The sequence below is a fragment of the Oncorhynchus kisutch genome, linkage group LG7, assembly GCF_002021735.2.
Source record: "Oncorhynchus kisutch isolate 150728-3 linkage group LG7, Okis_V2, whole genome shotgun sequence".
Classification (NCBI taxonomy): Eukaryota; Metazoa; Chordata; class Actinopteri; order Salmoniformes; family Salmonidae; genus Oncorhynchus; species Oncorhynchus kisutch.
This window is the reverse complement of record NC_034180.2, coordinates 42806047-42864134: the sequence shown is the minus strand read 5'-3', so window position 1 is coordinate 42864134 and position 58088 is coordinate 42806047. Positions and strand designations below refer to the sequence as shown.

The window sequence follows — 58088 nt, the reverse complement described above, 5'->3', positions numbered from 1 at the left end:
TGTATTAGCGAGCTATGTTTGCTCTGACTCAGTACTGGTATCAGTCTGTATTAGCTAGCTATGTTTCCTCTGACTCAGTACTGGTATCAGGCTGTATTAGCTAGCTACGTTTGCTCTGACTCAGTACTGGTATCAGGCTTGTATTAGCGAGCTATGTTTGCTCTGACTCAGTACTGGTATCAGGCTGTATTAGCTAGCTAAGTTTGCTCTGACTCAGTACTGGTATCAGGCTGTATTAGCTAGCTACGTTTGCTCTGACTCAGTACTGGTATCAGGCTGTATTAGCTAGCTACGTTTGCTCTGACTCAGTACTGGTATCAGGCTGTATTAGCGAGCTACGTTTGCTTTGACTCAGTACTGGTATCAGGCTGTATTAACTAGCTACGTTTGCTCTGACTCAGTACTGGTATCAGGCTGTATTAACTAGCTACGTTTGCTCTGACTCAGTACTGGTATCAGGCTGCGAGCTACGTTTGCTCTGACTCAGTACTGGTATCAGGCTGCGAGCTACATTTGCTCTGACTCAGTACTGGTATCAGGCTGCGAGCTACGTTTGCTCTGACTCAGTACTGGTATCAGGCTGTATTAGCGAGCTACGTTTGCTCTGACTCAGTACTGGTATCAGGCTATATTAGCGAGCTACGTTTGCTCTGACTCAGTACTTTTAATAGCTAGTTAGCAAGCCAGTTTACTATTGATTAGCATTAGTGGCTAACATGATTTAGCTCAACTTGCTAAGAAAATACAAACTAGCTGTTTGCAGATGTAAGAAACACAAACTAATATTGTAATTATAGAACGCTTGTGGATTTATATTAAGATCAAAGTGGAAACAACATCGTTGTCATCAACATTGTTGCATGTGCTGCATTGACCATGCAGACTGAATGAAAGTGTCTCGTGGGCAAGCAACAACATGCGCTCCTTGAGTGACGGGGTGGGACTAGGTCTGTGTGGAAAGCGGCATGGAGAGAGCAGAGAGGGAAGACTCAAGTAGCAGAGTAAACTATCACATTTAACAAACCAAACATTCAAATACCGTTATAGAAGGTAAAGTAAAAACCCCAACTGGTCCGTGCATCAAAACAGGTATATAGTAAAATACGGTATACCGCCCATCCCTAATATCCCATTTGTGTTCCAACCCAGCACTAACACACCTGATAAAACAAATCGTCATCTAGATTGACGACTGCCCTGAGTCGATTGTTTGAAGGAACGAGGTGTCTTGGCGATGTGCTGAAATGAAAAGCTCACATTGTCGCAAAGTGATGATGCAGCACAGAATGAATGGTGTTGGTTGTCTTGTAGGTGGTTGGGAGGTTACACGTGGAGGTGGTGAGAGTGGCGGGGGGGTTTGAGGACAGCATGGCTGGCGGAGAGGACAATGAGACCAGCCCTGACGGAGAGGTGCAGGAGAGGAAACTGGTCTGCATGGTGAGTCTGTTTTGAACACTCATAGAATACACACATACACAGGAAAGTAATTTGTTTTGTATAGTTATTCTGGAATGCCAAGCAATATAGTTTGCTTGTTCTCTGTCAAATCATATTTAATCATATCCTCTCTCTCCTTCCCTATCTTCCTCTCTCTCCTCCTCCCTCTCTCTCTCTCTATCTCTCTGTCTCTCCAGATCAAGATTCTTCAGGCAACAGGTCTCCCCCAGTACCTTTCCAACTTTGTCTTCTGCCAATACTCGTTCTGGGACCAGGCGGAGCCCGTAATCGTGGCCCCAGAGGTGGACCCCTCTGCCTCGTCCCCAAGCAGCAAGGACCCTCACTGCATGGTGGTCTTTGACAGCTGCAAGGTCAGACATCCAATGAAATTTTAAATGCATTACTTGCATGGTAAAGGTACTTGTATTGTAAAAGCAACAATGTAAAAAAATCCAGCAGGATATAAAATAAATGCACATCTCAGTCATGTTGCAGCTCTAATAGCCCAGGATGAATCAGGTAGCCTGGTTTAACCAGTGGTGAGCACAGCGTTCAGTCTAGTTTAACTGTGTTTATGCTCTGTTTTCTGCTAATTCACATCTTTTGGTTTTCTATGCTATTCTTTCTGCCCTTTCTAATTCTGTTTCTCTCTCCGTCTCTCCCCCTGTAGGAGATGGGTGTGTCAGTAACAGAGGAGTTTATAGAGTATCTGACAGAGGGGGCAGTGGCCATGGAGGTGTATGGACACAGACAGGCCGCTGCCGGACAGGCTGACTCTGGCAGGAACCCTGCCTTCTGGGACCTCAGCATTATACAAGCCAAGACACGCACACTACGGGACAGGTAAACACACTACGGGACAGGTACACGCACTACAGGACAGGTACACGCACTACAGGACAGGTACACACGCACTACAGGACAGGTACACACGCACTACGGGACAGGTACACACGCACTACGGGACAGGTAAACGCGTACTACGGGACAGGTAAACGTACTACGGGACAGGTAAACGCACTACGGGACAGGTAAACGCACTACGGGACAGGTAAACGCACTACGGGACAGGTAAACGCACTACGGGACAGGTACACGCACTACGGGACAGGTACGCGCACTACGGGACAGGTACACACGCACTACGGGACAGGTACACGCGTACTACGGGACAGGTACACGCGTACTACGGGACAGGTACACGCGTACTACGGGACAGGTACACGCACTACGGGACAGGTAAACGCACTACGGGACAGGTACACGCACTACGGGACAGGTACACGCACTACGGGACAGGTTTACGCGCACTACGGGACAGGTTTACGCGCACTACGGGACAGGTTTACGCGCACTACGGGACAGGTGGGCGCGTACTACGGGACAGGTGAGCGTGCACTACGGGACAGGTGCACGCGCGCTACGGGACAGGTGCACGCGCACTACGGGACAGGTGAGCGCACACTACGGGACAGGTTCACTACGGGACAGGTACACGCACACTACGGAACAGGTTCACTTTGGGACAGGTACACGCACACTACGGGACAGGTACACGCACACTACGGGACAGGCTCAATACGGGACAGGCGCACTACGGGACAGGTAAACGCGCACTACGGGACAGGTTCGCACGCACACACAGTCACACAGCACAAGTTGACACTGACACATGCCAAAGGTTCCAGTTCCACATGAAAGCAACCTTCTAAATTCCATATTGGTGTTCTGTCTGTCTCCTCCTACAGGTGGAGTGAGGTAACACGTCGTCTGGAGATGTGGATCCAGGTGTTGGAGATCAACGAGAACGGAGACTTCATGCCTGTGGAGGTCATACCTGCCAAAGACGTACGCACAGGAGGTATATTCCAACTGCGACAGGTAGGTGTTGTGTGTGCGTGTGTGTATGGCTATCCCCAAATGTTTTTTTTCTGTTTTAGTCAGGAATTCCAAATTGTCCTTTACCTCAGAATGAAAAAGACAATCCAATACATATTTACATCAGTAACACAACAATACACACATTAGAATCAATGAGAAGAAAGACCGTCAATTCAACCAACTGAATTGTTGATTGAATCAGTAAGAGGAAGGCCCAGCTGTTTCCACCACTACTGTTCTATGTTGTGTTGATTACATGTGTCCCTCAGGGCCCGTCCTCAGGGCCAGTCCCAAAGACATGTCTAATCTGTTGTTCCCTCCCCCTCAGGGCCAGTCCCAAAGACATGTCTAATCTGTTGTTCCCTCCCCCTCAGGGCCAGTCCCAAAGACATGTCTAATCTGTTGTTCCCTCCCCCTCAGGGCCAGTCCCAAAGACATGTCTAATCTGTTGTTCCCTCCCCCTCAGGGCCAGTCCCAAAGGCATGTCTAATCTGTTGTTCCCTCTCCCTCCCCCTCAGGGCCCGTCCTCAGGGCCAGTCCCAAAGACATGTCTGATCTGTTGTTCCCTCCCCCTCAGGGCCAGTCCCAAAGACATGTCTGATCTGTTGTTCCCTCCCCCCCAGGGCCAGTCCCAAAGACATGTCTAATCTGTTGTTCCCTCTCCCTCCCCCTCAGGGCCCGTCCTCAGGGCCAGTCCCAAAGACATGTCTAATCTGTTGTTCCCTCCCCCTTCAGGGCCAGTCCCAAAGACATGTCTAATCTGTTGTTCCCTCCCCCTCAGGGCCAGTCCCAAAGGCATGTCTAATCTGTTGTTCCCTCCCCCTCAGGGCCAGTCCCAAAGACATGTCTAATCTGTTGTTCCCTCCCCCTCAGGGCCAGTCCCAAAGACATGTCTAATCTGTTGTTCCCTCCCCCTCAGGGCCAGTCCCAAAGGCATGTCTAATCTGTTGTTCCCTCTCCCTCCCCCTCAGGGCCCGTCCTCAGGGCCAGTCCCAAAGACATGTCTGATCTGTTGTTCCCTCCCCCTCAGGGCCAGTCCCAAAGACATGTCTGATCTGTTGTTCCCTCCCCCTCAGGGCCAGTCCCAAAGACATGTCTAATCTGTTGTTCCCTCTCCCTCCCCCTCAGGGCCCGTCCTCAGGGCCAGTCCCAAAGACATGTCTAATCTGTTGTTCCCTCCCCCTTCAGGGCCAGTCCCAAAGACATGTCTGATCTGTTTTTCCCTCTCCTTCTCCCCTTCAGGGCCAGTCCCAAAGACATGTCTGATCTGTTGTTCCCTCCCCCTCAGGGCCAGTCCCAAAGACATGTCTAATCTGTTGTTCCCTCTCCTTCTCCCCTTCAGGGCCAGTCCCAAAGACATGTCTAATCTGTTGTTCCCTCCCCCTCAGGGCCAGTCCCAAAGACATGTCTAATCTGTTGTTCCCTCCCCCTCAGGGCCAGTCCCAAAGACATGTCTAATCTGTTGTTCCCTCCCCCTCAGGGCCAGTCCCAAAGGCATGTCTAATCTGTTGTTCCCTCTCCCTCCCCCTCAGGGCCCGTCCTCAGGGCCAGTCCCAAAGACATGTCTGATCTGTTGTTCCCTCCCCCTCAGGGCCAGTCCCAAAGACATGTCTGATCTGTTGTTCCCTCCCCCTCAGGGCCAGTCCCAAAGACATGTCTAATCTGTTGTTCCCTCTCCCTCCCCCTCAGGGCCCGTCCTCAGGGCCAGTCCCAAAGACATGTCTAATCTGTTGTTCCCTCCCCCTTCAGGGCCAGTCCCAAAGACATGTCTGATCTGTTTTTCCCTCTCCTTCTCCCCTTCAGGGCCAGTCCCAAAGACATGTCTGATCTGTTGTTCCCTCCCCCTCAGGGCCAGTCCCAAAGACATGTCTAATCTGTTGTTCCCTCTCCTTCTCCCCTTCAGGGCCAGTCCCAAAGACATGTCTGATCTGTTGTTCCCTCCCCCTCAGGGCCAGTCCCAAAGACATGTCTAATCTGTTGTTCTCTCTCCCTCCCCCCTCAGGGCCAGTCCAGACGTCTGCAGGTGGAGGTGAAGTCTGTGCAGGACAGTGGGACGATGCCGCTGATAGCGGAGGTGCTGCTGGCCGTGTCTGTGGGCTGTGTGGAGATCAGACAGACACAGCAGGCTAAGGCCAACAACGAACCCGTACAGGTAACACACACAGAAACATACCTATGCAGATACAGTGCATTCAGAAAGTATTCAGACCCCTGGACCTTTTCCACATTTTGTTACGTTACAGCCTTATTCTAAAATGGATGAAGGGAAAAAAACAATTTAACCAATCTACACACAATACTCCATAATGACAACACAAAAGTAGGTTTTTATTTTAACAAATGTTTTAAAAATGAAATATCACATTTACTTAAGAATTCAGACCCTTTCCTCAGTACTTTGTTGAAGCACCGTTGGCAGCGAGTCTTCTTGGATATGACACAACAAGCTTGGCACACCTGTATTTGGGGAGTTTCTCCCATTCTTCTCTGCAGATCCTCTCAAGCTCTGTCAGGTTGTAGATTGATGAGGAAAAATGTAATGAAGGGGTCTGAATACTTCCCGAATGCTCTGTGCATTACTGTGCATTACTGTGCATTACTATGCATTACTGTGCATTACTATGCAGGAAGATGGCAATGGCTGTGAATGCCATTTACGATATGTCTGTTCTGGACTAATACAATTGTGTATTTTGTTTGTCTCACAGATGGAGGGGGATGAGATGGACAGCTATCAGGTAAACACTTTTCACTGTCTTGTCTCGACTGAAATATCTCTTTCATATATCCCCACTGTATCTGATCAAATCAGACGACTCCACTGAAGAGGATGCTACAGTGCATGTGCCTGTTTCTGTGGATCTGTGATGGATTGGTCATGTCTGTCTTGTTTTTTTGTGTGATTGTTTTGACCGGTTTCCCTCCTGCACTCGCTCCGGTTGATTGATCCTGTTGTTCTCGCTCTGATTGGTCATTGGTGTGTGCGTTCTGTCCAATAGGAGCGTGATCTGGAGCGTCTGCGTCGTCAGTGGCTGACAGCTCTCACCAAGAGACAGGAGTACCTGGACCAACACCTTCAGACCCTGGTCAGCAAGCCAGGTAACTAACACACACACAGTGCAGTCAGTGTATAGTGGAGGAACGAGGAAGTATAACTACCTTTACTGGAGTAGCATTTGGGCGGCAGCTCAAAGGGCACAGCAAATGAGGGAGAGGAAGTGGTGGCAGGAAACAGATTCCTCTGGTCAGGGAAGGTAGTCATGTTCTGACTGCCTACACAGCTGTGTGAACATCTGGGTGGAATTGAGGGAGATAGACTTTGAAATTGTTGTGCTCCCTCTACAGAGAAGACAGAGGATGACGTGGAGAGGGAGGCCCAGCTGTTGGAATGGCGCCTGACACTGACCGAGGAGAGGAACGCTGTCATGGTGCCTTCAGCTGGGAGCGGCATCCCTGGAGCTCCTGCAGAGTGGTGAGAGAGTTGGGTCTAAACTTAAATGTATAATGAGCATTTTTTTTAATCATAAATGTTAATATTGTTCAGGAAGTGAATCTGACAATTGTGTACATTTTTTGTGTCTTTAGGGTCCCCCTACCTGGAATGGAGGCCCATACCCCTGTTCTTTTCCTGGACCTCAGTGGTAAGTTCTCCTTCTTCAGTGTTATAGTATCTCTGACTGGTTTAGTGACAAGTCAATTATTCAAATCCTCACTTTCACGCTTAACTCATGTTTTTCTCTTACTTCTCTCTCACCCCCCCTCATCTCTCTCTCCTCTCCAGCGGATGACTTCAGTTCCCAGGATGCTTTGGAGGTCCCGGAGGCTGGGGGTTGGGATGCCACTCTGAGCGGAGAGGACGAGGAAGAATTCTTCGACCTGCAGATCGTCAAACATTATGATGAAGAGGTGAGCTCCAGGGGTCCTTTTCATCAGGTCACGGCCTAGCAAAACACTTTGCAGTAGAAAACCAAAACCAGTGTTTCTAATTGGGCAAATCCACCTAATCTCCCCCCTTATTTCACCATATGGTCCCTAATAGGGTTGCAAAATTCCGGTAACTTTCCCAATATTTCCAGATTTTCCAGAAATTGGAACATTACTGGAATCAGCAATGTAATCGGAAATCCATTAACTAGGATTTCTGGAAAACTTGGGAATATTTGGGAAAGTTACTGGAATTTTGTGTCCTTAAAGAACACGACCATGTATCCCCACCCCTTCCACTAGGTAAAAGCTGAGGCATCATGGGACTCCACAGTGCACCAGTGTCCCCAGCTGAGCCGCGGTGGAGCATGCCCGGAGCAGAGGGTTTATCTGACGGTGCGCTGCGTGGTGCAGCTCAGCCATCCGGCAGACATGCAGCTGGTGCTGAGGAAACGGATCTGTGTCAACCTGAACCCCGGCAGACAGGGCTTCGCTCAGAACCTCTTCAAGAGGATGTCCACGCGCTCCACCATCCCCGGCTGTGGGGTCACCTTCGAGGTGGTCTCCAACATCCCCGGGGTGAGGGTGTGACAGGAGGGAAATTACTTCATTTATCATCAATTACTTTGCTTCTTTTTGGTAGTGATTTACTACAACGTCTGCAGCTATCGACTGTCTGTCTGTCTGTCCTCTCCTCATGTCCTCTCCTTCGTTGCACTGATATGAGGAAGGTGAAATGCCAACCTAATGACACCCTTGGCACCACCATATTGTTTTCATCTATCGAGTAGTGTTTTCCAACCAGTGCATATGAAGGGGAAGATATTTTTTATCATTTGAGATCGAGTCTGTCTTTTTGTCAGCTCTACTACCTCTCTCTCTCTCAGGATGCCCAGGGTTCAGAGGACAGGGAGATGTTGGCTCGTCTAGCCGCCAGCACTGAGAACCCCAAGTCGGCCGACAACGAGGCGGCCATAGAGAAATACCTCCGCAGTGTCCTGGCTGTGGAGAACATCCTCACTCTGGACCGACTACGACAGGTCACTACACACCCTCACACTAGGACAGCTATCTATAGCTATCTACAGCTGTGTTTCCCAAGGTGTGCGCATTTAGTTTTTTTGTCCCAAGACTACACAGCTGATTAAACTAATCACAGGCTGATGATGAGTTGGTTATTGGAAAAAGCTGTGTAATACTAGGGCAACAAACAAAACGTGACCCCTTTTGGGTCACCAGGAAACGCTGTTCACATGCTTAGCACACATTGTTATTAATGGTACTGTTGCTTATTTCGTGTGTGTGTGCGCAGGAAGTGGCGGTGAAGGAGCACCTGGCAGGCAAAGGGAAGGGTAACAGACGCAGTCTCAGCTCCCCCAGTGTCCACAGGGTAAATGGCACATCTTCTGTTGGGGGTATTACTGGGTGCTATTGATTTATTGAATAGTTTTAAGCTACTGAGGTCATGACATTAGTCTTTTTCCTCCCTCTCTCTTTCTCTCTCCTTTTCGTCTTCAGCTCTCTGGCAGCAGACAGGACCTGTCCTCTGACTGCAATCTGGACGACAACAAGGTGTGTACAACCCTGTTGAAGCTGTGCCACTGTTAATACTCAAACTGAAACTGAACAACCCCACGTGCCAAAGTACACAGATCAATCCTCACATCTTTAACCCCCCTCTGCTGTTCTGTCTTCTCTGCTCCAGACTCGCTGGGAGAGCCAGCAGGACATCTTCATGACCTCGCCCCAGCCTCGCCCCTCCTCCTCTCCCCCTACTACTCCCCCACAGAACCAGAGCCAGGACCCAGAGCAAGGTAAGAGCCTGACTCCCCATCTCCTCTCCCCTCCCTCTGCCCCATTGTCCTCTCTACCTTTCTCCCCCTGAGACTGCTCTACTAACCTGGCCTTGCTGACTGGCTGACTCTACCTCAGTCTCCTCTCTCTCCTCCTGTCATCTATTTTTTCTGTGCAGTAGACCTTTGGTGTGGTTCTGTCTGTCCTGTCTACTAGTGTTGTCTCGTGTTTTAAGTGTGTTACATACAGTAGTCATATTGTCTGTTTTTTCTTTCTCAGTAATGATGTCATTGTAATGAATGTGTGACCAATGACAGTTAATCATTCAGATTAATTGGCAGTCTTTTATGATTATAATCCAGAGATTATAATATGTTATCACATGCTAAAATCATCTTTATTTGATTATTTTCAGTTATTTTAATCAATTCTTTGTCTTGTCTCGCTGACCTGGTCCAGCCATTTTCTTCATTGTGTGTCTTTTTTCAATGTCATTTCCTGGGCTTGCTTTTCAACTTCCTGTCTTAATCTCTCACACTTCCCCTACCTTCCAATCCTCCTCACCATCCTCTTTTCCTCCTCTCCATCTTTTATTCCCGCTGCTCCTCATCTTTTCTTCCTCCTCCCGTTCCTCCTCCTCTCTCACCGGTTCTCCCCTCAGGTCGTTCAGGGCTTGCTGCCTCTTATCTTTCAGTCAAAGCCCTGGTGCCGCAGATGCCCAAGCTGCTCAAGTCCCTGTTTCCTGCCCGCGAGGACAAGAAGGAGCCCCTACGCCCCTCACCCCACTCTCTACAGGTAGGATGCACATACCCCAGTGACCTTTTGACCTTGGTTGAAATAAGCCCTTCCCTTTTTTTATCTTGTAACCCCATTGAATCCTTTCCCAATTTCTTGTGATACACCAAATAAACCAAACCCTGTTTCTAGCCACAACACCAGTCAGTAACTGGGAGCCCAGAGAAACTGGATGGTCGATGTGAGTTTATAATCCACTATAGTTCACTGTCTCCCCATCCTCTGCCTCAAACCATTGCTGTAATCCATGCCTTTTTTCAGTGTAGCCTGTATTTCCATTTTTATTTTGTCTATCAGGCCTTTTACCAAGTGCTGCTATCACAATGAGACCCATCATCATCTGCATTTAAGCAGAGGAAAGTGGAGATGGTATTTAGGGCATTCAGAGGAAGTCCCATCTAGACCAGTGACTGTTACTCAGCTGCCAGATGAAACACACTTGTATAACAGGCTTTTAGACAAGCCTCTCTCAGAAGACAGACTGGGGATAGAGCGGTCTAGGGCGGGTTAGTGCTATTATTAAGCAATAAGGCCCGAGGGGGTGAGGTACAGTGCCTTTCGGAACGTATTCAGACCCTTTGACTTTCTTTCTTTTCCCTCATCAATCTACACAAAATACCCCGTAATGACAAAGCAAAACAGGTTTTAAGACATTTTTGCAAATTTCTTAACAAGAAAAAACGTATCACATTTACTTAAGTATTCAAACCCTTTACTCAGTACTTTGTTGATAACCATTGGCAGCGATTACAGCCTCTAGCCTTGGGTATGACGCTACAAGCTTGGCACACCATTCGTCTCTCCAGATCCTCTCAAGTTCTCTCAGGTTGGATTGGGAGTGTTGCTGTACAGCTATTTTCAGGTCTCTCCAGAGATGTTTGATCAAGTTCAAGTCCGGGCTCTGGCTGGGCCACTCAAGGACATTCAGAGATATGTCCTGAAGCCAGTCCTGTGTTGTCTTGGCGGTGTGCTTAGGGTCCTGTTGGAAGGTGAACCTTGATCCCAGTCTGAAGTCCTGAGCGCTCTGGAGCACGTTTTCATCAAGGATCTCTCTGTACTTTGCTCTGTTTATGTTTGCCTCGACCCTAACTACTCTCCCAGTCCATGCCGCTGAAAAACATCCCCACAGCATGATGCTGCCACCACCATTCTTCACCGTAGGGATGGTGCCAGGTTTCCTCCAGACGTGACACTTGGCATTTAGGCCAAAAAGTTCAATCTTGGTTTCATCAGACCAGAGAATCTTGTTTCTCGTGGTCTGAGCGTCTTTAGGTGCCTTTTGTCAAACTCAAAGCGGGTTGTCATGCCTTTTATTGAGGAGTGGCTTCAGTCTCGCCACTCTACCATAAATGCCTGATTGGTGGAGTGCTGCAGAGATGGTTGTCCTTCTGGAAGGTTCTCCCATCTCCACAGAGGAACTGTAGAGCTCTGTCAGAGTGACCATCGGGTTCTTGGTCCCCTCCCTGACCAAGGCCTTTCTTCCTGATTGCTCAGTTTGGCCGGCAGCCAGCTCAAGAAAAAGTATTGGTGGATCCTAACTTCTTCCATTTAAGAATGATGGAGGCTACTGTTCATGGGGACCTTCAATGCTGCAGAAATGTTTTGGTACCCTTCCCTAGATCTGTGCCTCGACATAATCCTGTCTCAGAGCTCTATGGACAATTCCTTTGGCCTCATGACTTGGTTTTTGCTCTGACATGCACTGTCAACTATGGGACCTTATATAGACAGGTGTGTGCCGTGAATTTACCACAGGTGGACTTAATCAAGTTGCAGAAACATCTCAAGGATAATCCATGGAAATAGGATGCACCTGAGCTCAATTTCTAGTCTCATAGCAAAGGGTCTGAATACATATGTAAATAAGGTATTTCTGTTTGTTTATATACATTAACAAACATTTCTGAACTGTTTTCACTTTGTCATTATGGGGTAGTGTGTGTAGATTGATCAGGGGGGGGAAACTATTTAATACATTTTAGAAGAAGGCTGTAAGGTATTCTTAAACAAGGTCACTCAAAGTTGATCTTAAATGAATCATTGTTTGTCAGCGTGCTGGAGAGCTTCCGACCACAACAATGCACCATAGTACACATCAATCAGGAGCTCTGCCTGCGTAGTCCCAGCAGCTGTTATGTATGGCTATACACAGACAAGTTATATTTGCATGATTTAGCATAATTCATTCATCATTACCGTTTTGTTTCATTAATGTGACCGACCAATACTGGTTCATAACATGTGACAGACCAATACTGGTTCATAACATGTGACAGACCAGTACCTCACGAGGCTTCTTCTCTCTAAGCTGAGACCTTGAAACTGAGATATCTGTAGTTCGTTCTCAAAACAAGGTCTGGGCGTACTGTCAAATTGCAGCTACTGTTAGTGAGGAGGAGCAGAAAACAACATGAGGCGCAGATCGCCTTACAGCATGTTAATAACATTTCACAGGGAGGAGAAAGAGAACACGTTATAACAGTCCTACCAAACTTGCTAAGAATGAGATTGAGGCAGGGTTAGCCCAAGCTACAGTCTAGTAGCGGTCCTCACATATTTAGGGCACAGTTCTGTCTCTAGAAGCCCTGCCTTTCCAAATCATAATTGTAACTATTGATAAAGTATCTAAATCAAATTTAGAATGACAGTCCATAGTGCTTCATGTTGGTGCTATCACTTTAATTTAAGACCCTAACTTTTCTCCTTACTTGTGGTAATGACATATTTGGTATTTCAGTGCATTCTTCGTCTAAAATACTATACATTTTGCAGTGTGCAGACCTCCACAATCAATCTGATGCCCCAAATAAACAATATTGGATAAGCCTAAATAAATTACGGGCAGAGTTGACCACACCCCTCTGTCCCCAGCACTCATCCTTCCTTTGCTGGTGTTTCTTCGTGTTCTTCTTCAGATAGTGTTTCCGTTCTTCCTTTTAATGGCACATGTTCAAAGTGGATGGTCCTTGATAATGTCTCTCACGCTGTCCTTTACAGTCCATCATGTCTGGTCCATTTTCCTACCAGTACACCAGCAGCATGAGAGAGGTTTGGACTGGGTCTCTCCATGCTCCCTCCACATGGACCCATGTCACACTCCTGAGAGAAAAAGCAGTTGATAGCTTCGACTGGATGCTGTGTACAGTTTGCTGGCTCGGACTCTGGTCTCACGGTAGAAGTGGTGAAGGACCATACTGAATGCCATTTTCGCCGTTATTTCAGCCGGTTAGAAGGGGTGTTGAGGTTCACACTGTTTTTTGACCAATACCTCACCAGGCTTCTTCTCTCTAAGCTGAGAACTTGAAACTGAGACATCCTTCGTTTGTTCTCAAAACAAGGTCTGGGCATACTGCCAAATTGTAGCTACTGATAGTGAGGATTTGATCAGTCAGCCACTTACATGAACACAGAAATTGGTTATAAGAAAAGCACAAACATTAACATTCCCATTACAGTAACAAAATGTGGAAAAGGGGAAGGGGTCTGAATACTTTAGGCCATATCACCCAGCCAAACCAGCCGGTGGACATTTTTGTGTGTTTCTACATGTAGAATCGATTAGCACACATATTTTCAAATTAAGGGCCGGCACTCTTTTCAGAGGTGCTGAGTGCTCTCGGCCGGCAAACGCTAAACCGATGTGGCCAAGCCATAAGGTAAAGGAAGAACACAAAACTGCCAGGCCTTTCCCCCAATCTATCTCATTAATGCTGTGTGCCAGTGTTTGGTTTGACTCGGCCGGGGATTGAGCTCCCAACCTTCCAATCTCAGGGCAGACACTCAAACCACATGCCACTGAGTTGGTTATGTCCATATATAATGAAGTCAAAAGTCGCTGAACACTGGATGTAGGATATACCAAGCTTGCTATTTAATTTCCATAAAGACAATATATCTTTAGTAATACCACCATCTGTTCGTCATTCTTTCAAAGATAATTCCACTGGATTTAGCCATTATTTTTAGGGATTAAAACCATTTTCTGTCAAGAGCTGAATATAATCAACTGAGCTTTTGAATTTTTACATTAACTCGTAAAATTATAGATGTGAGACAATACTGATGTATTTCAATGAATAATTGAACCTTCAATCATTTGAACAATAATTGTGATTCTCTCTCTTCCTGGCAGCACATGCCTCGTATCATCATGCAGACGACGGGGCCTGAAGACAGCAGGATCCGGATAGAATCGGTAAGAACCATCTGTCAGTCTGTCATCTCTTTTCAACTCTCCTCCTGCCTGCTCTCCCTTGTTCAACCAACATTCCCTATGAGCACAAGATGTTAAAAATATGTTTAAAAGGACGTCTTTTCAACTTCTTGTGGTCACTGGGAGTTGTAGTTTGTTAGAGATCAGTCTAGTTGTAGTTGATTAGTTGAAATCAGTTAGTTTTCAACAACTCTCCAGGCTGAGACAGTGTATTGACTGTAATATTAAGCTATGGTTGGTAGTAAGCTAGGGGATCAGAGGATCTCATGATGATAATGATGAAGATGGTGATGATCATTATGATATTGATAATTGTGTTGGCATCATGATGTCTTGGTATGCTCCAGTCAGTCTTAAGTTTGTTGGGGTTCTTAAATTCCTGTTGTGGTGTGATTGCCATTGCCGTGATTCCTCCCCGTAGGTTGCTAAGGTAGGGAGGACCGCCTTTATCCCGGCCTTGACCAATGACAGGTGGTCAGAGTCCACCGAAGCCCCTCTTCCTGTTCCGTCCTCCCAGCATGACTATCCCCTCAGCCCCATCAGCGAGGCCTCCAGCGGCTACTTCTCCACTAGTGTTTCCACGGCAACCCTGACCGAGGCTTTAGCCAGCGCCGCTGGTGACCACCCTGCCACCCCCCTCCGCCCCTCCTCCTCCCTCACCCTCCTAGATGCAGGGGTGGGACTAAAGGGAATTGATGCTCCTGAAACTACGTTACCCAGAACCCAGCAGCAGCAGCGAGCTGAACGGAACGGTGTTACTGCTGCCTCTCCTCAGTACGACAACAAAATGGCCACCACAGGTCCCGGCTACAGCGTCACCACAGGCAACAAGCCCTTCTCCGTACAGAGGGTGTCGACGTCGGACCTGAAGTCGTTCCAGCAGCGCATCCTGGGGGAGGAAGTGGAGGCAAGAGGAGGAGGAAGACAAGGGAGTCTAGAGAGACTGGAAATCGTCCTGGACGACGAGGATGGCGGATGTGACTACGTGCTACCTGATTGGCTGAGAGAGGGGGTGTGCGTGACGGTGGGAGCCAATAAGGACGGGACAGTGCGCTACGTGGGCAACACTGAGTTCGCCGAGGGCGTGTGGGTCGGGGTGGAGCTTGACTCGCCCTCAGGTGTGTTTGTGTGTTTACTGTTCACACAGAATCGCATGACTCAACATAATGACACTAGAAGAAATGTAACTCTAAGCAAATAGCCTGAAAATAACAAATCTAGAGGGCCTTGTCCACATGTACATGAGAATCATCAGAGCAGGCAATGCTTAGTTTAGGAATTTCAAAGTACTAAACCAACTCTCTTCCTCACCCATTTCTCTTATTCTCTCTCTCTGTACAGGTAAGAACGACGGTTCCGTAGGCGGGCGCCACTACTTCCGCTGTAACCCTGGTTACGGTGTCCTGGTGCGTCCCGACCGGGTTCTCCAACGGGAGCATTCCACCAAACGGAACCCGGAGAACCGGCGCAGCGGCGAGTTCTACCAGCCCGTTCTGCGGGGAGAGTCCACTATCAGGAGAGGGGAGAACCGCAAGTCCTGGAGCAGCTGAACTGGAGAGAAACAGGCTTGGCTGGGAGAGACCATTATTCTACACATCCTAGAAAACTAGAAAACCCACACATCCTGTTTCTAAGCCTCCGTCTCGCTTAGCACCCTCTCTCTCAATCTCCCCCTAACTATGCAATACAACTGCATCTAATGGAAAACGGTCCCTGTCCTATGCCCACCCATAGCTATGGAGCAGTACCTTAGTGCTCTGTGTTAGATCTGTCTGGGTTCATTTCAATAGGGAAGACCTTTACCCAACAGGCCCCTGCTGTCTCCCCATCTGGACACAGCACTGGTGGCATGGATTGGGCACAGGCCCTGAGTGGTTCCACAGCACCTGAAGTAGTCTACAGAGTGTTGCTGTCTGTATGAAGTGGCCCACAGGAACTGTTTCTCCTCGGGCCAAGGTTCAGGTTCTGAAGTAATGACATCACGCTCTCTGATGTCATCAAACTCTGGTCACACTTGGAGAATCCTTCTGAAAGAATGAGACTACTATTCCACCGGACCCTGACCTGCAACGCCCCTCTTTTTTCAATGGAACTGTCCATTTATCCCCCCCCCCCCCCTCTTTTTTCAATGGAACTGTCCATTTATCCCCCCCCTATTTTTGAATGGAACTGTCCCTTTTAATTAAATGATATTATCAGTCCTTTTTGTGGACTGACATTTTAACAGTTACTGTATCTATCCCCTGTGTAAAGTCATTCATCTGAAATGATCGATTCTTCCAGAATGTGCCTTCATGGGTTTATTTTTCTTTGTTATATTTCTTAGTGGTTTTATTCAATACACATTTCTCCCTCTGTTGAGCTTTGACGAGAATGCCTTGTGTAAGTGTGAGGTGATCTCAGGGACTGCAGAGTGGACATGGATGTACCTGTGAGAAGATTTGTGTGTGTGTGTGTGTGTGTGCCTGTGTGCCTGTGTTTTGGCCCTTGAAGCTGAATTTAACCATGGCAATTTACAGTATAGGCTGGGAGAACAATTATCCCTGTGCGTGTGTGTATATGCACATCTGTGTGTGTGCATGTTTCCGGCTGATCTGAAAGATGAAGCACCGTCGTTATGACGACGTGGTTTGTGCGAAAGTAATAGCCGTTGGTTTTAAATTGTAAGTTGAAGGATGGTTCCACTATGAGAAGCCCAGGGAGCAAAATTGGTTGAAATTGCTTTTCTCAATGTCTTTTTAACATCAAGTGCTCACTGGGAGATTTTGCACGTTGGAGGTTAGTTTGGTGACTGACTGTGGTGATGTGTGTTAGCAGAATGGTTGTCTTTGGTTCTAGAACTGTTTGAGGAAGTAGCAGTGTGATGTATGGTGTATGGTCTGCATGCAACTTTGTGTTAACATTGTGGAGCTTTATGTAACGTGTGGATGTTGGATGGAAGGTAGGATCTGGTATGTTTTATGCTGGTCATTGATTTGTGTTTGGGGGATAAAGATCTCTATGCATACATTCACCATTTGTGTGAAGATACAGATCTGTAATGGGGTCTATCATTTACATACTGAGTCAATGACTTTGGGAGATGAAAGCAGGTTGTGGGAGCAGTGTTTTACAAGGTATTTCCTTTGAAACTATGGAATATTATTTCAAATGTTAATGGATCCCTGAAGTTCTTACAAAATGTAGTGAATCTCATTTTTATTAGACATTTGAAGTTAATACTTAAAGGGGCAATCTGCAGTTCAAACAACAACAAAGTGGTGTCCCCGCCACAGTTTTGGTAAATAGGAATGGGACTGGAGAAATGTAACCAGCTCTCAAATTAATCAGTGGGTGTATATCATTCATTTAAACATCCAAAAATAGATGTAACAACTGCAGATTACCTCTTTTTGAAATTCCATTGAATAGAAATGTAAACGGTGTATTCTCACCTCGTGAGCGGAGGTACAAACTGTAACGAGATGCAGAGTGGGTTTTAACATTAGTCCATCCAGCAGTCACATGAAGGAGCTGAAAGCTAAACCCCTTCACCCCAACGCTATGACATTTCTTTTGACTCTTTATCCTCTGATTTAAGAGAAGCTTAAATTTGCAATGTTATATATACAGTATATCACAAGTGAGTACACCCCTCAAATTTTTTGCAAATATTTGAGTATATCTTTTCATGTGACAACACTGACGAAATGACACTTTGCTACAATGTAAAGTAGTGAGTGTACAGCTTGTATAACAGTGTAAATTTGCTGTCCCCGCAAAATAACTCAACACACAGCCATTAATGTCTAAACCACTGGCAACAAAAGTGAGTACACCCCTAAGTGAAAATGTCCAAATTGGGCCCAAGTATATCATTTTGTGATATACTGTATATAAATGATTGTACATATGCCTTTATTGTGTGAAATAGTTAAAGCCTTCTAAATTGTACTGAAAAAAATTGTTGCTTGCACAAGTGATTTTATGAGAAATGGTGCTGCTATAGCCACTGTTATATAACTGTAAATGGATTCGATCATTGACATTCTAGTCTTGCTTTTTAGCCTTCTATACACCACTTGAGATGGGAGAAAGTAAGGAGTTGTCTATGGGCTGATGACTGGCCAATTGATAGAGAAATGGAACGTAGCAAGTGCTTATTTATTGTCATGTACTGTCCCCAAGTTGGTCAGACACTTTACATTGCTCTTTCTATAGCTATTGCTAGCGTTTTTTAAGTTTGTCGTCGTGTTTATCGAGTGATCATACTTGTGGTAATAGGAGGGGAACTGAGTATGTGTGTGAATGCGCAGTGTTGTAATGAAGAGAGAGCAGGTGGTGTATCGGATGGATTTGGCCTTCGTCTTCTCACCTCTCTGCACAGAGAAGAGTGTTTTGAGATCACTTCAGGCTTATCTATTTATTTCCGTGCCTCACTCTGTTTCTGTCTCTCACATCAGGAAGTAGCTCTGATTCAAACACTTTTCATTATGAAGTCACTTTTCTGGGTTATTTCACATTGCCGATGGAGTCTTCGCTTCTGACTCAAAATAGGTGCAGTGAGGCTGGGATTCAATCTGTTCACACTGTCGGCTATGCACCTTTTAAAGGCAATGTTTCCTCATTTCTGTAAATATTATTTTGTAATTTAGCAGACATTCTTATCCAGTGCGACTTACAGTAGTGCATACATTTTTGTACTGAAAAGCAGGTACACATGTACCTGAATGCTGTGTAACGGGAGGAAGTAATTTGTCATACATGCATCCTCTGGCTTTCATTTCAATAGGCGTCATCATGGACTTTATATTTGACCATATATGGTTGTGACTGTTTGCGCTCCGAACCACATCAGGGGTGTATTCGCTAGGAACCAGAAGCAAACGAAACGGGACCTACCTGAATTGGTCCAATAAACTCTTGTGTGGAGTAAATGGAAAACCACTTTTGCTACGGTCTTCAACTAATGAATACACCCCTGACCCTTAGACTGTCTATACCTGATTAAGGATCCGTCTATACAGTTACCCTTTCATCATTCCACAGAAGGCATGTTTTTTAAAATATTTTTGTTGTCAAGTGCTACTATGAGCATATATTTTTAAAGGCCCAAGGACACAGATGCAACAAACTGTTATGGGGGAAATAATATTTCAAGAGTATACATTTGTTTACATGCATTTCCTGTATATCTTTGGCAACCCTGGTCCAGAGCTCAGAGCAATATGACACCTGCCTTTATGTGGCCTTCAGTCTACCAGTCTGTCCCCCTCAGAGGCTTTTAGTTATTAAACCCAGTCTGGCAATGCGAGACTCAATAACTGCAAGCCCTTAAACTCCCTCCATAGAGAGACCTGTATATTATAAGACTTTCTTCACACTACATCAGACCCACTGCCACATGGGACCATGGGAGTTCACGTTAGTAGAGGAAACTAACACAGATATCAACTAGAGCAGAGAATCTTTATCCCCAACACAGACGTCAACTAGAGCAGAGAATCTTTACGCCCAACTCAGGAGCCACGTTCCATTTCTGTTCAATACTAAAGGGGTTTGAGCTGGAGGAAGGGATAGAAATGGAATTGGGCCTGATCTTCAGACCATTTGTACACCGGTTTTTGTCATTAAATGGCACCCTACTCCCCATATAGTGCACAGAGAATAGGGTTCCAATTTGGACACAATGACTCACTTGAGACCAACTCTGGTTTGTGCCTCGTCCTGGAGTCTTGAGTTATTATTATAATCAATCATTTGTCTGATTGTGTTGTCATGAAGTGTATTTGAGTATTTGCGAATGCGTGTATGCTTGATTATGTATATATTTGCATATTAAGACTTAACAATCTGAGTGCAAGTTTGGGTTTTGATTTAATTTAATTGTTCTGTGTAATTCTATGCTGAAATCCAAAGAATAATCATGTATTTTTTATCGCCTGGACAATAATCTCCCTGTAAAGGAAAGAATAAAAAAATGAATTGATTTAATTTCTATCGTCTGCAGTTATTTTATGGAGAACGCTGCGTAATCTTCCGGAAGCCATGCATCGATTGCAATTCGAGTTAAATGTGCAGTTCAAGATTTGAACCAGTTGATACACATTTTGTGAAATCATGCAGTTAGATTTCAGTTGCTCAACAAAACCACACATTCTTTATTCTCTAGTAGGTACAGTAAACAAATGAGAAAATGTAACAAAGGCATAGTTTTCTACATATTCATTACAGAACAGTCTACTGTCCAAAAAAGGCACTAAATTCTGAAGTAGCAGAACAGGACTCATTTAACACTCATACATAATGTGAATACAAGGACTGGCGATATCCGTTCCTTCGGACCGCCAAAGGCAAAGCACCTCCCACACAGGTTAAAGTTCATTAAGTAGCAAATGCAACCTGGTTTAATATGCAGAGATTTGACTGATGTCAAAGACGCAAAACCAAAGTGTATGCTACTTAATATGCATTACGTCTCAGGTTAACGGTCTTGAGAGACGAGTAAAGACCTCAGAAACCTGAAGGAAGAAGCTTTGCCTTTGAGTAATGCAACACAAAACACACACGGCAGATTGTGCACATATCAAATGGAAAACACAAAACATGATATAAAAAATAAAAAGCATTTCATGAATCTAATATACATTCCTGTTTGGCAGAACTTTACACATGGAAGTAAAACTGAAAACAAAATATGAAATCTCTTATCTTGTAAGATACATATTTGATTAGAACAAAGCACTAGGTTAATGGCTAGCAGAAACCGTCCTCGGGTCAGCTTGGCTGTCATTCAAGACATACTGGACGACTTAAAGGGACAGTTCACCCCAAACAATGTTAGTCTCATCTCTACACCTTGAATCTTGCATGTGCGCTGGTCAGCCAACACTCCAATCGTTGTGTACATCTGTCAATGAGAAAGTTTCCAAATCGTTTGGGGTTGAGGTCTACAGATTTATTCATAATAGGACCTACACCAGTCAACTTGAATTTCAAGGTGAACTACCCCTGTAAAGGGGGGGGGGGGGGTTAAAACACCAAATTACCCCTAACCCTTGAACATGTGTCAGCCAGAAGATCAGTCTTCCTTCCTCCTATTGCCTGCCTGGTCTGTCAATCACTCAGGATGACCAATAAGCTACGAGGCGAGGAAACTGAAGCGCCATGGTAGTTTCTCCCATAAAGTGTCTTTTTAAAATACAATCTAAAAGTAGGTATCTTAGATAACAGCTTGTGTGTAGAACACGTCATGGCATATAAAGCTGATAGAAAAATAAGTGTTTGCATTACTCCCAGTACCAATAATAGAGACATTTATAATGCTCCCTTGATTGGCAATCTTTTAAAAGCGTAAATCATTTCCTTTCAACTGGGGAACGTGATTATAACATCAGTCGGTTGCCTTAAATAAAGGTTAAAAGCTAAAAACAAATGCTTTGGGTACAGCTACAATATGCTTATAGTTACCCCCATAACAAGCACATACACAAGGCCCCTCTCACTAGCTAGCATGATTCTATCTATTCCCTTCATCATTAAGAATTTAGGGGCAGTTTTTATTGCATCATTCGTAAGCAATAATATAATTAATGTCTGATCTCACTAGCTTTAAACCTAACCAGTTTAGGTAGTGCTACAACAAGGGAATATATAGGCTTCTCCAGGGGCCTGTTAAACCCTCACCACTTCCTGTCTCCAGAGGCCTGTTAAACCCTCACCACTTCCCGTCTCCCTTATACTGCGAAGTTGGAGGTGGGAGACAAAAACAGAGGGATAGAATGATGACGGGCATAGGGAGTGAGAGGGATGACAGGCATAGGGAGTGAGAGGGATGACGGGCATAGGGAGTGAGAGGGATGTCGGGCATAGGGAGTGAGAGGGATGACGGGCATAGGGAGTGAGAGGGATAGAGGGATGACGGGCATAGGGAGTGAGAGGGATGACGGGCATAGGGAGTGAGAGGGATAGAGGGATGACGGGCATAGGGAGTGAGAGGGATAGAGGGATGACGGGCATAGGGAGTGAGAGGGATAGAGGGATGACGGGCATAGGGAGTGAGAGGGATGACGGGCATAGGGAGTGAGAGGGATGACGGGCATAGGGAGTGAGAGGGATAGAGGGATGACGGGCATAGGGAGTGAGAGGGATAGAGGGATGACGGGCATAGGGAGTGAGAAGGATAGAGGGATGACGGGCATAGGGAGTGAGAAGGATAGAGGGATGACGGGCATAGGGAGTGAGAGGGATGACGGGCATAGGGAGTGAGAGGGATAGAGGGATGACGGGCATAGGGAGTGAGAGGGATGACGGGCATAGGGAGTGAGAGGGATAGAGGGATGACGGGCATAGGGAGTGAGAGGGATGACGGGCATAGGGAGTGAGAGGGATAGAGGGATGACGGGCATAGGGAGTGAGAGGGATGACGGGCATAGGGAGTGAGAGGGATAGAGGGATGACAGGCATAGGGAGTGAGAGGGATAGAGGGATGACGGGCATAGGGAGTGAGGGATAGAGTGATGACGGGCATAGGGGGTGAGGGATAGAGGGATGACAGGCATAGGGAGTGAGGGATGACGGGCATAGGGGGTGAGGGATAGAGGGATGACGGGCATAGGGGGTGATGAGAGAGCAAGAGAATTAAAGTGTGCAGAGCACCTTGGGGAGAAGGTGCCAAGGCAGGGGTCCTCCATGCTTAGAGGGAGGTTTGCAGGGTTCTATAATAAACTATTCTGAATCTTTAGACCCACACAGACAAGAGCATATACCATACATACACCCACACCTTCAGGACCAGACTTGCCAACGCAATGCCTCCAGAACAGTCTAAAGGGGGTACTAGGGGGTAACGAGGTATAGCTATTAGGGGATAGGGGTGGAGGTAGAACCAGGCCTCCCAACACCTCTAGAACAGTCTAAAAGGGTTTACTAGGGTGGTAGAGGTATTAGGGAGGGGATAGGGGTGGAGGTAGGACCCATAGGGCAAAATGAGTTTGACACTCCTGATTTACAGTATAACATTCCAATATGCTCTACCTGCACCATGACATACAATGTTTTCATACTCTATAACCTCATCCCCATGTACTCTAACAGTCACGTACCGTACATATACACTACAATTCAAACGTTTGGGGTCACTTAGAAAAGCTTTTTTTTGTCCATTAAAATAACATGAAATTGATTAGAAATACGGTGTAGACATTGTTAATGTTGTAAATGACTATTGTAGCTGGAAACGGCAGATTTTTATGGAATATCTACATAGGTGTACAGAGGCCCATTATCAGCAACCATCACTCTTGTTCCAATGGCACGTTGTGTTAGCTAATCCAAGTTTATCGTTTTAAAAGGCTAATTGATCATTAGAAAACCCTTTTGCAATTATGTTAGCACAGCTGAAAACGGTCTGATTAAAGAAGCAATAAAACTGGCCTTCTTTAGACTAGTTGAGTACCTGGAGCATCAGCATTTGTGGGTTCAATTACAGACTCAAAATGGCCAAAAACAAAGCACTTTCTTCTGAAACTCAGTCTATTCTTGTTCTGAGAAATTAAGGCTATTCCATTCAAGAAATTGAAGATTTTGTACAACGCTGTGTACTACTCCCTTCACAGAACAGTGCAAACTGTCTCTAGCCAGAATAGAAAGAGGAGTGGGAGGCCCCGGTGCACAACTGAGTAAGAGGACAAGTACATTAGAGTGTCTAGTTTGAGAAACAGACTCCTCACAAGTCCTCAACTGGCATCTTCATTAAATAGTACCCACAAAACACCAGTCTCAACGTCAACAGTAAAGAGGCGGCTCCAGGATGCTGGCCTTCTAGGCAGAGTTGCAAAGGAAAAGCCATATCTCAGACTGGCCAATAAAAATAAAAGATTAAGATGGGCAAAAGAACACAGACACTGGACAGAGGAACTCTGCCTAGAAGGCCAGCATCCCAGAGTCGCCTCTTCACTGTTGACATTGAGACTGGTGTTTTGTGGCTACTACTAATGAAGCAGCCAGTTCAGGACTTGTGAGGCATCTGTATCTCAAACTAGACACTAATGTCCTCTTGCTCCGTTGTGCACCGGGGCCTCCCACTCCTCTTTCTATTCTGGTTAGAGACAGTTTGCGCAGTTCTGTGAAGGGAGTAGTACACAGCGTTGTACGAGATCTTCAGTTTCTTGGCAATTTCTCGCATGGAATAGCCTTCATTTCTCAGAACAAGAATAGACTGACAAGTTTCAGAAGAAAGTTATTTGTTTCTGGCCATTTTGAGCCTGTAATCAAACCCACAAATGCTGATGTTTCAGATACTCAACTAGTCTAAAGAAGGCCAGTTTTATTGCTTCTTTAAATCAGGACAACAGTTTTCAGCTGTGCTAACATAATTGCAAAAGGGTTTTCTAATGATCAATTAGCCTTTTAAAATTATAAACTTGGATTAGCTAACACAACTTGCCATTGGAACAAGAGTGATGGTTGCTGATAATGGCCCTCTCTACGCCTATGTAGATATTTCATAAAAAATCTGTCGTTTACAGCTACAATAGTCATTTACAACATTAACAATGTCTACACTGTATTTCTGATAAATTTGATGTCATTTTAAATGGACAAAAAAATGTGCTTTTCTTTCAAAAACAAGGACATTTCTAAGTGACCCCAAACTTTTGAACAGTAGTATTCACTCCCTCTTTCTTACTGTGATGTACACATACACACACACACCTTTCCCTCCCTTGTTCATACTGTCATGTATACACACATCTTTCCCTCCCTCTCATCCCTCCCACTCATCCACAGTCCCCCCCCCCTAGTTGGGCTCCACCACCTCGGTCTTGATGTCACTGCCTGTCCCGCCCAGGGCCAATCCTCCCCCCGCCTGCGTGGCCAGGGCGAGGATGCTATGATTGACGGCCGCCATCTCCACTGCGAGAGTGATGGGATCCTGGTGCTCCAGGGCATTGCTGTGATTGGTGGAGGAGTTGTCCTGGAGGGAGGGGGGGGAGGGGGCAGACCGGGACACACCCGTCAGTCTGGAACCCTCCGTCCCTGCCCCCTGAGCGAGACTCGCTCCCGAGAGCAAGGATCGGCAAATCAGAGAGCTGGCCCTCTGGACGGCCAAGCCCCCCCTGCCCGAGCCGGGCCAAGCCGCCAGCCAGCTTGGCAGCAGGGTGGGAACCTGCAACCGCAAGAGGGGGAGGAGTCATGGGTCATGTTTACACATATGTGGTCTTCAACCCTGACACAGACAACTGAGCGGCGCATTTACTACGCAAAACCACAAATCAGTTCACAGACCACATCTGGGTTCGAGACCCCTGACCTACACTGACCTGAAAGACATGGATAGCTAAAGCAAAGTCTAACAGGTTGATTTCCACTGTCCTGCTTTTTCAGATGGAGAATCTGCTTGAGACGCACCCTTGTTCGGTTACAGAACACAACTGGTTCGCATGGTCAAACGCATGCAAACAAATGATAAGAATTTGTTCCCCCCCCCACTTGCTGATTAGCTACCCGTCTAACAGATTTGGCATAGAGAAAAAGTTCTGTACCAAACATGGAGTACAGTATGAATATGTAAACCATAATACAATAGGAGTTGTAACAGGATACAGTACCTGTGTGGGAGAGGACAGGTCTCGCCGACTGAGACTGAAAGGTCTGGTCACAGCTCTTTTCTCAAACAGAGGAACCTCACAGCCCTGTAGGTAAACAAAGAGACTGAGGCTGAAAGGTCTGGTCACAGCTCTTTTCTCAAACAGAGGAACCTCACAGCCCTGTAGGTAAACAAAGAGGCTAAACTGAAAGGTCTGGTCACAGCTCTCTTCTCAAACAGAGGAACCTCACAGCCCTGTAGGTAAACAAAGAGACTGAGGCTGAAAGGTCTGGTCACAGCTCTTTTCTCAAACAGAGGAACCTCACAGCCCTGTAGGTAAACAAAGAGACTGAGGCTGAAAGGTCTGGTCACAGCTCTCTTCTCAAACAGAGGAACCTCACAGCCCTGTAGGTAAACAAAGAGACTGAGGCTGAAAGGTCTGGTCAAAGCTCTCTTCTCAAACAGAGGAACCTCACAGCCCTGTAGGTAAACAAAGAGGCTAAACTGAAAGGTCTGGTCACAGCTCTTTTCTCAAACAGAGGAACCTCACAGCCCTGTAGGTAAACAAAGAGACAAGGTGTTAAACCACACCCCTTGGCTACAACATACAACACAAACTGGGAGAGAACATTTCACTTTCTCAGGGGTGTTCCATCATGTATATCATAGACCACCTGTCAGATACAACAAAGTGCATGGGTTCTGGACCACTCCACTGTCTTATGAGTGGTTACCTGGTCAGAGAAGTCATTCCCGTCGATTTCGTCGCTGTTGGAGTGTCCTCCAGGGCTCTGGACTTCAATCCCATGGCTCTCCAGGATTGCTGCTTCTTCGGAAAAAAACAGACCTGATCATAACATATCTGATGTCTACCACACACACACAGACATACAGACTCTACCACACACACACTGACAAACAGACTCTACCACACATACACACTGTGATAAAATAATTTTTATGTTTAAGATAATGACTAAAGTATTCCACCCTGAAACCATATAATTGTATGAAATGTGTTAATCCAATAATGTGTGTGACTAGGCCATTGTGTTACTATTTCGCAATACGAGCTGGGTATAGTTGAGACATTCAAGAACAACTGAACTGTCGACTTGTGAGAACGGTGAAACTAATAACTGGAAAGAGACCTCCCCACCCCAGGGAGGAGGGAAACTGTTAGAAATAGCTTGCAGAAGATGATGAAACATGTTGCAGAAGGGTGATAAACAATGTATGTGAACTTTGGAAAACTACAGCCCACCTAAAGAGAGGTGGAGTTTCTACTGATGCGAGTTCATGTGTGTGTGCTATAAAAAGATTGTGTTCTCATTTAGAAGACAGAGCGCTCTCTGAATAAAGTATTGATCTGTTGTGTTCTCATTTAGAAGAGAGAGCGCTCTCTGAATAAAGTATTGATCTGTTGTGTTCTCATTTAGAAGAGAGAGCGCTCTCTGAATAAAGTATTGATCTGTTGTGTTCTCATTTAGAAGAGAGAGCGCTCTCTGAATAAAGTATTGATCTGTTGTGTTCTCATTTAGAAGACAGAGCGCTCTCTGAATAAAGTATTGATCTGTTGTGTTCTCATTTAGAAGACAGAGCGCTCTCTGAATAAAGTATTGATCTGCTGTGTTCTCATTTAGAAGACAGAGCGCTCTCTGAATAAAGTATTGATCTATTGTGTTCTCATTTAGAAGACAGAGCGCTCTCTGAATAAAGTATTGATCTGTTGTGTTCTCATTTAGAAGAGAGAGCGCTCTCTGAATAAAGTATTGATCTGCTGTGTTCTCATTTAGAAGAGAGAGCGCTCTCTGAATAAAGTATTGATCTGTTGTGTTCTCATTTAGAAGACAGAGCGCTCTCTGAATAAAGTATTGATCTGCTGTGTTCTCATTTAGAAGACAGAGCGCTCTCTGAATAAAATATTGATCTGTTGTGTTCTCATTTAGAAGACAGAGAGCTCTCTGAATAAAGTATGGATCTGTTGTGTTCTCATTTAGAAGACAGAGCGCTCTCTGAATAAAGTATTGATCTGTTGTGTTCTCATTTAGAAGACAGAGCGCTCTCTGAATAAAGTATTGATCTGTTGTGTTCTCATTTAGAAGACAGAGCGCTCTCTGAATAAAGTATTGATCTGTTGTGTTCTCATTTAGAAGACAGAGCGCTCTCTGAATAAAGTATTGATCTGTTGTGTTCTCATTTAGAAGACAGAGCGCTCTCTGAATAAAGTATTGATCTGTTGTGTTCTCATTTAGAAGACAGAGCGCTCTCTGAATAAAGTATTGATCTGTTGTGTTCTCATTTAGAAGAGAGAGCGCTCTCTGAATAAAGTATGGATCTGCTGTGTTCTCATTTAGAAGACAGAGCGCTCTCTGAATAAAGTATTGATCTGTTGTGTTCTCATTTAGAAGACAGAGCGCTCTCTGAATAAAGTATTGATCTGTTGTGTTCTCATTTAGAAGACAGAGCGCTCTCTGAATAAAGTATTGATCTGTTGTGTTCTCATTTAGAAGAGAGAGCGCTCTCTGAATAAAGTATTGATCTGCTGTGTTCTCATTTAGAAGACAGAGCGCTCTCTGAATAAAGTATTGATCTGTTGTGTTCTCATTTAGAAGACAGAGCGCTCTCTGAATAAAGTATTGATCTATTGTGTTCTCATTTAGAAGACAGAGCGCTCTCTGAATAAAGTATTGATCTGTTGTGTTCTCATTTAGAAGACAGAGCGCTCTCTGAATAAAGTATTGATCTGTTGTGTTCTCATTTAGAAGAGAGAGCGCTCTCTGAATAAAGTATTGATCTGCTGTGTTCTCATTTAGAAGACAGAGCGCTCTCTGAATAAAGTATTGATCTGTTGTGTTCTCATTTAGAAGACAGAGCACTCTCTGAATAAAGTATTGATCTGTTGTGTTCTCATTTAGAAGACAGAGATCTCTCTGAATAAAGTATTGATCTATTGCAGAATCTGAGACTTTGTCTAATTCTTTATTAACTGAAGCCTTACAACCTTTCTTACACACACTGACACAGACGCTCTACCACACACACTGACACAGACTCTCTACCACACACACTGACACAGACTCTCTACCACACACACTGACACAGACTCTCTACCACACACACTGACACACAGCCTCTCTCACACACAGACATACAGACACACACACAGAGACATAGACTCACACAGACTCTCTCACACACACACACTGACACACAGAATCTCTACCACACACACTGACACAGACTTTCTACCACCCACACTGACACAGATTCTCTACCACACACACACTGACACACAGACTCTCTACCACACACACACTGACTCTCTACCACACACACACACACACTGACACACAGACTCTACCACACTGACACAGACTCTCTACCACACACACACACACTGACATACAGACTCTCTACCACACACACATACTCTCTACCACACACACACACTGACATAGACTCTCTACCACACACACTGACATATAGACTCTCTCTCTCTCACACACACACACACACACACACACACACACACACACACACACACACACACACACACACACACACACACACACACACACACACACTGACATACAGACTCTCTCACACACACACACACACACACACACACACCCCGAGGGGGTCGGAAACGTTACCTATGTTGGCACGTCTCTTGATCTCTTTGCGGCGGTTGGCGAACCAGTTGTAGACCTTCAGAGACGTGACCTTCTCCAGATCAGACAGCTTCTTCCCTGCACTCACAAACACACGCACACATTCTCAGTGTTACAAGTGTACTCAATATACAGGGCCTTCAGAAAGTATTCACACCCCTTGACTTTTTCCACTTTGTTATGTGTTACAGCCTGAATGTTGTGTCTACACACAACATCTCAATGTCAAAGTGGATTTATGTGTTACAGCCTGAATGTTGAGTCTACACACAACATCTCAATGTCAAAGTGGATTTATGTTTTTACAGCCTGAATGTTGTGTCTACACACAACATCTCAATGTCAAAGTGGATTTATGTTTTTACAGCCTGAATGTTGTGTCTACACACAACATCTCAATGTCAAAGTGGATTTATGTTTTTACAGCCTGAATGTTGAGTCTACACACAACATCTCAATGTCAAAGTGGATTTATGTTTTTACAGCCTGAATGTTGTGTCTACACACAACATCTCAATGTCAAAGTGGATTTATGTTTTTACAGCCTGAATGTTGAGTCTACACACAACATCTCAATGTCAAAGTGGATTTATGTTTTTACAGCCTGAATGTTGTGTCTACACACAACATCTCAATGTCAAAGTGGATTTATGTTTTTACAGCCTGAATGTTGTGTCTACACACAACATCTCAATGTCAAAGTGGATTTATGTTTTTACAGCCTGAATGTTGAGTCTACACACAACATCTCAATGTCAAAGTGGATTTATGTTTTTACAGCCTGAATGTTGAGTCTACACACAACATCTCAATGTCAAAGTGGATTTATGTTTTTACAAATGTAAAGCTGAAATGTCTAGAGTCAGTAAGTATTGAGAGTCAACTATTTTGTAATGTCAAGCCTAAATAAGTTCAGGAGTAGAAATGTGCTTAAGTCACATATACTGAACAAAAATATAAACACAAATTGCAACGATTTTACTGCGTTACAGTTCATAAAAAAATAAGTCAATAGAAATAAATGTGTTCGGCCCTAATCTAGTGGTTTCACATGGGTGGGCAGACATGGGTGGGCAGACATGGGTGGGCAGACATGGGTGGGCAGACATGGGTGGGCAGACATGGTGGGCAGACATGGGTGGGCAGACATGGGTGGGCAATGCTTATGGTAGAGAAATTAAATTGCAATCATCTGCAGTCAGCATGCCAATTGCACACTCCCTTAAAACTTGAGACATCTGTGGCATTGTGTTGTGTGACAAAACTGCACAGTTTAGAGTGACCTTTTATTGTCCCCAGTACAAGGTGCACCTGTGTAATGATCATACTATTTAATCAGCTTCTTGATATGCCACAAATGTCAGGTGGATGAATTATGTCGGCAAAGGAGAAATGCTAACTCACAGGGATGTAAACAAATTTGCGTTCCACATTTTTGTGCGTATGGAAAAATGGGATCTGTAATTTCAGCTTGTTTATATTTTTGTTCAGTATACTTCAGATGAGTAGGCAACACTAACGAATAAGCCATCCATCCTCAACAGCTCCCTCCTGTAGGCCAACACTTCTGTTCTGCAGAATGAACGAGTCGTGCGTTCCATCTGGCCACCACATTCAGCAGCGTTTTCTCCTGCACATTAAGAGTGCCTTTTCTCGTTTTTGGATGGCGCTTTTATGGCGTCTGTTGCTCTGTTCGTATTCGGGAACCCATTGATGGCAAAGAAACCCCTCGACTTCAATCTGTTGTTTGATGGTGTATGGAAATGGTATGGTAAAGTTCATTTTGCTGATGATTGACTCCAAAATATTGGCTCATCGAGGGCTGTGAGATTCGTCTGCAAGCCGCCTGCTGACATGTTCGCTTTTGTCTCTAAAAACGTCTCTCTGCCAAATGCAGCTTGTGTCAAATCTTCCAACACAGCAAGATCACCGTATTTAATCATTTCACACATTACTGTAGACCTATTTTATATGGATATTATGGTAACGAATGCACTGATGTGATCAAATGATACAGCATATATCCTGTCAAAATATGTTATATGAATTCACAATGAAATCGAAAATGATTTAATTATTACTCTCACAATTTCAACATATATTTTCCCCATTCTGCACTTGACAAGCAGTTTCCTTATTCCACCACTTGGCACTGTGCGTACTCATGGGCATGGCGGTGCGTACTCATGGGCATGGCTGTGTGTACTCATGGGCATGGCGGTGCGTACTCATGGGCATGGCGGTGCGTACTCATGGGCATGGCGGTGCGTACTCATGGGCATGGCGGTGCGTACTCATGGGCATGGCTGTGCGTACTCATGGGCATGGCTGTGCGTACTCATGGGCATGGCGGTGCGTACTCATGGGCATGGCGGTGCGTACTCATGGGCATGGCGGTGCGTACTCATGGGCATGGCGGTGCGTACTCATGGGCATGGCAGTGCGTACTCAAGGGCATGGCGGTGCGTACTCATGGGCATGGCGGTGCGTACTCATGGGTATGGCGGTGCGTACTCATGGGCATGGCGGTGCGTACTCATGGGCATGGCGGTGCGTACTCATGGGCATGGCTGTGTGTACTCATGGGCATGGCTGTGCGTACATTTACCACACTCTCAAGCAAACAATCATGTTGATAAATCTCACACTTTGTGTGGAAATGATCCCAAGGTTTAAGCTCAGATTTGTGCCTGATTGATAAATGAGGCCCCTGAAAGACTCAGCTGTAATCGCTGCCAAAGGTGATTCTAACATGCATGGACTCACAGGGTTGAATACTTATCTAATCAAGGTAGTGTTATATTTTCCATTAATAAAAAAATTGCATTTTGTGTAGATAGTTAAACAAAAAATTACAATTATATCCATTTTAATCCGACTTTGTAAAAAAAGTTTTGGGGAAAAAGTAAATGAGTTTGAATACTTTCTGAAGGCCTTTCTCTAGACTTTCCTCCTACTGGTTCTCACCTGGCTTCTGGATGACAGCGTTGCAGGCGTTAGAGATCTCCTCTCTTTTAGCTTCATCAGGGTACTGGTTCTCATTGAAGTAACTGGAAGAGAAAACACAAATAACCACAATGACTACTAGGCAATATTCACTTTGTTCCAAATGTAACGGAAGCTCCTTTCCCCACGAACACCCCTTATCTAGCACAACAACACGTCCCATCTGCCTCCCTTTCAACCTTTCCCTCCTCCTCAACTCTTTCCCCATCACCACTCCCTCTCTCCTCCTCACCACTCCCTCTCTCCTCCTCATCTCTCCCTCTTTCTCTCCTCCTCACCTCTCCCCCTCTCTCTCCTCCTCACCCCTCCCTCTCTCCTCCTCACCTCTCCCTCTCGCTCTCCTCCTCACCTCTCCCTCTCGCTCTCCTCCTCACCTCTCCCTCTCTCCTCCTCACCTCTCCCTCCCGCTCTCCTCCTCACCACTCCCTCTCTCCTCCTCACCACTCCATCTCCCTCTCCCCTCATCTCTCCCTCTTTCTCTCCTCCTCACCTCTCCCTCTTTCTCACCTCACCTCTCCCTCTCTCTCCTCCTCACCTCTCCCTCTCGCTCTCCTCCTCACCACTCCCTCTCCCCTCCTCACCTCTCCCTCTTTCTCACCTCACCTCTCCCTCTCTCTCCTCCTCACCTCTCCCTCCTCCTCACCTCTCCCTCTCTCTCTCTCTCTCTCCTCCTCACCACCACTCCCTCTCCTCCTCACCTCTCCCTCTCTCTCTCCTCCTCACCACCACTCCCTCTCTCCTCACCACCACTCCCTCGCTCTCTCCTCCTCACCTCCTCCTCACCACCACTCCCTCTCTCTCTCTCCTCCTCACCCCTACTCCCTCTCTCCTCCTCACCACTCCCTCTCTCCTCCTCACCACTCCCTCTCCTCCTCCTCACCTCTCCCTCTCTCCTCCTCACCTCTCCCCCCTCTCCTCCTCAACCTCTCCCCTCCTCACCACTCCCTCTCTCCCCCCCTCTCTCCTCACCACTCCCCCCCCCTCCCCCCTCTCTCCTCACCACTCCCCTCTCTCCTCCCTCTCTCCTCCTCACTCTCCTCCTCACCACTCCCTCTCTCTCCTCCCTCTCCTCCTCACCACTCCCTCTCCTCCTGACCACACCCTCTCTCCTCCTCACCACTCCCTCTCTCTCTCCTCCCTCTCTCCTCATCACCACTCCCTCTCTCTCTCCTCCCTCTCTCCTCACCACTCTCTCTCTCTCTCCTCCCTCTCTCTCTCCTCACCACTCCCTCTCTCTCCTCCTCACCACTCCCTCTCTCTCTCTCCTCCTCACCACTCCCTCTCTCCTCCTCACCTCTCCCTCTCTCCTCCTCACCTCTCCCTCTCTCCTCCTCACCTCTCCCTCTCTCCTCCTCACCTCTCCCTCTCTCCTCCTCACCTCTCCCTCTCTCCTCCTCACCTCTCCCTCTCTCCTCCTCACCTCTCCCTCTCTCCTCCTCACCTCTCCCTCTCTCCTCCTCACCACTCTCTCTCTCCTCCTCACCACTCTCTCTCTCCTCCTCACCACTCTCTCTCTCCTCCTCACCACTCTCTCTCTCCTCCTCACCACTCCCCTCTCTCCTCCTCACCACTCCCTCTCTCCTCCTCACCTCTCCCTCTCTCCTCCTCACCTCTCCCTCCTCACCTCTCCCTCTCTCCTCCTCACCTCTCCCTCTCTCCTCCTCACCACTCCCTCTCTCTCCTCCCTCTCTCTCTCCCTCCTCACTCTCCTCCCTCTCCTCCTCACCACTCCCTCTCTCCTCCTCACCACTTCCCTCTCCTCCTGACCACACCCTCTCTCCTCCTCACCCCTCCCTCTCTCCTCCTCACCCCTCCCTCTCTCCTCCTCACCTCTCCCTCTCTCCTCCCTCATCTCTTCCCTCACCTCTCCCTCCTCACCTCTCCCTCCTTACCTCTCCCTCTCTCCTCCTCACCTCTCCCTCTCTCCTCCTCACCTCTCCCTCTCTCCTCCTCACCTCTCCCTCTCTCCTCCTCACCACTCCCTCTCTCTCCTCCCTCTCCTCCTCACCACTCCCTCTCCTCCTGACCACAACCCTCTCTCCTCCTCACCACTCCCTCTCTCTCTCCTCCCTCTCTCCTCATCACACGCCCTCTCTCTCCTCCCCTCTCTCCTCACCACTCTCTCTCTCTCCTCCACTCTCTCCTCTCTCTCCTCTCTCTCCTCCTCACCACTCCTCTCTCTCGCGCTCCTCTAGCCACTCCCTCTCTCTCTCCTCCTCCTCACCAACTCCCCTCTCTACCTCCTCACCTCTCCGCCCTCCTCCTCACCTCTCCTCTCTCCTCCTCACGCTCTTCCTCGCTCATCCTCCATCTCCTCACATCTCAGTTCCCGCTCTCCTCCTCACCTCGCCCGCTCTCCTTCTTCACATCGCTCCTCTCACTCCTCTCACCTCTCCTCTCTCTCCTCAAACCACTCTCTTCTCGTCCTCCTCACCACTCTCTCTCTCCTCCGCGAACCACCTCTCTCTCTCCTCCTCACCACTCTCTCTCTCTCCTCCTCACCACGACTCCCTCTGCTCCTCCTCACCACTCCCTCGCCTCCGCCCGCACCTCTCCCTCTCTCCTCCTCACCACTTCCCTCCTCAACCGTCTCCCTCTCCGTCCTCCTCACCTCGCCCTCTCTCCTCCTCACCACTCCCTCTTCTCTCCCTCCTCTCTCCCTCCTCACTCTCCTCCCTCTCCTCCTCACCACTCCCTCTCTCCTCACCACACCCTCTCTCCTCCTCACCCCTCCCTCTCTCCTCCTCACCCCTCCCTCTCTCCTCCTCACCTCTCCCTCTCTCCTCCTCATCTCTCCCTCACCTCTCCCTCCTCACCTCTCCCTCCTTACCTCTCCTCTCTCCTCCTCACCTCTCCCTCTCTCCTCCTCACCTCTCCCTCTCTCCTCCTCACCTCTCCCTCTCTCCTCCTCACCACTCCCTCTCCTCCCTCTCTCTCCTCACCACTCCCCCTCTCTCTCCTCCTCACCACTCCCTCTCCTCCTCACCACTCCCTCTCTCCTCCTGACCACACCCTCTCTCTCCTCCTCACCACTCCCTCTCTCCATCCTCCCTCTCTCCTCCTCACCCCTCCCTCTCTCCTCCTCACCCCTCCCTCTCTCCTCCTCACCACTCCCTCTCTCTCCTCCCTCTCTCCTCATCACCACTCCCTCTCTCTCTCCTCCCTCTCTCTCTCCTCACCACTCCCTCTCTCTCTCCTCCTCACCACTCCCTCTCTCTCTCCTCCTCCCTCTCTCCTCCTCACCACTCCCTCTCTCCTCCTCACCACTCCCCCTCTCCTCCTCACCACTCCCTCTCTCCTCCTCACCACTCCCTCTCTCCTCCTCACCACTCCCTCTCCTCCTCACCTCTCCCTCTCTCCTCCTCACCTCTCCCACTCTCCTCCTCACCACTCCCTCTCCTCCCTCTCTCCTCCTCCCTCCTCACCACTCCCTCTCTCCTCCTCACCACTCCCTCTCTCCTCCTCACCTCTCCATCACAGACAGACATTCTTTCCTCCAGGTAAAGCGACTGCCTCTGCGCAGACGGAAGCTCCCGGGGGTGGAGCTTATAGGGGGCGGAGTCTGCCGCAACTCCACCACGTCCTCCAGAGCCATGGGGGCTGGTCGCATCGTCAGAGTTGCACCTGGAGACACAACCATGATGTAACCATGGAAATACAACCATGATGTAACTAGCCATGGGTGTATTTAGTGAGGTGAAACGTTCAGAATGTTTGAAATCTATTTGAAAAATGCTGTGATTTTCATTGTTGATGAGTACATTTATGATGATTCAGCACCCTATTGTATTGAAGAACAATAACTTTAGAGTGTTATACTGGCTGTGTGGCGACTATAAAAGAAGAACCTGGACTGTGGACAGTAATTCACAGTGAACCCCCTCTGAAGCCTCATGTAGTGTGTGTGTGCCTGGACAGAAATATGGAATCGTTTACAGTATCTAGTGAGTGTTGGTGTTTCTGGCACCACAGAGCATTAACCTAATGAACAAGGAAAGCTGCTGGATGGCTGTGACACACACAGCCAGGGGAAAGGTGGGTTGGGACGATCTATGGATGTTCTTGCTTGTGCTTGAGACTAGAACCTCCATGTATTACTTCCTGACTGCAAATCTATGACTCACATCTAGGCTTGTTTTTTAAATTGTAACTAAAATAATAAACTACAATAATATGTCATTCATCTAGATCGATAGTCAACACAGATCAGCAGGTTTTAAAATCAGGGCCTCGAGTTCCACACCACGGCTGTTTATTCCCCTCTAATCAGGGACCAATAAAGACCTTTGATTGGCCCAATAGTCCATTTAGTGGCATGGATCAAGCAATCAATTAATGACTAGGGAGAAAGAAGAACAACCTGCAGTACAGCAGGGCAGGAAGCCCGGATGTAAATAGATCTGCTGTATGTAGCACTGTACACACTAACAGTAATTGTCTATAGGTGCTGTGACATACACAGTCCACCAGGGCGCGCCACTACACCCTCCCCTCAACACAGACACAGAGGCCGGTGTGATTTCACAAGTTTGCTTTTTATTAAAAAATCTGTTTTTCACCATGGTCATATACAGTCAGACACCAGTACTCTTTAAGGCCTAGCTATAGTCATCATAATAATGTATTCAATTAGGTTTATACAGTGCTTAAAGCACTTTACATTTCAATTGTATTAGCAACATCATAGCTATACAACTACAAATAATGCTACTCATAAACACCTGCCACTAATGAGCATTTTAATATTTGTGGCTGTGATAGCTTATTGGCTGCTGCACCCAGAGGGCAGGGAGGGACACAGGAAATGGGAAGTGACACATTTGGACACAGGATGGAGTCAGACACACAATGGGGTTGTGGGGGCAGAAACAGGTTGTAGGGGAGTTTGAAAGGTGCTGTAACATGATTTGGGGCAGGACAAATACTGACTGGAACAGTTTGGGGGAAGGACTTTAATACTGCATGAGGCATGTCTGAGGAAAAGCTATGTCCATCGAAAGAGATGTGGTGCAAGAGGGCATATGGGTAGTGTCGTCACATGTAGTGGCTACAAACAAAGACAGATTTGGCATTAGTGCCCCCTAGAAAAGTGCATTACATTGGGCAAAAGTAACAGTTTAGGGATACATAGCGAGGATTTGGAAGGGCCATCATTACTTTCCAGCCATAGAATGTCAAGAAATAGTCAATGGACTCACCAATCAGTTGTCATCGTATAACCCCTTCTGCCCTCTCTAGTTTGTGCAGAATCAGAGAGAGTGTCTAATAGTGGATGGAACGGGTGGAACAACTGAAGAGGGACTGGACAGACGGGAGGAGGCTGGAGGTGGGGGGGCTGAGGAGGGGGTCTGCCAACGGGTGGAGGACGTGGAAGTGGTGGTGGGACTGGGCATGCGGGTGGTGGTGGTGGGCATTACCAGGGGTGGTCTTCTCCAGCTGGTACCAGCGGTAGAAGGCCCTCTTCTTCTGTTCGCTAAGGTCCGAGCCCTGCTGCAGCAGCCAGTGAGAGATACGACTCTGACTGATACCTGGAGGGAGGCAGGGAGGCAGGGAGGGGGGACAGAAAGAGACAGAGAGAGAAAAATATGGGGGAGGGAAAGGGAGAAAGAGCACAGAAAGCAAGATTTATTACCTAGCCAATGCATATACAGTGGATGAAGTACTTGCTATGTGCCATTCAAGCCACACTAACACTCCTAGAAATCATGATGACTCTGTTTTAAGTGTACACCAAAGTGAGCACAGTTCCACTCCAACATAGTGTAGTGTGCTGTATTAGCCACTAGGAAGCATACTGACCTGTGACCTGAGCCACCACTGCCTGAGAGATGCGCCTGTTCCCCAGGAATGCCTTGATCTCCTCCTTGATTATGGCACTGTCCCTTCTGGACGGAGAGAGAGAGAAAGAGTGAGAGAGAGCGAGAGAAAGAGAGCGAGAGAGAGAGAGAGGAAAAATAGAAAAGAGAACATTGTTCTCTTTCCTAGGAAGCTGGAGAAAAGAGAGGTGATGTGGAAAGACGGAGAGGAAAAGAGAAAATGAAGAGAAGCCATGAAGAGCCGGAGACCAGAAAGTACAATTGGATTGGAAGGAAAGACTGAATGAAAAAAAGGAAACATGAGAGGCTGAGAGAAAGCAAGGAGAATAGGGGTCAGGGCAGAGAAAATGTGTGTATGCCAAGTTGTCATTTTGTTTTAATATACTCCTTCAAGACTGTTGGAAAAGCATTCCTCATGAAGCTGGTTGAGAGAATGCCAAGATTGACAGCTTTGAACAAAGGCAAAGGGTAGCTACTTTGATATATTTTTGTTTTTTGGTTACTACATGATGTCATGTGTGTTATTCCATAGTTGATGTCTTCACTATTATTCTAAAATGTAGAAAAAAGTAAAAATAGAGAAAAACCCTTGAATGAGTAATAAACTTTTGACTGGTACTGTATACATAAATATTTAGCTATTATTAGTTTGTCAGTTAAGACTTTTCAGATTTACTCCATTTATACTGAACAAAAATATAAACGTAACATGTAAAGTGTTGGTCGAATGTTTCATGACCTGAAATAAAAGAGCCTGTAATTTTCCATACACACAAAAAGCGTCTCTCAAATTTTGTGCACTAATTTGTTTACATCCCTGTTAGTGAGCATTTCTCCTTTGCCAAGATAATCCATCCACCTGACAGGTGTGGCATATCAAGAAGCTGATTAAAAAGCATGACCATTACACAGGTGCACCTTGTGCTGGGGAATGTAAAATGCCACTAAAATGTGCAGTTGTGTCACACAATGCCACCGAAGTTTTGAGGGAGAGTGCAATTGGCATGCTGACTGCAGGAATGTTCACCAGAGCTGTTGCCAGAGAATTTAATGTTAATTTCTCTACCATAAGCCTCCTCCATAATTTTTGAGAATTTGGCAGTATGACCAACCGGCCTCACAACCACGCCAGCCCAGCACCTCCACATCCGGCTTCTTCACATGTGGGATCATCTAAGGGGTAGCCTAGTGGTTAGAGCGTTGGACTAGTAACCTGAAGGTTGCAAGTTCAAACCCCCGAGCTGACAAGGTACAAATCTGTCGTTCTGCCCCTGAACCTACTGAACCTACTGTTCCTAGGCCGTCATAGAAAATAAGATTTTGTTCTTAACTGACTTGCCTAGTTAAATAAAGGTAAAATAAAAATAAAAAATAAGACCAGCCACCTGAAGAGCTGATGAAACTGTGGGTTTGCACAACCAAATAGTTTCTGCACAAAATGTCAGAAACCTTCTCAGGGAAGCTAATCTGTGTGCTCGTCGTCCTCACCAGGGTCTTGCCCTGACAGCAGTTTGGGGTCGTAACCAACTTCCGTAGGCAAATGCTCACCTTCGATGCATGCTGGAGGTGTACTCTTCTCGGATGAATCCTGGTTTCAACTGTACCGGGCAGATGGCATGTATGGTGGTGAGCGGTTTGCTAATGTCAATGTTGCAAGTATAGTTCCCCGTGGTGTTATGGTATGGGCAGGCATAAGCTACGAACACAATTGCATTTTAAATCAATGGCAATTTGAATGCAAAGAGATACTGTGACGAGATCCTGAGGCCCATTGTCGTGCCATTCATCCGCCGCCTTCACATCATGTTTCAGCATGATAATACACAGCCCCACGATCTTCCATGGCCTGCATACTCACCAGACATTTCACCCATTCAGCATGTGTGGGATCAGGGCCTAACACCCACCACGTGCCAAATGCGGCTAGATTTTGGCATTGGCGGTAAGATGTGTATTTCACTAGCCATGTTGGCGGGTGGTCAGGGCTCCACAGTGCGAGAATTTCACTCGCAATAAGGAATAAAAATAGTCAAGTATTATCATATTTATAGTAAAATAAATGCTGCAGTAGCTGTTTTCTAAGTAATTCTTCCGTTTTGTTCCATAGCTGGTAAAATATTCCCACAAAGACAAAGAACTAGGAATCCTATGTATCCTATCCCAATTCGCACTGCGAAACTGCCTGCCTGGGGGCTGTGTGCACGTGAAGAGCTGCGCACAGGCATAAAGGTTGGTCTAATATACTTGTGTTTCTTGGCTATTTACATTGTTTTGTTCATAAGATAGGTTGTTTTCGATGTTTGAATTTCAACTGCTAGGGAAGAGAAGACAACACCTCTACTAGTCAGACTCAATCATGCCTGCAAAATACATTTGCACATACATGTTATTCATCACCACACTGCTCGCGCCAACAAACGTCTGCGTTGCCAGGCGCTAAAATAGAAGTTGATTCTATTGTGGCGCAGAACACGCTGCAAGTCCTGCCTCTCCCATCTCCTCATTGGCTTTTAGAAGGATATACCCACATGCCAGCTCCTCATTGGTTATACCCACATGGGTGATTGAAAGATGAACTGAGGTCGATTATGGTAATACACCTTATTAGGAAAGTTGCCAATCGCCATATAAAGTCCAAAGAAGAGAAAGCCTGGAAGGAGGAGAGATGACTAGAAACGATTCGGTTGACCATTTGTGTGGATTAATTGTCGGAGTAGAGGACCTTGTGCATTTCAGGTAAAATAACAACTCAATGTGTATATCCCAGGACAAATTAGCTAGCAACAGTAAGCTAGCTAGCTAGCTAGATAAATAGGATAAATTAGATAGCAACAGCAAGCTAGCTAGCTAGATAAATAGGATAAATTAGATAGCAAATGCAAGCTAGCTAGCTAGCTAGATAAATAGGATAAATTAGATAGCAACAGCAAGCTAGCTACATTGCCATAAACATTTAATGCTTTTCGACCTGTCCCCAAATGAATATAATTTGTTCAGAGTTTGTTTTGATATTTCAACCTGCGTGTCCTGATCACATTTGGTGTGGGGGGACAAAATACAATTGCACAGGATGGCGGACGCACGTATGCAAACATGACAGGAGTCACGTTACCATGGTAACATCCCACCCTTAAAGGGGCAGGTGAATATTTTAGTCTCATCTGTGATATGTTTAAAATATATTAAACAATATACCACATTACTTCTTACGGGTAATATATTTCATTTTTTTAGAAACATTACAAAGCACGCTAATCCATGTGTGTGTTTTGTTGGTGTAATTTGAACAGGAAAAAAATGGTTAGCAGCAAAAATATTTGAGTGGCTGGTGGACCAAAAAGTACATTTTAGGCCCTGTTTGGGATGTTCTGTATCTACGTGTATGAGTGTTCCAGTTCCCGTCAATATCCGGCAACTTCGCACAGCCATTGAAGAGGAGTGGGATAACATTCCACAGGCCACAATCAACAGCCTGATCAGCTCTATGCGAAGGAAATGTGTCGCGCTGCATGAGGCAAATGATGGTCACACCAGATACTGACTGGTTTTCTGATACACGCCCCTACCTTTTTATTAAGGCATCTGTGACCAACAGATGCATATCTCTATTCCCAGTCATGTGACATCCATAGATTAGGACCTAATGAATTAATTTAAATTGACTGATTTCATTACAGTATATGAACTGTAACACAGTAAAATCTTTGAAATTGTTGCATTTATATTTTTGTTCAGTATAGTTTCAGTTCCATAAACACATTTCTATTTCCTGTTTATATGATTTAGTTTCAGTGTCAGTTTTAGTGTTACGGACAGACAGCAGCCTGGGAGGCGAGGTGTTGGAGGCATATGGTGTGTTTTTTGTGATGTTACTTCTTGCCACTGGGGGGCACTAATACATCCAGTGATCGGCCAGGACCATAGACATAACATCTCTGTATCGGTGTTATGATGGTGTTTGTGAGAGCATGGGCAGCACCATTGAGTCCTTCTCCATCTGAAAGTTAAATTTTCTTCTTCACAAGTAAAATTCATTGGCTGATCCCTCCTGATCTGTCACGACTCCAACCAATGGAAGTCCCTAAATAAAATGGTATAAGTACTCAATGGCACTGCCATGGCTAACGTTGGCTTTTGGCCAATAGAGGACTCACAACTCCATGTCCACGACATAGGTTTGGTTATGTTTAAATTATAAATCAATCCTAACGTGACTTGGATTTAAAGGTTAGACTGGTGCAAGAGAAATGGTGGAAGGAAACTCCTGCCCATGTTTACACCAATCCAATGTTGTTGTGTTTTTACTTTAGTGGATGAATCATCATGTATCTTTACCTGACGGAAAGAAAGGGGTGGGGGGTGGGGGGAGGGGGAATAAACTAATGAAGTCATGTCACATGACCATGTTATGTTTCTGTAATATTAAACATTTATCACTAACTAACCCCTTCCTACAGGGTTAATACAAACAGTATCACTAACTAACCCCTTCCTACAGGGTTAATACAAACAGTATCACTAACTAACCCCTTCCTACAGGGTTAATACAAACAGTATCACTAACTAACCCCTTCCTACAGGGTTAATACAAACAGTATCACTAACTAACCCCTTCCTACAGGGTTAATACAAACAGTATCACTAACTAACCCCTTCCTACAGGGTTAATACAAACATTATCACTAACTAACCCCTTCCTACAGGGTTAATACAAACATTATCACTAACTAACCCCTTCCTACAGGGTTAATACAAACAGTATCACTAACTAACCCCTTCCTACAGGGTTAATACAAACAGTATCACTAACTAACCCCTTCCTACAGGGTTAATACAAACAGTATCACTAACTAACCCCTTCCTACTGGGTTAATACAAACAGTATCACTAACTAACCCCTTCCTACAGGGTTAATACAAACAGTATCACTAACTAACCCCTTCCTACAGGGTTAATACAAACAGTATCACTAACTAACCCCTTCCTACAGGGTTAATACAAACAGTATCACTAACTAACCCATTCCTACAGGGTTAATACAAACAGTATCACTAACTAACCCATTCCTACAGGGTTAATACAAACAGTATCATTTACTAACCCCTTCCTACAGGGTTAATACAAACAGTATCACTAACTAACCCCTTCCTACAGGGTTAATACAAACAGTATCACTAACTAACCCCTTCCTACAGGGTTAATACAAACAGTATCACTAACTAACCCCTTCCAACAGGGTTAATAAAAACAGTATCACTAACTAACCCCTTCCTACAGGGTTAATACAAACAGTATCACTAACTAACCCCTTCCTACAGGGTTAATATAAACAGTATCACTAACTAACCCCTTCCTACAGGGTTAATACAAACAGTATCACTAACTAACCCCTTCCTACAGGGTTAATACAAACAGTATCACTAACTAACCCCTTCCTACAGGGTTAATACAAACATCACTAACTAACCCCTTCCTACAGGGTTAATACAAACAGTATCACTAACTAACCCCTTCCTACAGGGTTAATACAAACAGTATCACTAACTAACCCCTTCCTACAGGGTTAATACAAACAGTATCACTAAGTAACCCCTTCCAACAGGGTTAATAAAAACAGTATCACTAACTAACCCCTTCCTACAGGGTTAATACAAACATCACTAACTAACCCCTTCCTACAGGGTTAATACAAACAGTATCACTAACTAACCCCTTCCTACAGGGTTAATACAAACAGTATCACTAACTAACCCCTTCCTACAGGGTTAATACAAACAGTATCACTAAGTAACCCCTTCCAACAGGGTTAATAAAAACAGTATCACTAACTAACCCCTTCCTACAGGGTTAATACAAACAGTATCACTAACTAACCCCTTCCTACAGGGTTAATACAAACAGTATCACTAACTAACCCCTTCCTACAGGGTTAATACAAACAGTATCACTAACTAACCCCTTCCTACAGGGTTAATACAAACAGTATCACTAACTAACCCCTTCCTACAGGGTTAATACAAACAGTATCACTAACTAACCCCTTCCTACAGGGTTAATACAAACAGTATCACTAACTAACCCATTCCTACAGGGTTAATACAAACAGTATCACTAACTAACCCATTCCTACAGGGTTAATACAAACAGTATCACTAACTAACCCCTTCCTACAGGGTTAATACAAACAGTATCACTAACTAACCCCTTCCTACAGGGTTAATACAAACAGTATCACTAACTAACCCCTTCCTACAGGGTTAATACAAACAGTATCACTAACTAACCCCTTCCTACAGGGTTAATACAAACAGTATCACTAACTAACCCCTTCCTACAGGGTTAATACAAACAGTATCACTAACTAACCCCTTCCAACAGGGTTAATACAAACAGTATCACTAACTAACCCCTTCCTACAGGGTTAATACAAACAGTATCACTAACTAACCCCTTCCTACAGGGTTAATACAAACAGTATCACTAACTAACCCCTTCCTACAGGGTTAATACAAACAGTATCACTAACTAACCCCTTCCTACAGGGTTAATACAAACAGTATCACTAACTAACCCCTTCCTACAGGGTTAATACAAACAGTATCACTAACTAACCCCTTCCTACAGGGTTAATATAAACAGTATCACTAACTAACCCCTTCCTACAGGGTTAATACAAACAGTATCACTAACTAACCCCTTCCTACAGGGTTAATATAAACAGTATCACTAACTAACCCCTTCCTACAGGGTTAATATAAACAGTATCACTAACTAACCCCTTCCTACAGGGTTAATACAAACAGTATCACTAACTAACCCCTTCCTACAGGGTTAATATAAACAGTATCACTAACTAACCCCTTCCTACAGGGTTAATAAAAAAACAGTATCACTAACTAACCCCTTCCAACAGGGTTAATACAAACAGTATCACTAACTAACCCCTTCCTACAGGGTTAATACAAACAGTATCACTAACTAACCCCTTCCTACAGGGTTAATACAAACAGTATCACTAACTAACCCCTTCCTACAGGGTTAATACAAACAGTATCACTAACTAACCCCTTCCTACAGGGTTAATACAAACAGTATCACTAACTAACCCCTTCCTACAGGGTTAATACAAACAGTATCACTAACTAACCCCTTCCTACAGGGTTAATACAAACAGTATCACTAACTAACCCCTTCCTACAGGGTTAATATAAACAGTATCACTAACTAACCCCTTCCTACAGGGTTAATACAAACAGTATCACTAACTAACCCCTTCCTACAGGGTTAATATAAACAGTATCACTAACTAACCCCTTCCTACAGGGTTAATATAAACAGTATCACTAACTAACCCCTTCCTACAGGGTTAATACAAACAGTATCACTAACTAACCCCTTCCTACAGTTGGTCGTTGGGTTTCTCAAGCCTGACGGCAGTTGTCCACAGACACAGAATATTCTCTCCACGAACACTTGGGATGCAGGGGCACAGCTTTCAATAACCAGCCATCCTTGCCTCCCCCCCCCCCCCCCCCCCCCCCTTTACCTTTTCCAGGTATTTCGACACTTAATGCTCTGTCAGTCTGAACCTTTGGCTGGACAGTGACTCAGACACAATCTTCAATGAGAGGAAGCTATAATTCTGAAGCACTGTGGCTGAGATGCTTGCTAGATTCATCGTGTTGGCATCTTCCTGGTGTCCTGCCGCTCCACGGCTGTACCCTCTAATTTTCTGAAGTACAAAATACTCAGTGACATCATCTCTGTTGAGCGAAGTGCCAGAGACACACTTGGGTCCATCAGGCAAGCTGCTCCAGGGGTTGGATAGAAGTTGGCTACCAGAGGAGTCAGTATGCACAGTGACTTCAGGAGGACCTGTGCAAACCGTTTTGCAACAGTAGTTGACTGCAAGTGTGCCTCAAGGTTGAGAAGGCACACCACCACATCAGACAGCGACTGGATGTCAGTTTGGATTCGCGAAAGGCTCCAGCAACTTCACAAGCTGTTCTAGCTTGGCCCAGTCACGCTCCGTGCTCGCCCTCAGATTTCTTCCCTGTTAGCTGGTGATTGCTAGTGATACACAAGCTAGGCCTATTTGAAACATTGGCATCTAGAAAACACTAGAAACACAGAAACAACACTTTAGAAGAACAGAACTATAACTAAACATCATTTATGGTTGTGTGTGATTGTCAGAGTGAAAGTGACAAAAGACAGAACGTGAGCCGAGAGGGAGGGGGGAGAGAGCGAGAGGGGGGGAGAGAGCGAGAGGGGGGGAGAGAGCGAGAGAGGAGAATGAGAGCGAGAGTGAGTGGAGAGCGAGGGGCAGAGCGCGAGAGGGGGAGAGAGAGAGCGAGAGAGGAGAGCGAGGGGCGGAGAGCGAGGGGCGGAGAGAGAGCGAGAGGGGAAGAGGAGAATGAGAGCGAGAGTGAGTGGAGAGCGAGGGGCAGAGAGCGAGAGGGGGAGGGGGAGAGCGAGAGAGAGGAGAGTGAGGGGTGGAGAGCGAGAGGGGATAATGAGAGCGAGAGTGAGTGGAGAGCGAGGGGCGGAGAGCGAGAGGGGGAGAGAGAGCGAGAGTGAGTGGAGAGCGAGGGGCGGAGAGCGAGAGGGGGAGAGAGAGCGAGAGGGAGAGAGAGCGAGAGCGAGAGAGGGTGGGCGAGAGAGAGCGAGAGGGGGAGAGAGAGCGAGAGGGGGAGCGAGAGAGGGGGGGGCGAGAGAGAGCGAGAGGCGGGAGAGCGAGAGGCGGGGGAGCGAGAGAGAGCGAGAGGCGGGGGAGCCGAGAGAGAGCGAGAGGTGGGGGAGCGAGAGAGAGGCGGGGGAGCGAGAGAGAGGCGGGGGAGCGAGAGGGGGAGAGAGAGCGAGAGGGGGAGAGAGAGAGCGAGAGGGGGAGAGAGGGGGGGAGAGAGCGAGAGGCGGGGGAGTCTGTGAAAACACTAGAACCACACACACACTTTCTTCTGTCTGTCGATACACTGTCTTCTCATTTACATTTATATTGATTCCTCTTCATTGAAAACGTGAGAGAATCAGAGGCAGCGCTGAGCTGCCAGAAATTCATTGCCATTTTTCTCTCCTTCCCTTTCATTTTCATCACTCCATCTAGATCAATACTGACTGTATCACTGCGAACAACACACAATACCAAAGAGCAGCGAAAAGGTTGATGGACAGGGCGTGTGTGTGTGTGTGTGACTGATGTGGTGCCTATGTTTAGAGACAGGTGTCACCTAATGCATTACTAAACTCTGGGCTCAGGATCCAGTTCACTAGAAAACTTTAAAAAACCCAAACAAAAATGAGGATTCTTATTAAGACACGTCGAGGTAGTGTAACACGTCGAGGTCGTGTAACACGTTGAGGTAGTGTAACACGTCGAGGTAGTGTAACACGTCGAGGTCGTGTAACACGTTGAGGTAGTGTAACACGTCGAGGTCGTGTAAAATGTAGTTTGTTTGGTTCTCATGTTGTGCCTATTGATGTGTTCAGAAAAAAACAGGCTCCTCCTCCTCACCTCAGGAGTTCCTCAACTTTGTCGTCCACGTCTAGTTCCTCCTCGCTGGCCTCAAACCCGTAGCCGCTCCCCGTCACGCCGCCACTCACCGCGCCTACACTGTCAGGAAACCGTGGTGGAGACAACTTCCCGTTCGTCACGGCAACCAGCTCATCGCCGCCACCAACCCCATGCCCGTTCTGCGCCACCACTGCCATAGCAACCGGGTCGGAGACAACCGCCGGAGGGGGCGGTGACATATCATAGTTGTTGCTAGGTGACGGCGACAGGCCATTCCCGCCACTTCCACTCCCATTCTCCAGGTAACCAGTCTGTGTGGCGGTCGTGGACGTTGATGAGGACGCCAAAGAAGATGTTGAATTAGTGTTGTAATTGGGCGTCGGTCCCTGATAGGCGGGCTGGGGACGGCGTCCGAACTTGTGTCCGTGCTGGTGATCCAGTCTTTCCAGGATGTCCAGGGCGTGGAGGAGCTCTGGCTTGGTCATCCCTGTCCTCCTCAGCCGCTGGAGCAGGTCAATCTGCTCAATGGTGAAACGAGGCTCGTCGGTATACCGAGACATCCTGGAGAGGGAGAGAGGAGAAGGGTTTAGATGGAGTGAGAGAAAAGAGTTTAGATAGGATGAATGGAGAAAGGAGGAGAGAGGGACAAGACTGTGGATGATACATTCAGGGATTGATGGATGTTTTGAGAGATGGGGGCTGTTGCTGTATTGTATATACCCCTGTCCAGAAAACTACTACCATCCCTTAGGCCCTGCCTGGTATACATCCAGAAAACTACTACCATCCCTTAGGCCCTGCCTGGTACACATCCAGAAAACTACTACCATCCCCTAGGCCCTGCCTGGTATACATCCAGAAAACTACTACCATCCCTTAGGCCCTGCCTGGTACACATCCAGAAAACTACTACCATCCCCTAGGCCCTGCCTGGTACACATCCAGAAAACTACTACCATCCCTTAGGCCCTGCCTGGTACACATCCAGAAAACTGCTGCATAGACATAAGACATGTTGACATAACCTATTATTATGGGGGAGACCATGGCAGCTCTTACAAAAGACTACACTGAGACACATATGCTCATCAGCAGCATGCTTAGTGAAGACTGGTTCAGGAGCTGCAGCACAGACATTAAATGGATTATTCTACCAACACACACAGACAGACAGAGACAGACTTAGATAGTGTGAACAGGGGGAGGAGGGTGAGAGATGGAAATAGAAAGAGAGCAAAATGTATGTGTGAGAGAGAGAAAGAGCTGACAGAGAACACATGCATAAGAGAGAGAAAGATTGAGAGGCGAAAGGGAGGGGGTTAAGAGAGAGTGTGACTTGGGAAAAATGCCAAGAAAAATCTCTGTCCCAAGCGGCCAACCTCCACATTTTCCCTTTAAAAGAGAGCGGGGATGAGTCATAGGACAGTGTATAGGATATCAGATAGACAAGTACATACAGTATTGTGCCAAACATACATACACAGCCAGGACACACACACACACACACATTAAAAAGCGCAGTACAGTTCAAACAGGCAGACAGAAACAGACAGGGTCAAAAACAGTAGAGGACACACAACCACAGGCGCAGGTGCAGGTGCACAGAAACATGCATGGACATATGTGCGCACACACACACAGGCTAGTGTCTAGACCTACTGAATGAAGGCTAGTGTCTAGGCCTACTGAATGAAGGCTAGTGTCTAGGCCTACTGGATGAAGGCTAGTGTCTAGACCTACTGAATGAAGGCTAGTGTCTAGGCCTACTGAATGAAGGCTAGTGTCTAGGCCTACTGAATGAAGGCTAGTGTCTAGGCCTACTGAATGAAGGCTAGTGTCTAGGCCTACTGAATGAAGGCTAGTGTCTAGACCTACTGAATGAAGGCTAGTGTCTAGACCTACTGAATGAAGGCTAGTGTCTAGACCTACTGAATGAAGGCTAGTGTCTAGACCTACTGAATGAAGGCTAGTGTCTAGACCTACTGAATGAAGGCTGGTGGAAAAAGACTTAGTCTTAATCCATATTACACAATAGTGACAAAGATAACGAACCCAAGATAGACAACAGCCTGTCGTTTCCAATGGGAGCAAATTAATTATAGTAGGCAGAACAAGCAAGGTGGGCAGAGCCGAGCACGGGCTAGCGAGATCCTATATGCCGCGTTCTAGCATGTATTCCCATATTTCCGGGATTTCCTACTCTGAAGTGCGGGTGTACAAATAATTCAATTCACCCTTGCACGCCTTCTAAACAATAGCATTTTTAGAAACTTTCGCAAAGTCTACAAAACTTAGTCCACTTTGTTTGTAATAGATTCTAGTTTGGGGGAAATAAAACTGCATTGAGATCAAATGCATCATAGATGACAAAATGTGAAGAATGTTGGCAAAAATCCATCTCGCTCCATACTCTCCCACTGCCAGCCACTGGGATTCCCCTCATCACCATATTCAGTAGTGAGTGGAAATGCAAACCAGATTCTTTAGATTTATACATCCGGTGAAGCATCTGTCTCATTGTTCTATCTGTGCTAATGAGACCTGCATATAGCCTATATGTTATGTACAGCCTTATACAACACACCAAAACCTACCATATATGTTCTGCTCTAGCCCCGTGCAAACTCACCTGACACAACTAATAAATTAACTGGGCTAATCATCAAGGGCTTGACTAGTTGAATCAGGTGTGCCAGCTAGGTGTGGGCAGGAACAAATAGAAGAAACCATAAGAAACAATTATAGTCAGTCAGTCTGCAATTGACAATCCCTGGGCTGGAGTCAAGCTGCTGCTCCTTGGTTCAGTAAAACAAGTTTCTCCACAGATCTTTAACTCCCTGACCTTCCCGTCTTCCTCTGGTGCAGAGGCTCTGGGGAGGACAGAGGTTTAATACTGCTGAGTTGACTAGCACTGGTCAATTATCTTTATAAATCTCTACTCAGCAGAAAGACCGGAGGGAGAGAGGGATGAAGGGCGGCGTGAAGAGAGAGAGAGAAATCTATGCCCTGAGAGCCTCATGGCTTTTAAAAAGTTTGTGTGTCAGAACACACTCAGCAGAAAAAACAAAGTCTTACACATGTACTGAGCATGTTTGAGTATGACTGGGAGACTTATACTACACAAGTGGATGCAACTATTAGCATATTCTGAATGTGAAACCATAGATGCGATAAAGGGGTCAATGGAACTCAACCCAAGCAATAGAAATGCCATGGAAACGCGTGGGGGAAAGATCCAGCATCTCCTCATTGCCCCCCAGCACAATGATCCTACATTTAGGCTATTGTTTCTGTGTGTATTTCACACCATGTTGAGGCAAACCATTTGAGTTGTAATGCTTGTATGGATGTCAACCCCAATACATGTTCATGTCATCGTCACCAATCAACTGCATTGCAGTTAAAAAACGACTTGGACTACCACCACAGATTTCTGTATGCTAGCTATGCTACCAGCTCATATGAATGAGAGTTAGCATTTAGCAGTCACTTCTTCTAAACCTGAAAAGTAACAACTTCTAAATGATATGCAGTGAAAACAGCCAAACATATCAAAATGGGACTTTAGTAACCACATTGTTGGTCTGTACAATACATCAATCATGACTGATTGTGAGATCAGATTGGTTGAACGTGCGCCAATCCGGCGTCCTTCTCTCCCCCACGGTCTGCATTCCACTGACCTCTTTGCATCTATTGTACCATGTTTGTGCTGGAAAGCAAAAGAAAGCAAAAGATCGTAGCCTGGTCCCAGATCTGTTTGTGCCATCATTCCAACTGTTTGGCATGACAAGGAGTTGAAAGGAGTGGCATGATGGCACGAAAAGACTGGTACACAAGCTAAAAGAGCTTAGCCTGAAGCTACACATTTTTCCATGCCTAATAAACCATTCCAAGCTTGTAAACTGTTTAGTTGAATCATTAGGACCCCTGGAAAAGAGTAGGTGCCAGGAAGATGTATTTAGCCAGATGTGGAAGGTAGCCACTAGCTAGTAGCTTCACAGCAAATGGCAAACTTTCCCTCACTCCCTGTGCCTAGAAACCTTATGGGTTACCAGGTACCTGGAGAAAGGTGGATACTGGGGTGTATTTATTATACACCCTCTTCCAACTAAAACAGTTTACAGTTTAGGAACCAATGGAAGCAAACGGAACGAAACGGGGAGAGACCTACCTGAATCTGTCCAATAGAAACTCTTGTTTTCAGTGCAAAACGTTTTCCTTTTGGAGTAAACGGTTTCTGTTGCAAAACAGAATCGGTGTAATGAAAGGGCCTACACCGCTGGTGAATTTGGTGTCTGTCTGTACTGTGGTTTTGTATTGCGAACACTGACTGCTAATCTTGTCTTGCAACACAGAGCCTACACAGGGAAATGCAATGGGTAACCCGAGTAATGATATACAACTTTGGACTAGAAGAAGCATGTGCATGCTTAACTAGGGAGACTCAAACATTGACCAGAGTTGGAACAGTTTACTGTCATCCAAAAACAAGTAATTAGTTTAATCAATGAGAAGCAAACATTTGACAAGTCAATCTTTAGCTTGTGGTTGTAGTTAATCCAACCTATTTCCCCTGTTAGGGTTGCTTACTTTCAGAAGCTATAGTCAAATGCCTCAAAGTATGTGATGAGAGTGCATAATGTATAAAATAGAATGTTTTATTTCCAAGGGGTGTCAGTTTGGTATCAGGTGCGTGTCTAGATTAAAATTAAGTGGGGGCTTTCAACATGGTGACTCAAATGACAATCACAGTGAATCGACAGGGAAAGGAACGCCCATGCATCATATGGCACGGCCGATACACTCAATCGCACGTGAACAATCTAATAACTCAAACACAGTCCAGACAGTTATGCAATGCAAAAACCATATGTATAACCTGTAGATAAACAGCAAGCAAACACCCCAGGGGTAAGAGTTGACAACTGTTTGCTAAGTGTTTGGGGACAGGAGGGGTGTTCAATCACGGTCCAGCTCTAGCTTACTTAGCCAACCTTTGCAAATAGTTCATGTCAAACAGAACTATCTAACCAGTTGAGTATGGCATGGTTTGTGTTCAAAATTCATGTTGCTAGCTAGTGATCTAATTAGTTGAGTATGGTTGTTCAATGACAAATAGCTACAGGATACAGTTAATTACTAGCTAGTTAGTTAGCTTGACAAATATATAAACTAATGTTGTAGCCACCGATGGAACAATGACACAGATATTTCACCGGATGTGTAAATGTGAAGCATCCTCTTGGCGTTTCCACTCACCACCAAATATGGTAGTGACAGGAAGCCCACTGTCCGGCAGTGGGAGAAGATGGAACGAGATGGATTTAGGCAGAAATTCTGCAAATGTTCTCATCGATGAAACATTTTCTCAATACAGTGCTGTTCCCCAAACTAAAATCTGCTGGACCAAGTTTTGTAAACATTACGCTTTACAAAGTTTTTTTTATTTTTTAAATCACATTGTTTAGAAGGACTGCAAAGGGAAATGTAGTTATTGCACACGCGAACTTCACAGAGTCCGCGTTCCCTAACGAAAATATGCGGATACATGCGAGAACACATAAATAATATCTCGCTAGCTCGTGCTTGGTTCTGCACACTATGACTCATTTGGTCTTATTGGAAATGACAGGCTGTGATCTATCTTGGTTTAGTTATACAAATCTTTGTTGCAGCTATGACATCTCGCTAGTTAGCTAACTAGTAATATTTAAAACCTCTATAGAGCAAGCAGACTTTTCCAACGACTTCATAAAAGCTGACCTGGCATTAGCTATAAAGTGACCACTGACAAAGACCAATCTAACAATGGATAGAAGGCAAGACCAGGGATGTATTCTTTACGCAAATTCTGTTACAACACGTTTATTAAACGGAACAAAACGGGGAGGGACTTACCTGAATTTGTCCAATATAAACTCTTGTTTTGCTCCGTTTGCTTCTTAAAAACAGTAAATGGTTTACTTAATGAATATGCACCACCATTCTAGCCAATGAGAGGACACAATGCATGTGAACAGGACACAGATCGATAGAGAGGCCTCATCTTTGTATCTATCTGTGACATTATAGCATCTCCCTTTTTAAAGTAGTCCATTTTCTTCTTCATTGGCTGATAGCTCCTAATTCATAGGAATCCCCACCCAGTTGACTACTTTTAAAATGGTGAAAGCTCTCAATAGCAATGTCCATGCTAAAACTGGTTATATCCATGATGAGTCTGTCTCTATGACAACAGACACAACTCCAATATAAAGTCATTTTTTCCAAATTACCGAAATGCCACGTGAGGCCACTTATATCAATGCATTCGTAACAACCTAACCACTACGAAATGTCTAATATATTACAAAAAAGTCTCACGTAGCAAATTAACAATTAAATGTTTTGTTGACCAAATTCGACACTCATTGACCTCCAAAGACAAATTCTTTACTTCGTGGGCTTATTTTCGTGGACAGATGTTGGGCGGAGTAAAACCTCTCGCCCCTCCTCTACCACTGACCAGCAACGCTTAGCTAGCTAGCTATTAAAGTTAGCTTGCTGACTAGCATTGGGACCAGTGCCAATGACTGCGGGCGAGCCTGCAGAAATACTAGTTATGCTAGCTAACTCACTAGCTGCAAGTCGTACCTTGATCTTAGAATCTAGGGCCCCCGTCCACGACAGCATTTAATAACCCGGTGTTAAATTGGTCCTCGCGACAAGTCCTCTTCTATATCCCCGACACGGGAACAGGCACCAGACGGTTTTCACAATGACAGCCGCCCTCCTCTAGTCTGCTAAATTCATTTCGTGGCGAGATTGATGTGCCTTTGTCTGTCTGACAGTGGCCATATTGACATAGAAAGCGGGGTGAGGTTTCCTGGGATTCGTAGTTTTGGAAATTGCTGTTGCAGCAACGTCCCAGAAACATATGATCTTGAATGCACCCTTGATAAACGCTTTGTTTGTAACAGTATATTCGATTGACTTTGACCGCCCCCTGGCGGACTTGTTGACTAATGAGACAATCAAACTTTATCAGTGAAAGAAGTTACTGCTTTCCAAAAAGTTTAGAAAGTTATTCACTAAATTAGTCCGCAATCAACTGCTTTATTGTTAATGTGTTCTCATCGAGTTGTGTGTGTGTGTGTGTGCTTATGTGGTCCTGGTCTGGGAGAGAGAGAGAGAGAGAGACGGTAGCTGAGTGCCTGTTAAGTCTATGGCTAGGGAGAGGGCAAGGGCAGGCTTGGAGTCACAGGCATGATGGAGGGTAAGAACCAATCACCCTTTCAAGCCTAACTTAACAGTAAGCTCTCTATAAGGGAAGAAGCAAAGTGTTAAAACAGACTTTCTCTGTTGGCCATGTTATTGTCTACCTACTCACTACAGGTAAAACTGGAATACTGTGATTGGAGAAAACTCTATTCCATAGACACATTTCAATCTATCACCCTGTTGAAATCATCAACATTCAATTTATCGTATAGCAGTGATGTCATAAAGGAGGGGCGATCATCATATTTAGATTGGGGTGACATGTTAGATGTCCTTTATGACATCATAGCTCACTGTATTGCACAACAGTCCAATCAAAACATTTTAACACCACAACTTGCCTACCTCTTTCGAGAGTAGTTGCTTTTTCAATTTGCTCAGCAACCAAACTGATTGCGAGTGCTTTAAAATGTTGTCTTTGTTCATTTGTTGGTGGCTTTGTTGGTGGCTTTGTTGGTGGCTTTCCACAGTCTGGGCGGCAAGGATTTCAAGAGGCCCTGACGCCCCTATTGTCATATTTGGATCCCCATTAGCTTTTTCCGAAGCAGCAGCTATTCTTCCTGGAGCCCACACAAAAATATAAAACACGATAAGTTACAAAACACTGATACGCTGATAGACAAGAACAGTCACACATTTTTTTAATATAACAAAGTACTAACAATATAACTAAAGAATAATGTGTGTATTAGAGTGTGTCTGTGTGTATCATTTCTCAATCCCTATTGTGCCATGATGTTGTTTTATAAATGTTTTAAAGGTAATTTTGCTGTTTGCTTGAGGAATTGGAGATGGATGAGAGTTACATGTGATTATGGCTCTGTATAACACTGTGCATTGCCGTGAATTCGTTTTGGACTTGGAGACTGTGAAGGGACCCCTGGTGGCATGACTTGTGGGGTATGTATGGGTGTCTGAGATATATATTATTTCTCATAAAAAAGTTGAAGATAAGCAGTTAATATCTTGTCAACCCTCTGCCGACAGACATGGTTGTCCTGTTCTAGCTCCTAGCCAACTTTGTAGTAATTTTTTTAAACATAATTTGCTCCAAAAAGGTTTTTTGCATTATTACCTACAGACAAAAATAACTTTGGGATATTAGATCAGTGGTCACTGACCAGCATTTAGATCATAAATTAGACTTCCCTGAATTGGATACTTTGTTTGAACTTCCTGAGGCAGTTCCATTCATCCCGGGAGCTGCTCCAAGACGCAGTAGCAGTAGAAGAGGAAAAATAAGTGGGCTCGTAATCAGACTCAGGAGATGTGCATACCAACTACAGCTTCCAAGAAAATTACTCGGTAACGTTCAGTCCCTGGACTATAAAGTCGATGAGCTCAGAGCGAGGATCTCCTTCCAGAGAGACATTAGGGATTGTTACATACTCTGTTTTTACGGAATCATGGCTCCCTCTGGATATACTTTCCCTGTCCATTCAACCAGCGGGGTTCTTCGTCCATCGTGAGGACAGGAAGAACAAACTCTCCAGGAAAAAGAAAGGCGGAGGTGTATGTTTCATGATTAACTACTCATGGTCCTTTTGTTCTCCCAATCTGGAATACCTCACCATCAAATGCCGGCTGCATTACCTCCCAAGATAATTTTATTCGGTCATCATCATGGCAATGTACATTACCCCCATGCCAACACCGCGACGGCTCTCAAGGAACCATATTGGGCCTCCCGAGTGGCACAGTGGTCTAAGGCACTGCATCGCAGTGCTAGCTGTGCCACTAGAGATTCTGGGTTAGAGTCCAGGCTCTGTCGTAGCTGGCCGCGACCAGGAGACCCATGGGGCGGCGCACAATTGGCCCAGCAACGTTAGGGAGGGGAGGGTTTGACCGGCAGGGATGTTCTTGTCCCATCGCGCACTAGCAACTTCTGTGGCAGGCCGGGCACAGTGCACGCTGATACGGTCTCCGGGTGTACAATGTTTCCTCCAACACGTTGGTGCGGCTGGCTTCCGGGTTAAGTGGGCATTGTCTCAAGAAGCAGTGAGGCTTGGTTGGGTTGAGTTTCGGAGGACGCACGGCTCCCGACCTTCGCCTTTCCTGAGTCCGTATAGGAGTTGTCGTGTCTTTGGCTATGTCGGATTAAGTGATATGACATGCTATTCTATAAAATCCTTTCTCCGTAATTAATATTACCTGATTGAGCTAATCATGTAAATGTAATTAACTAGAGAGTCGGGGCACCACAAAATAATATTTATATAGCTGTTATCTTCCGAATAAACTCTTAAAGACCTAGTAATATTTTACATCAATAGCAGTCAATATTAATCGTCACCTTAATTCAGTCTCATCTGAAAGTTGTACATTCTTGGTTATCTTCACGAACCCTGGCTAACAAGTTGAATCAGCAATGCAAAATTGGGTTTAATTATTTATTTACTAAATACCTAACTAATCACACAGAATTCCATATACACAGAATTAATCATACCTTGATTACAAATGACGTCATAAAGGAAACCGTCCCTAGCGGGCGGAACAGATATGACAGCTGGTTACACAAAAGAAAAGGGCTGGGTTTGAGTGAAAGAGCGGGAAGACTGAGGACCAAAGGAAGAAGCTGTGCTATAGTAAATACAGTATTTTAAGCATTCTAAATTACCGCCCATTTGGAAAAGGAAAATGCAATAAATATTTACTCTGAGCTGCGCTTCGGTAGGTTGGTGGTAGATGGAAGGCAGTGTTGCCAAACCGAGTCCTTTGTCCTTTGAAGAATGTCTCTGGTGGTCAATTGAATACGTTGTAGTAACGTCGTTGTGTGATAGACAGAATACTCTGTCTGTTCCTTTCTAACCCTCGTTTGCAGCTGCTGTTGCTAACTCAACGGCTAGGAGGTATCACTTCTGTAGTGAATCAGTGTTCAAAGTTCATACCATTCGCAACCAAAGCTCACACTGATGTTGCTTCGTTCTGTAGTTATTATCTGAACCATTCTGACATCGGACCGTCGTCCTGACATCCTCGGAACAGGAGGTTACATTTTCGTCAAGGGCTTAAATAGTGGAGGGAGAAAAGGGGTGTGTTTCATAGTTTACAACCTATGTCTCTTCACGTGGGCTGGCCATTGAGTCGGCCTAATTCAATCATGAAAACCTAATTCTCACATTTTCGAAGCTAAAATCTCAATTTCATCTCATCACGAATAATTTCATATTCAAACACTTAAATTGAACAACAATTCCATGTG

General features: G+C 45.6%; 2 protein-coding genes across 14 annotated transcripts in view; one reads left to right on the top strand and one right to left on the bottom strand.

Moving 5' to 3' along the window:
* The window catches only part of LOC109893800 (kinesin-like protein KIF13B), a 70638-nt gene extending 50621 nt beyond the window's left edge, over window positions 1–20017 (top strand). For 4 of the 6 annotated variants that reach the window (XM_031829140.1, XM_031829139.1, XM_031829138.1 and 1 more), the window contains exons 22-40: window positions 1312–1437; window positions 1635–1808; window positions 2108–2280; window positions 3186–3318; window positions 5321–5470; window positions 6027–6056; window positions 6318–6417; window positions 6664–6790; window positions 6904–6959; window positions 7100–7224; window positions 7546–7821; window positions 8130–8282; window positions 8555–8632; window positions 8761–8814; window positions 8948–9056; window positions 9698–9831; window positions 13964–14026; window positions 14466–15162; window positions 15386–20017. In XM_031829140.1, coding sequence (XP_031685000.1) covers window positions 1312–1437; window positions 1635–1808; window positions 2108–2280; window positions 3186–3318; window positions 5321–5470; window positions 6027–6056; window positions 6318–6417; window positions 6664–6790; window positions 6904–6959; window positions 7100–7224; window positions 7546–7821; window positions 8130–8282; window positions 8555–8632; window positions 8761–8814; window positions 8948–9056; window positions 9698–9831; window positions 13964–14026; window positions 14466–15162; window positions 15386–15594 — 2967 coding nt within the window. In that variant the 3' untranslated portion in view covers window positions 15595–20017. The remainder of the gene's footprint in view (window positions 1–1311; window positions 1438–1634; window positions 1809–2107; window positions 2281–3185; window positions 3319–5320; window positions 5471–6026; window positions 6057–6317; window positions 6418–6663; window positions 6791–6903; window positions 6960–7099; window positions 7225–7545; window positions 7822–8129; window positions 8283–8554; window positions 8633–8760; window positions 8815–8947; window positions 9057–9697; window positions 9832–13963; window positions 14027–14465; window positions 15163–15385) is intronic. The other 2 variants (XM_031829141.1, XM_031829142.1) reach the window with 2 other exon arrangements.
* A 4637-nt stretch (window positions 20018–24654) lies between these two features.
* Window positions 24655–54537, bottom strand: LOC109894636 (homeobox-containing protein 1). 8 transcript variants are annotated; one of them, XM_031829128.1, is made up of 10 exons: window positions 54257–54537; window positions 47621–48181; window positions 38093–38178; window positions 37711–37821; window positions 35761–35917; window positions 32255–32337; window positions 29270–29365; window positions 26348–26442; window positions 25636–25719; window positions 24655–25193 (listed from the first exon to the last, which is right to left on the bottom strand). In XM_031829128.1, the coding sequence occupies exons 2-10, from the start codon at window positions 48178–48180 to the stop codon at window positions 24825–24827; spliced, it is 1641 nt and encodes a 546-aa protein (XP_031684988.1). In that variant the 5' UTR covers window position 48181; window positions 54257–54537; the 3' UTR covers window positions 24655–24824. The 8 variants fall into 8 exon arrangements, with proteins under 8 accessions (XP_031684988.1, XP_031684991.1, XP_031684992.1 ...); XM_031829131.1 differs by having other exon boundaries at window positions 26348–26439; XM_031829132.1 differs by having other exon boundaries at window positions 26348–26436.
* Window positions 54538–58088: the final 3551 nt, after the last annotated feature.

What these genes read in the sequence shown, in the direction of transcription:
- LOC109894636 (XM_031829128.1), bottom strand. Translation starts at nt 48,180, where the DNA reads ATGTCTCGGTATACCGACGAGCCTCGTTTCACCATTGAGCAGATTGAC. An exon ending in GCTGGAGAAGACCACCCCTG is followed by an intron (nt 35,918 to 37,710) that starts GTAATGCCCACC and finishes TTGTGTCTCCAG; the next exon opens with GTGCAACTCTGACGATGCGA. An exon ending in GGAATGACTTCTCTGACCAG is followed by an intron (nt 25,720 to 26,347) that starts GTAACCACTCAT and finishes GTTTACCTACAG; the next exon opens with GGCTGTGAGGTTCCTCTGTT.